We start from the raw sequence: 72,089 nt of genomic DNA, 5'->3' as shown, positions 1-72,089 counted from the left end.
TAATGTTTTTAGTTGTTACTAGATGTGTTTCCAAAGTTCGGATGAGATATTTCAAGCAAACAAAACTTTAGAAACCACACTACGCTAAGAAAATATGACAAAAAACATGGAAATCATTATTTTTAGACAAAAAGAAGTTTTACGAGAAAAATCATAAAAAAATGACCAAATTATCAAAATACCCCTAACATCAAAACATCCTTAGAACCTACATTACATTTAGGAAAATCCTTTCGAACATATAAAACGACAAACTAAAATCAAATAAATTATTTTGTCAATTTTCACAAAATTCGACAAAATTATGAAAACATCCCTCATAAGGTCCATAATCATTTTACACTAAAAACGTGGAAGTGACACAAACCAATATTCTCATTGAATTTCTACGAAAAACTAATTCCTAAATATTCTAAAACGTCGAAAAATAACATTCCAACTCAAAAGTCATTTTTAAGGACATAACAATAATTTTTCACCCCTAAAATTCAAAACTTTGAAACTAATAATTAAAACATTAATTAATGTAAAGTGAAATTTTAATAAATCAAATTAAAATTCTTGAACAAATAAAATCAATTAATTAAGCCTACGGGCCAAATTTTAAATGATGGCATTTTTACTTAAGTGGGGCCCACATGATATTTAATAAAAAACTCTCCACCTAAAGAATTAAAAATAATTTAATAAAGAACGTTCCATTGGGGGGGGGATCTCCAAAATTTAAAAAATTCTCATTTTACATAAGTCAACAAATTCAAAATTCAAAATTAAAATAAAACCTAATTAAAAACTAGTTAAAATCTTATCTAAACTATTTAACAGATTAGTTAGAGGTAAATCTTATATCTAAGAAACCTAATCAAATACTAATCTTATATAACTCTTTAAAAATGAGTCTCCATCACCTAATCTCGTAGATCTAGAAAATCTTAAAAAATAGAAGTCAAAAACTCTCCTAAAACTTTCTCAAACCTTAATTCTGAATCCCTTAATCCATACCTAACTCCCAAACCCTAATTTTTCACTTAAAAAACACTTAGAAACTCTTAAAAACACTCCAAAAGTTAGTAAAAGATTCAGATCTAAGGGAAGAAAGTCTCATCTTGAATATCATAAATAGATATAGCTATGGAGATAAAAATGAGAAGATTCACATGAGAAATGCTCCCTACCAGTTTTTAAGGGAATCGACTATTGCAATCACTCAGGTAAAGAAAGGTAATTATTTATTTATGTTATTTTTTACAATGTAAAATTTTTGAAGAAAAGTAGAAATCGGCGTTCGTCGGGCGGGATTAGTGCCTAACACCTTCCAATCCCGTAATATGAACCCCGTACCCATAGTTTTATTTCATAGTTTAGTACTTCTCGTCCTTTAGAGTCATGTTTTGGTTCTTAGACTGTAAAACTAGGTGTTAACTCCCAAAAAAATAAAAGTGGATCCGCACCCATGGATCGAGGATGTTTTTAGGTGTATTTTTCAGATAAGAAGAATCATATGCCTCTCAAGCCCGAGAAATGTACTTTTTGATCATGTCAGGGAAGTTCTTGGGATACCATTTACTAAGATCAGGATTGAAGCAAACCTTGATCATATTAGAGTTCTGATGGAGATGTCTTTCCCAAAGACGAAGAAGCAAGTGCAAAAGTTGGTTTAAAGGATAGTAATACTAAACAAGTTCATCTCCAGATTGTTTGACAAATGCAGACCACTTTACTTATTATTGAGGAAAATGAAGAAGTTTGATTGGTCAAATGAGTGCCAGCGAGCCTTCTCAGAATTGAAGTAGTATTTGGGATAACCTCCCATTTTATCAAAATCAAATGAATGGGAGGAACTCAGGTTGTACTTAGAAGCATCAGAGTACGCAATCAACTCGGTACTGGTTAGGATAGGGGTATTAAGAGAACAACCAGTTTATTTCTTAAGCAAAACCTTGACTAATGTAGAAACTAGCTATATGAAGTTTGAGAAGCTCAGTCTGATCTTAGTTACTCAACTCTGAGACTTAGGCCATACTTTTAGGCACATAAAATCCACTTCATCACAAAGTATCCATTAAAGACTATACTCGAAAAAACAAAAATGAAGGATTGCAAAATGGGCAATACAACTGGCCAAGTTCAAAATAGAGTATCAGCTAGGAATCTCAATAAAAAGGTAGGTTATGGCAAATGTTTTAGCTAATTTTCCTATGGAGGAGAATCCAGAATTGTTGGTAAAAGAACTAACGATGGAGGATATTATAAATCAGTGGGAAGTAGAGTTTGGGTGGAAAATCTTCGTTGATAGGTCCTCAAATTCAAAAAGGTCAGACATTGGGGCAGTATAGTCACACTAGAGAAAATGAGAATCAAAAGAACGAGTAGATTCAAGTATGAAAACCTTACCCGAGCTCTGAGTTCAAAATTCCACATTTTATAGTGACTCAGAGCTGGTCATCAACCATGTTAATGAAAAGTTCAAAGCAAGAGATTGACAAATGCAGCTCTACTTGATGAAAATCAAGATAATAAAAGACCAAGGAAATAAGAAGAGGTAAATAAAAAGGTTCTTGTATTCATTGAAGACCAAATGTTACAATCTTTTTTGCTCTCTCACAGATTTACAGAATTTTAAAAATAAAACTTAATTTAAAATGAAAAATACAAGAGAAAAGGCCAAAGGCCTTAGGTTAAAGGAAGATGGGCCCTTTCCTTATTGAGAAAGGGTTCTATTTATAAACAAATGAGGTTTTAGAAGAATCCATTTCAATCTGCCATGCATATTACAATTAGGAGCATGTATAAGTACTAATCCCAAAAAATTTGGGCGACCCATGTAGGTTTCACCGTACCACGCCATGCACTAATCGCGTTGCGGTGGACTTGGCTCTTCTAGTCTTGGATTTTTGTTGGCTTGACTATTTGGCCCTCCAAATGGTAATGCAAAGTCGATTTAATGATTTTGGTTGTCCACTTTTGATGATTTGATCTTTAACCTGCACAGTGAACACGTACATGATCAAGTTTTGCGACAAATATGGTGAAATATGCAGCATGATATTTAGAGGCTTAACATGATTATTTACTTAATATAACAAAATAGCAACGGAAATCGAAATAAATTACTGGGAGAAATGTGGATAAATCAATATTTTGAGACATTGATCATGGGTGTTGCAACTTTGACAAAATTGCATAGTGTTGAAAGCCATTGGAGATTTGAGAATTGAGAAGTGAGAAAGAGAGCTCGAAGCAAGAAATTACATAGTGTGTGTAACTGAGAAGGTGATAAAAGTTTTGAAAATTTGTAAAAATGTCTTATTTATAGCCAAGCAATAGAGAGGGAAAATCAATGAAGTGGCATATACGTTTGAAATCTCAAACATTGTAAATAATGGCTTGGGATTAATGAAGAGACATAGTGGGACACTTGTAAGGCTCTGACTTGGAATGTATAGGCGTGATGATGGTCCATTAATCAGGAGACGACAAACGTTATGATTGTGATAAGGGTGTGTCCTAATGATGACATCCATTCGAAATTGGGAACAATTCTTGAGATGAAGGCGAAGCTTCGCGCTTTCTCTTTAGGGGGCAACTGTAGAGGGTAAAAGTTGTGACAGGTTTGAGCTGAACAAGATGATCCTGACTAAAGGAAAGGGAATGGACAGGACTCCAAGAAAGTGGTACCTATGACAGCGTAGGGCTGGATTAGGTTTCTACCCTGACGTCGGAGTAGGGGAAACAAGATGGGTTTGACAAATCTGATCTCCAAAGATCAAATTGAAATCCCAAGATTTAGGGAACCAGAATTGGAATGATTTTGCTTTGGTTAAGATTCCATAGGTCATGGGATCTTCCATGATTTAGTCCTGAATTAAGAGGAGTGGAATCATGATCCTAGATTCTAGGGAAAACATATAAATAGATCTAAGATCAAGAGAGAAAGGGTTTTTTTTTTTTCCTTTCAATTGAGTGGAAACACAATATAAAGCATTCTTCTTCTTCTTTTTCGTCAAAACCTAACTTGATTGTCGAAGAAGTTTTGGTAGGTACCACACCGGTACTTGCAGGTGACATGAATAAGGAGCATTCCATCTGAGTTGCAAAATAGAGTTGGTAAAGGTAATTTAGAATCGCATCTACAATTCACAATTCAAATTTTTGTTAATTATCATCATCTTCTTTAGGATAAATAATTGCAAATTTTATATTTTTATACATACCACTTATCTTTTTTTTAAGCCATTATTATTACTAAATTACCTAGTATTAATGAGGAATGAGCCAAACCATTTTGCTTGGGTTTGGTTGAGCATTGTACGATAGAGGTCGGGTTGAGCACAGGCACCGGTTGGTGTTTGTTAAGTGTGGGTTGGGCATGGGTTGATCCCCGGTCCCCAATTTGCCCGAGTTGCAGCCTTACGATGTCCACTTGCTCTTGGAGGATGCCGATTTGAGTTGGTCTATCCGAGTTTTGTTTGACCGAGTTTGAAAATGCACACTTGGGTTAGGTGGCATCTTCCAAGGCAATAAATGAGTCCACGACCACGAGACGGTATTTAGGGTTTTTGTGTGTTGGGACAGGGGAGAGAGTAAACAAAAAAATAGGAGTGAGTGAAGATGCCTTGCCTGAACCTGTCCACCAACGTGAGCCTGGATGGGATAGACACATCCTCCATCCTCTCTGAATCCACCAAGACTGTCGCTAAGATCATCGGCAAACCAGAAGCCGTCGGTTATCTCTCTCTCTCTCTCTCTCTTATAGTTTTTTAGTTATTTAATCTCTGCAACTCAACTACTGACTTACATTCCAGTTTTTGAGTGTTTTCCTTAACTTTAGTTGGTAAATTTAGTTAAATCTCCTGTGACGAGGAACTACTTGGTCTATTTGTCCCTGTTTCGAGGTGCAACAGTTTAATTGTTGTTTGAGTCTAATTTTCTTACAAATGGATGCAAAAAATTTAGAATTGATAGAAAATGGCATGTAAACGCTTTTCGAAGATAATCTAAAGTCTGAATGTCTCTTTAGAGTACTCACTCTCCTTGTCCAGTTGTTCCCCACATATCGCAAAACGCACCCCACTTAGAAAAAAAAAAAAAACGAATATACCGAATGAATCCATTTGGTGACATCTTACCCAAACTGTTCAAAACGATTCCATTACTAATTTTTTATGAATGGGTTTCATTGAATGGACTAATTTGGCTAGTTCTTAAGAATTTATATTTTAATCCACCGTTCCAACATGCAAAAGCTAGTTTTTATTTTATCTTAATCGTGTCACTTAAGAGAAACCCTCTGCATTCTAATGAAATACATTATGATGAGAAATAAACTTTTACAACACTTTGACACGCGAGCACAACTGTTCAATTTTAGTTTTAAAATCTCGGGGATACATTCCAACAAATGGGTACATTAAAAAGAACTAATGAAACACTCAATGCAATTGTAAGAACAAACTAATGAATGAGAATACAAACTAATGAACTGATTTGTAACCATTTATAAAATTTTTGGACAAAAAGAAGGAGAGGAAGAAAAGTTACAAATTTGAACCTGGATTGATAGACTGGTAGCACTCAATTTCTTCCCCCCACCCTCCATTGATTGAGAATACATACTCCATACTAGTTTTGATTAAGAACCTTTGCAAGTCACTCATGAAAATTTTAGCGAAACTCAGGACAAGTCTAGCCTTTTTCACTTTAAGAAGAGCTAGAGTAGCAGCTGCCACTAATGGAGTTCACTTTGATGCCACATCTAAGTTTTTCAAAAGCTTTATGTATGACCATATAAGTGTTACATTCACACTGACCAATAGAGGAGGAAACAATTCTGTAACTTTCCTAAATGAACATGGTTATTGTGTTACTTAGTCATGTAGCTGAGGATTGAACCAGCCAAGAGAGTGGTTGATAACAGACCCAAATGAAAGAAATTAAGGGGAAAAGATGATAGAAGTAAGGAGAACTATAAGCCCTAAGGCTGCTTGATAGGTTAAGGGAAAAACCCTTGAGAAGGGTTATTTCTATTAGAAATTTTCAGCCAAAAAGTTTCTTTACAATGTGAAAGAGATGTATTTATAATAAACCCTACTAAATATAGATCTAGACCACTCATTTACTTTTAATCTGAATCATCCAAATAAATTGTAACCATAATTAATAGAAATGCCCTTAGTGATCACATGACTATCACATGACTCTTTTAAACAATTAGAAAATTACCAAGATTCCACTAGTAACAATAAAACATAGAAAATGAAAATAAAACAACATTGTTTTGGTTCTTCATTTCAATACTATTGCTCCGGCATCAATTCCCCTTAGTTTAAGAGATCTCGACTCCGACGAGAATACATGCTTGTACTGATCATAGATGGCTGGGTCCGATTGTTTCAGCTCTTCTTCAGAAATCCAGGTACTTCCACTTGGAGGTTTGCCCAACCACTTAATAAGAAAGCGTCGGTACTGGCTGCCACGCTGTGAGATAACTTCCTTCATATCAAGAATGTTTTCAATCATATCGCGTGGCTTCTTAGGAAGTTGTTCTGCCCAATCAGTTGCGGCTGCTTGGTCCTCATCACCATCAAACCCATAGAAATCAAATAGATCAGCCATGTTAAATATGGGACTAATTTGGAGTTCATTTGGCAATTCTACCACATAAGCATTAGCACCAATCCTCTTAACAATTTTGCACGGCCCAATTTTTCTAGACTTCAATTTGTGATAGGTACCACGAGGGAATCTCTCTTTTCTCAAGTACACCATAACCTGATCTCCTTCCCTGAACTCCTTGATACGACGCTTTTGGTTAGCATCCTCTTGATAATGCTCATTACTCGTCCTAATAGCATCACGAACTTCAGCATGAATACGTTTGATATGATCTGCATAGGCCTCACCTTCTTCGCTATTCCTTGCTTCAGGAGGCAAAGGAACTTAGTCAATGACATGTTGTGGCCTATCTCCATATGCAGCCTCAAATGGTGTCTTCTTTGTAGTTCGATTGACGGAATTGTTGGTAGCAAATTCCACTTGAGGTAACACCATATCCCACAACTTCACATGATCGCCCTCTATACAATGAAGAAGGTTTCCCAAGCTCTGATTAACCACTTCCGTTTGTCCATCGGTTTGTGGATGGTATGTGCATGAATATTGCAGTTGCATACCCAACTTCTTCCAAAGTGTTCGCCAAAAATGCCCCACAAACTTGACGTCACAATCTGAAACGATAGTAGATGGAACACCATGTTGCCAAACTATCTCTTTGAAAAACAATTCAGCCAAATGAGATGCATCTGTACTCTTGGGACATGGTATAAAATGAGCCATTTTCGAAAATCGGTCCACAACTACAAAAATAGAATCATAACCCCTTGCTGTACTAGGCAAGCCCAACACAAAATCCATTCTAAGATCGATCCAAGGGGAAGTAGGGGCAGGAAGGGGGTGTACGAACCAGTATTTTGTGACTGTCCCTTAGCATATTGACAAACTCGATACCTACGAACCAGCCTTTCAACATCCTTGTTCATCGGTGGCCAATAATATCGATTTGCCACTAGATCCAAAGTTTTGTCCCGACCCCAATGTCCCCCAAGTTTGTTCACCATGCAGCTCCCGTATAATTTGTTCATGAAGAGACCCTTTCGGCACACAAAGCTTACTATTCTTAAACAAGTAACCGTCATGTACAACAAATGGAAATGCCAAATCAGTTGACGGACTTTCTAATTCACTTAGTATTTTGCTGAAATAAGTATCAACAGCATACTGATTTTTCAGTTCATCAAAACCAATAACTTGAGCTTGCAGAGTAGTCAATAACATAACCTGCCTACTCAATGTATCAGCCACCTTATTGGATTCACCTGACTTGTGTTTCAGTGAGAAATTGAACTCCTGAATATAATCATTCCACTTGGCGTGGTCAGATTTAATTTCTTTTGGGAGTTGAGATAGCGTAATGTGACCTGAATATATTACAAACTTGAGATGTAGTAAGTTGTGTCGCCAATGCTGAAGTGCTCGGATCAAAGCATAAAACTCTAGATCATGCGTGGAATAACGTCTTTTGGCCTTCATCAACTTCTCACTAAAGAAGACAATAGGTCGTGTTTCTTGACTTAAAACATCCCCGATGCCCACGTGAGATGCATCACATTCTACCATGAAGGCCTTCTCAAAATCAGGTAATACAAGTACTGGTGCCTCTGTCATCATTTGCTTAATCTTTGCAAAAGTTCGATCAACAAATTTGGTCCACATAAAGGTGGAGCCCTTCAAACATTCGGTTATGGGACTCATGATGGAGCTGAAATTGCGTATAAATCGCCTGTAGAATGTGGCTAGACCATGGAAGCTTCTAACATCTCCAATGGTCTAAGGAGTTGGTCACTCTATGATGGCCTTTACCTTTTTTGGATCAGCTTTCAACCCTTCTGCTGACACAATGAAGCCAAGAAATACCACCTGGTCGCGCAAAAATGAGCACCTTTTCAAGTTAATGTAGAGTTTCTCATGGTATAGAACCTCCATAACTTGTTGCAAGTGTTTGTGGTGCTCATCATTGTTACGACTATATATTAAAATATCATCAAAATAAACAACAACAAAATAATCGATAAAAGGACGCAGTACCTTGATCATCATGCACATGAATGTACTTGGAGCATTAGAGAGTCCAAAAGGCATTACAAGCCACTTATATAAACCATCGGGGGTCTTAAAAGCTGTCTTCCATTCGTCACCAGGCCTGATTTGTATTTGGTGATACCCAATCCTCAAATCAAGTTTTAAGAACACAAATGACCCCGACAACATGTCTAACATGTACGCTAGTTGCGGTATAGGAAATCGGTTGATTGTTATCTTGTTGATTGCACGACTATCAACACACATCGCCAAGACCCGTCCTTTTTTTGGAGTAAGTAATGCTGGAACAACACAAGGGCTCCTACTTTCTCGTACCAGGCCCTTTTGTATGAGTTCCTCCACTTGTCTTCGCACTTCCAACTGATTCATGGGTGGCATACAATAAGGTGCTTGATTCAGCAAGGACGCTCCAGGAACTAAGTCGATTGCATGTTGTATACTCTTCATAGGTGGCAACCCACTAGGTAATTCAGGTGGAATTAACTCCTCAAATTTCACCAACAGCTGGACAATTTCTGGAGGATAAGTATTGCTGCTCTTGCTGTCACCACTCGTAGGCTTACTCACCAACACATAAACTATTTCCATTTCTTTACTTTCTTCTTCAAATTGACGTGCAAACAACATATTTGTTATTTTCCCACTCTTGGAAGAACTAGCAACTTCTTCTCTCATAGGATGCAACGTTAACTTCTTTCCCTTCCACTAAAACATATACGTATTTGGTGTCGTTTGGTGGGTCATATCTTGATCAAACAACCAAGGCCTTCCCAATAGAATATGACAAACGTCCACTGGTACCACATTGCATCATACTTCATCTTCATACTCATTTACCCATTGAAAATTTAACCAAGCACCTTGAGGTAATGGGGACCACGTTACCTTTTTGAAACCAAGTAACTTTGTAGGGTTGAGGATGTTTCTCAATTGGCAACTTGAGCTTTTCCACTGCCTCTTTGGACACCATGTTTTCACTGCTGCCTCCATCAAGAATGACATTGCCCACCTTCCCGCCACAACAAACGTGTGTGCGGAATATACTTCTCCGTCGCCAATCTTCAGCTTCCTCCAATTTCGGTGTTGTTACGTGTTGAACCACAATGCTTTCTCCTTGCATAGGCAATAAGTCTACTTCTTCCTCTTCCTCCTCATATTGATCATATATTGGTGCATCATAATTCTCCTCTTCACTCTCACCTTCGGCAAGGTTGACTAGTCGTTGGGGATAAATATAAGAAGTATGTCCATGCTCTCAACAAGTAACATCGTGTTGCTGATGTGTTTTCAAACGTATTTGTGTTGCTGCCAGAAGCATCAACAACACCGAATTTTGCTATTTCCTTCCCTTTACTTGTACCTTCACTACCCCCAATACTTCGATTAGACACCCGGCTTGCAGTGGGAGCATTTTTATCCCTTCTAACGGCTGTTGGAACACTACTAACACCTTGGCCTACCTCCAAACTCCTCACATTAATTGCTGCATTGGTATGGTTGGGTGGAATTCGATGAGGTCCCAAACGAGTGACACGTTCCTCCGCTCGAAGTGCATTTTAGTAAGCATCCTCGAGATTGGAAACCCTTATAATTCCCATCTCATCACGAACGGCTAGTCTCAAACCAGAAATATATCGCGCAGTAAGCCGCTCATTAGTCTCATTCAGCCCAACCCGCGTAGACAAATTGTTAAAATCAGTAGTGTAATCTTGCACACTTAAGTCCCTTTGTTTCAGCCCATGGAACTTCTCATATAAGGGTGTTATGCAATCAGCAGGGAGAAATTGCTTGCGAAGCTTCATCTTCATGTGTTCCCATGTACTACTCTTTAAGTTTCCTTGCCTTGCCCGTTGCTCATCAAGACGTCTTCACCATTGAAGAGCCATTCCTTTCAGTTTCATCTTCACAAACAACACCTTATGATCCCCTACCATCGGCTTCCACTTAAAGTAGTTTTCTATGGTGGCTTCCCAATCAAGAAATTCCTTGGCATGCATTCTACCATTAAAATCAGGCACCTCAATCTTTGCTCCAACATTTAAATCGAGTGCTCTCGCTAATCGATCTTCAAGTCTACCACGCTCACGTTGATCACGAACCGCGGGACCATGAAAAGGATTTTCATCAAACACTTCATGTGCATCTTATTCGGATTCACCTTCCGATAAATTTGAAGGTTCACGGTTGCCTTCCGGTACCTCCATTCGAGCCTCTGCACGTTCTCTACATTGAAGGTTATGAACCTCCTGGGTAAGCTGCTCAATCATCCTTCGCATCTCCAACATCTCTCCTTGTTGGGCTTGGTTCATTCTTGCTCCACAGCCTCTTCCTCGTGCTGCCGTGGATGGACCAGATTTGGCTTTGATATCAATATGATGTAGTTGAGGACTGATCCAGCCAAGAGGGTGGTTGATAACAGACCCAAAGGAAATAAATTAAGGGGAAAAGATGATAGAAGCAATGAGAACTATAAAACCTAAGGCTGCTTGATGGGTTAAGGGAAAACCTTTGAGAAGGGTTCTTTTTAGTAGAAATTTCCAGTCAAAAAGTTTCTTTATAATGTGAAAGAGATGTATTAATGATAAACCCTAATAAAACAAATTTAGACCACTCATTTACTTCTAACCTGAATCATCCAAATAACTTGTGATCACAATGGACGGAAATGCCCTTAGTGATCGCATGACTCTTTTAAATAACTAGAAAATTACCAGGATGCCCCTAGTAACAATAAAACACAGAAAAGGAAAACAAAACAGCATTGTTTTGGTTCTTCATTTCAATACTATTGCTCCGGCATCACTTAGCAATAAACAAAGAATGAATCCAGACAACCCTTGGATATTCCTTGTGAGATCACAACATGGTTTAAAGGGGGTAAACAGAAATCCATATTTGTGACCATTTTTTATAGTGTAATATAATAGGAAAGATAGCGGTAATGGTCATACTGAGAACGTCAATAACTGAAAGAAGCATGCTTCTTTTTTTCTTGTGGTCATTGTCCCTTTTTGTTGTTGTTGTTGTTATACTCTTCTAGATTGTCTCCTTGACCTCCTTTTCTTTTAATAAATTCATCTTTACTTATCCAAAAAAAAGAAGAAGAAGAAGCATGGCAGAGTGGAGACCTTAACTGATGGCCAATAAAAAAGTGTAACTTGCATACTAAGCATATTTTGTTGACTCGAATTCTCGCAGCTCTCTTCAGCCCTCAAAACACTACCTTAACTTTTATTCTACAGCCTTCTTAGTGTAAAAGCTCATCCCACTGAAAATCCCAACCCTGAATCCTGATTTCCAAACCTTAAGGATTTTGATTTCCAACACCATATACACCTTTTAAGTTGAACCTAATTTAATCCTATACTCTTTTCAATCTACCACAATCAAAACCTTAGGTTGTCCCATATCGTGTCTGAATAGAAAGGAAGGACGATAATCTACCTACCTTTCTGAGTTGAGTTATTTCAAGAATTCATTTGAGGCTGGAATGAGAGTTGGTGGAGGCAATGTACCTTTACTGCAAGTTGGATGGTTTGCTTGCATACTATTTTGCATTAATTTCTATATTTCATTTTGAGACAAGTATCTTCATAAGTTCTACTACTTTAATCTGTGTCATTCTTGACAACTCCATTGGCCTTTTAGAGCATTCAAACTGCATCAAATGCACTCCTTCTCACTGGTGCCCTCATGAATCTTCATTGCACATCTCCAAACCATCTCAATTATCTTTTCATTGTCTCTTATTGGGGTTACTCCTAGATTTCAGAATGTGCTCATTTCTGATTTCGCCATTCCTAATCTTTCTACTCATCAAGGTAAAAAGTATAGTTGATTCTATTTCTGATCATGAAAGTTTCTCTTTAGGTTAGTCAATTTGCATGTCTGTTATAACACCCATGAGGACGCGTCCACTTCGGTTACCCAAATATTACTTTATGAGCAACATCCTCTCCACTTTAGACAGCTTTATTGAAGAACACAAAGCATGTAATATAAATAAGAACGCTTCTTTGGTCATGTTCACTTGTGAATAATGAACTTGTTTAGCTTTGGCCAAAGAATGGTGGAAGGGTCAAACATTGTATAGGTTTCTTTGGCTTTGTTTTTTTTTGGAAGTAGGAGCTTGTCCCCTTTTGTTGGTCATTTTTTCTCTATGTTCATTAATAAAACCACCTGGTTTCTAATAACTGGATAGTTGAGCAAAATAACTATTTTTATGTTAAATTTACGTACCATACAAAATATTGGTAAAGGTTGACCAAGAAAACCCGATATCCCATAAGTTGAGTAAATCGTGACCAAGTTGTTGGGAATTGAGGAACATTGAACCCATATTGATTTATGTTGCCTCTGGATGATTCATACTGACTCAGATCAGCAAGTTGTGATTCAGATTATGCACCAATGCATCGTTTGAATCAGATGTATTCTATATCAACCAAAGCAAACTGTAAGTCTGTACAGCCCGTGTGTCATATGACAATGGTATGACTAGGTTCCTAATACATATCAGTAATCTGTGAGATGGTACTTCCTGAATGGCATGTGTTTTCCTTTTTATCAGATCAATTATATAATATATCTCAATATATGATTATATCAGGTCATTTGGTTGTTTTTACGTGTTAATTTTTACTGCTCACACGTTAAAAAATTCATTAGTTGGGTTCTGTTAATTTTCAGTATGTCATGATTGTGCTCAAGGGATCAGTACCCATGTCATTTGGCGGGACAGAAGAACCTACCGCTTATGGTGAGCTGGTATCCATTGGGGGCCTCAATTCTGACGTTAACAAGAAATTGAGTGGTGCAATTGCCACGATTCTTGAGAGCAAGCTGTCTGTTCCCAAGTCTCGATTCTTCCTCAAATTCTATGACACTAAGGCAAGCCATATCGACTACTTAACCTAATTTAGCACGTTATTGTAGGACTGCACCTTGGGTGGGGCTGACCCGAGCTGAACCCGATTGATGGGTGAGCCTGGGCTGAGTTATGTTGGCCAAGAATTGAACATAGGTTAGAATAACTCAAACCTGATCTTACTTCAGATTGAGTGTGCGGGCAACCCAGCTCAACCTGAACCCGAGGCTATATGTTAATATATAAATATTCAGATGGGTTTTCTTTGAAGATTTTGTGGGGAGATGGGATTGAGTTCGTAATTTATCAAATCCTTAAATCTCTGTCGTTCTTACTGTATTCTGTAGTTGGCCATCTCGGCCACTTTCTCAATGAGTTTTATTTGTAAATTTTTTTATATATATTAATTATATATTTTTAAAGTATTTTTTTAATTATTTATTATTTAAGATATAAAATTTCTTTGTTAATCAAAACAAAATTAGGCTTGTTCAACAAGCCCAACCTGCCCAAAACTATTGAACTTGGGCTAACCTGAGCTCAACCTGAATTCAGGAGCTCAAGTTCAAGTTGAGCTTGGGTTAATGGGCGCAGGCTCAATGCTCGGGTTAAGGGTGTCTGCCCTCCAACCACCCAACTTGCCTTGCAGCCCTACATTACTGCCCGTCTGTTTCATCTCATTGCATTTTCCTGTTTGTTTAGGCCCATCAGAGTCAAGAATATGCACAGTGTTTGCATGCTTTACACCAGCACTAGATCATGTAAATAACCCTTAACTGTTTGAAGCCACAAGAAAAAGTTACTACTAATCAATTTTTTTTTTGTTCCTATCAAGTACCTTGGTTCAATTTCTGTACCTAAATTTGTTATCATTTCATACTATTTAAGTGTGACTACAGACGATGCTGATGCTCAATTTCTTTTGTACACCATCCTTGCAGGGTTCCAACTTTGGATGGAATGGATCCACCTTCTAGATTCTGTATTTCTTCGGGTGTCTTGTTTTGTGTTATAGCAAACTGAATGCTAGCTATATGCCAAAGATAAAATAAAAATTATGTTGTCTGTTGTTGTTTCATAATTGCAGTGAGGATACTTGAATGGAAACCTCGTGTTAACTTGGGTCAGACATTTAATTGCTGAAAATGCTGTTACATAGTTATTTTTGTATTTGCCTCTCATCATTTCGATTTGGACAACCATGCTGACAAACAGATTTCTAATTTCTTTCTTTCAAAAGGAAAACCATTGAATGTCTTGAAACCATAGGATAGACTTCTAATGGAATAGCGTTCCAGGTGGCACAATCACTTCTCATAGTTAGAAGATTTCGTTGACTTGTACAGGGGAACAAGAGCTGGCAAAACCCGAAACCATTGCGTTGGAACCTTGGGTAAGGCCTGGGCATATTTAGCTTGGGTTTGATCTGGGTTCGGGAAAAAAAAATGACCGAATCAAATAGGGTTGGGTTTGGGCATAGGCATGGGGTTGCCTGATTTGACTGAACCTAAACTTAATATGATTTTAATTTAAAGACAGTTTCTTATATCTTTGTTTCTTTCTTATTCACTAATATGTGATTATTTTCATTATATAATCAATTGATTCGTTATTAATGCTTTTGTTTATGTAATTCTATATTGCCATACAAGGATTATACTACAACTTTAAGTGTTTTGTCTTTGTTAGAAATCACGATTAACTATAAATAGAGGGTGATTATTTTAGATTATCATTATCATCTTCTTTAAATATGCTTATAATTTCCTGTATGTAAATTTTGAAACAAATTATTGCAAAATTTATATTCTTTGACATAACACTTTTTCTTTATTTAAGCCCTAATAATTACTAAATTATCCAATATTAATTATGAATGAATCAATCTGCTCAACCTGACTTGGGTTGGACTCAGGTTGAGCATTTCATGCCCAAGGTCAGGTTGGGAGCGGGTGTGGGTTGGAGTTTGTCAAGTTTGGGTTGAGCTCGGATAGATCCCCAATCCATCCCAACCTGCCCGAGTTTAAGTTCCTAAACACTTGTTTTTTCCCTTATGTTTGTTACACTAGTCACTCATCCAATGTTGTGTAGAAATCAATGAATCTCATTCCCAGACAGGACCCTTTTCTGACAGTAGATACATTCCTGCCTTCCCTACCTAGTCATATAAGCAGTTACTTGTCTCCTTTAGTGCTGTGACAGACGAGCACTCCCGATGTTTGCCCTTCTGTTTGTTATCTATATGAATTTGATCTAACGGTCCTGATGCATTTTCGTTTGATCTCATGACCTAGTTCAATTCCCGTTGAATCCACCTTCACCCCTGCTGACAGCAAAAAACTTGTCCTTGTCTTGTTGATCATAATTGTCAAAAATTAGTTTAGTCCATTGACATATCAGAATTGAACAGAACCTACAGGAACTAGAATGGATGTATTTAATAGATAAACTGATACTTTGGGAACTTTGATATACTCAAAACCAGAACTGATCCATTGACACCTCTAGTTCACAGATAGGTTGGAATAACAAATGGCAGTATACTCAGCTTGGAACCAAATTGATTGCATCTTTTTTCTAATCTGTTCAGTCTCGGATCCATTGTCATCTTTTTCTAATAACTGGAGTCACCCCCATTTCTGAAGGACAAATCTGTACTTTTTTGTTGATAGGATGCTAAACCTACAATCATTCGGGTATTTAGTCATATCGTTCCATGGGTCAAGCTAAAGTGTGTCTCTACTTGGGAGTCATCCCCGTCGGAAGGAAAATTCTTTACTTTTGTGTAGATAGTATACTAAACCTACAATCCTTAGGGTATTTAGTCATTTTTTGTGAAGATGCCAGCTTAGCTAAGTTGGTAAATGCTTGAACTCATCTTCACCTCTGCTGAGCACTAACCCTTCCATGCCTTGCCAAAGAAAAGGTCATTTTCTTTGGGAAAAAGATTGTAGAGCCTTTTGACCATAGTGAAATTGGTGTGGCTCTGTGCTTTTTCCTGTAAATTCTTGTGTTGTGGTTGTTTTCTTGATTATGGTTTTTCTTGTTCATTCTTTTTAATTAATATCGTATCCTAGGACTGTAGGATGGAAATATTTCAACAATGTGGTTGTTTTTGGTTAGTATCTCATGAAAGATCGGTATCAAGGGGTATCACTAATTTTCATCAAAACCCGGATGGTTCGTCAAAATTACCTCTCTCTCTCTCTCTCCTGAAAAATAACAGGAGTGCATATACAAGATAGAAGTTATACAGGTTTCTGCTTCAAGTTGTGACCTAATCTTTTGTTGTTCATCTCAACCACTTCAATACAATTGCATTTTTCTATAAAAAAAGAAAAAAAGTGTTGGATGAAGGATTTCTCGTCTCCAACTCAGTCGAAAATGTTGTATGCTTATTTGGCCAATATGTTAGCCAAATGCACCCCTTTCGTGCTCCCATTCTATAGTGTTACCAATTGCACCTCTTCCCCTTCCACACCATAATCTCTCCATACTAGAAGATCGAGAAGCCCTGGAGTATTGATCTTTGAACCATGCTTTGGGTAGATACAATACAAGTTTTGAAGGCTTCGAATAAGACACCTCGTGTCCATTGGTGTAGTTGTGAAGAAACAATTCAAGTTGGCACTGTCCCATAGACAGATTGTTATGGGAATTTTGTGTCCTGGAAAGTTCGTCCTTGCTTAGATAGATGCACTTCTTTCTCTCAGTTTGGAATATAATATCTATCGTTTTCACGAGCTTGATGGTAGGTTCTTCTGTTGGTGGTTTATTTTCTCTAGTCCGAGCTCTCTTTCTAACCTTTGCATGTGTAAACCTTACTTCCATGGATTCACACTCATGGACATGGTCTCTATGGCTGAAGCCTCGAGTCCAAAAGGGCTGGGGGAATCGAATCCAACTTCTATGACCTGTACCTGTTCTATGCCGATGTCATGGGTATGAAGCGTTTTTTTTGCTGCTCCAATTCCTTTTTCGGCTACGAGTCTTTGATACCAATGGTAGAACATCGCACCTGTAATAAAACATGTACACACAAACACATAGAATAAGAAGAAATTTTTGCTAGGAGGAATATAGATGAAAACCAAAGTGGCCTAATGAAAAGCTATATGTTGTGTACAATTAACTAAATTGCAGCTCTGAAAGCTTATCTTACCCACCGACATATTATTATAACACATTACATAAGGATGTAGACACAACAAAAGGGTTCTAGTACAAAATGAAGAGAAGGATGAAGAAAGAAGGTAGGTCTGTGATTGGATCAATTTTTGAATGATTTTGTTGTGAATGGTCTTTACAACATAGAGAACTCATTTATGGTTGGATGATCTTGATCTTGTAAACAAAAAATCCAATGGTTAAGATTTATCCTTGGTATGTGTATCTTTGAGATGTGTTATAGGATATGCATAAGATTTTGAGTTTGCACGATCGGATCATGTGTTTTCTCATGAGTTACCTGAACTTTGGATGAGTTAGTAATCACTTGAGGTCAGGCTTAAGCCTTGGCTTATTTGGAAGTCAAGTGTGATTCATTGGTGAGTCAGTAATCGCTCAGGGGTTGAGCTTATGCCTTGGTTTATTTAGAAGCCAAGTGCGCCTCAGACTCACATGCGAGTCAATGATCGCTCGAGGTTGGACTAGTGCGTTGGCTTATTCGGAAACCAAGTGTGACTCACATGTGAGTCAGTAATTGCTCAAGTTCGGGCTTATGACTTGGACTTATTTGGAAGTCAAGTGTGACTCACAGGCGACTTAGTAAGTTTTTGGGGGTCGAGCTTATGTATTGGCTTATTTGGAAGCCAAGTGTGACTCACAGGCGAGTTGGTAGTTTTTCGGAGTCGGACTAATGCCTTGGATTATTTGGAAGCCAAGTTTGATGAGATAGTCAACATTTTGGGTAGGGACAATGATTACTCAGGGCCTTGTTTGAATATTTAAATTGTAAAACAAGAAAAAAAGGAGGTATTCCATTAAAGTTCGGGAAAAGTTACATCGAGAAAAAAAAGGAAGTACATGTAGGGAAACGAGAAACATCTTGGGCTAAGTAGCTTCTGGAGTGGAGTTAGGGATGCCAGCATTGTTGGCAGAATGCTTGACAACATTGAGGGTAGGTTCATCAAGAGTTTGGGGAACTTCTAGAGGTGGGTTCCTAGGGGCATGATTTTGCACGGCTGCTCCTTGAGGATGGGGCCTAAAGGTAGAGGAAACCAGAAAATTGTGCTTGGTCTGAAGCTCCTCAACTTTGTTTTGGACCCTTGTAAATTGAGTTCCAGGGGGACTCAAACTCATTAACCTCAGTCTGGATCTTCTGAAGCTGCTTATTCAAAACTTATTCTTTCTCTTCCTTGGCCTCTTGGAGCTTGGCCATAAGAGCAGCCACGTCCACTCAAAGCTCCTCAACCTCCTTGGCAGTGGTAGCATACCTTAGTTTCAACTCCTTGGGCTAAGCGGAGCATTTGTCAAATTTTTCTTTGTACTTCTTTGCCTCAGCTTCGGCTGCCTCTTTTGTTAAGCAGCCTCCCAGCCCAGCTTCAAAGATCTTTTACTCTAGTTCTTCCTCTCTCCTAGCTGTAGGCGAGACTGAAAATAATGTGTTGAGCTTACATGGCAAGAAGAAAAAGTCAAAGAAAATAAGGTAAGACAAAAAAGAAAAGAAAAAAGAAGGTGATTAGGGGAAGGCTACTTACCATGATTAAGTCTCAGGATGTGTCGTTGTTAGACTGGTGATGGGTTATTTTCAAAATTTGCAAGTGCACGATCTCTACGAAGCTTGGCAACTTCAATGATCACTCAAGCGGTCTTGTTGTCTTGGAGGGTAGAGCCCCTCTTGTTAGCTGCCAATCCCTAAGGTTTAGAGTAATTGCCTAGGGGTGATGGGGAAGTCGCCCATGCTCAGAGCAAACAACTTAGTGAAGCCCCCCCTGCTTTGAAATAGGATTTGTTGGGGGAGGGGGATAATGGTCTTGGCCAGTTGTTGATGAGCAACAACAATTTGCTTTGGTTTCTTCGTCATTGGGGTCTAGTCTGAGCCATCATGTTGAGCTTAGACATTGGAAATCTGGCTAGTAAGGAAGCAACATTACCAGTAAGAGGTTGTTCTCGAATCTCCTACTTGGAGTCAGAATCATTAATGGTGTGGGGTGCTGTGTCTTGAGTATGCCTATGTTGTCTAAGGGATCCTCGGGCTCGTCCCTTAGTTGATATAAGTGAGGGGGTGGTGTCACCTCGGATGATGAAGATGAAGAGGAAGAGGATGTGGAAATGGTGGCAGAAGAAGAGTATGTGCTTGACTCTTGAACAACCCTAGACGAACGCCTTCGCTATGCTAGCTCGGGCTCGTTAGCAATAACTCTGACATACACTTCAGGGTTGTTCAACAAATAGTTGATAAGGAACGAGTCTTCGACCTTTTCGTCTATGGCTGGATCAACAACAAGGAAGTGTAGAATTCGGTAAGTCGGGATAAAGGGAAAGTAGGATTAAGAAAAATGTAAGGGGAACATACCGATTGAAGGTTGGGAATAAGAAAGGGCGCCCCACCTTTTCTCCATCACCAAACTCCCAGTGCCCTAAGACAAGGAGAGGGTAGAGGAACCAACCTTTCTCCAAATCTAGAAGGATGGACAAAGAACTCTTCCCTCTTCTTTTAGAAAGGTAAAAATAATCCGACTGCTTGGGGCACCTCCTTAAAAAGAACTGGGCTTGAATGTCGGAAGGTCTGAGCTTCTAGCGCTCGTCAAGTCGAATGTTCATCAGCCTGATCATTCATATGAGTCAAAAATAGTTCCCATTCATTTGACCAAGGGTCTTTTTGTAAAATTTTAGGACCTCTCATGTCAAAAGGGCTAAGGGGGAGTTGCGATCCCACCTTAAACTTGTCCCAAAACACCACTGTGGTGTCATCCTCCACATTTTGAGAGAAGTGATGTTCCTCTATGAAAAACATACCTATGGGCTAATGGATTCCATAGTCCTCTCTAATATCCTCTATAAAGGGACACATCGGGGTGTGGCTTATCCTTAACCATTTTTGAGGGCTAAAATCTCCTTGAAATAGAAGATGGGGAGAGGATAGAAGGTCTTCAGTGAGTTCTGACCACATTGGGGCACCTGAGTAAGGTGTAGAGCTTGACCAAATAAGGAAATGAAAAGGGTGAAAAAGGGTGAAAAAGGGTTTATGAGCTTTAGTAAGACTGCTTGAGCACTAGGATTTGTAGAGAGCGAGAAAAGGAGGATGAAGGCAAGATAACCAGAAAGGGGAAATGGAAAATGAATGAATATGTAAAGAGGGAGAGCCCTCGAGATTCGTATGAGGATCCAATTGTCAAGAATGGGAGCAATCATAAAGCTTTGCTGGCGGTTATAATGCTGTAATTTAATCACATAACAGAAACGTAATTTGGACCTTGAGAAGGTGAAACGATTGCCTACAAGACGACACATAAAAATGAATGCCATGTCAGACGATCCATTAAAGAAAGAGACACATTGTTGGATAGGAGATCATGTACAGATCTCAAAGAGTCGGGTGGTTATCCGAATCTATAAGAAGGGCAATTGTGGAAGATAAAATCCTTAGACCTTAAGATGGCACCATGTGTCATCTTGGGATTTGTGGTTGGCAGTAGTGTAATCCAAACGAGTTAGGGGAAGTGTCACAAGGAAATATACTTGAAGAGTCGGGATATCCCATGATAGCTATGCCTCAGAATTTGGAACCAGATCAAGGCTGTGGTTCAAGTTGGATCTTGAAAAATCAGGGATGCAATATACATTGTAGATTTATCTGTATGCCATGAAGGATGCTAAGATAATATCAAGAAAAGAGGATCTCAGGATGATAGACTTTTAATTAGGAAAGGTTATTGTAGATGCATAAACTTGCACTACCTCGAGATACTCACGATGTAGTACAAGTACATAACTTAGCAATATTGAGAATCTTGTGTGTTACTTTTCCCCTTTTTCAAAAAGATTCTCAATATTGCACCCCATGTGTATGTGTGCTTTAGTGGGCTTCATCTCTGATTTTTCTCGTTACGGCCATTTTTTACTTATACACCTAGAGCCCATAATGATGATACAATGGTCGGATCCCCATTAAAATCTTTTTTTTTCTTCTTAGTATGAAATATATACTTTGTTCCCACAATTTTTGTTTTCTTTCATTTTCTTTAAAAATAGGATTTACCTATTATTAGTAATTGTGACTATGGGACATTGTACTTTTCCTTAGTCACCCTATTCCTACATCTACTCCAACTAGAATTGTGGCTTTCCTATTTAGTTTGGTTTTCAAGATAACAAGAATTAAAGCGCTATTAGCCTTGCACATTTAAAAAAAAAAGAGTGGATCTTTTCTAAGATAATTTAAGATTCTTGTTGTCTATCTCTCTTAAGTATGCTCTTACATTCTTTGTTTGTTACATCTACCAATTGTGGTTTTTCTTGCTTTCTTTTCGTTCTCTTCTCGAACCTTTTTGGTGATTGTACTAGGGAGGGAGGTTTTTTCTTTCTTCCTTCAACTAGCTTTGTCACTATGACTTTTGTAATAGGTTTTCTTTTTCTGTCCTTCTTGACTTTTCTTTCTTTTGTCACTTCTTCTACAACACCACCTTTTTATTTCTTGGTGTTCGCTTCTTCTTGAACAGTTTTTATCAGTATTTCATGGATCGGATCAATGTATACAGTAGTTTCTCTCGGTTTCCCTACAACCGTAATGCCGAAACCTCTTTTTTGCAGATTTTTCAGTGATGCATATTTCTCTTCTTCCAACCAACTTAACCATATTTAATGGTTGTCTTTTGGGTTTGAGCATTTGAAATTCCTCTTAGTCCCTTGCGAGTCTCTCGTTAGTTGCGAGACCGTTAGACATCTTCGTTGAACGTAGTGTGAGAAATAAAACTTATAGTCTTTCGTGGCCCTACCCTATTTGTTATTGTGTTATTCTTGCCGAATGGAATTGTGAAGAAGTATTGGATTGTTGCTTGTACTGATTCAAATCTCTTGTGGAACCATTGTATTGCACATCTTGTTCATAATCAAACTGCTTAGCCATTCTATGTGGATTGTAAGCCACCAATGGCGTTGTGGCATCTAATTTATTCATGCAGACAACGAATTGGTATGGGTGCATTCCAATTAGAAAGTCGAGTGTTGTAATCCTATACATATATAGTTAGCCAATTGACGAATCGATAACTTTCGACTTATTCTCGAACAATAGCTTTTCCCGATACTCATTATTTTTATATGGCCTCCATGTAATTCTCGGGTCCGTACATAGTTCTCTTGCGTAAAATAAAGTATCCTTCATTTGAGGCTTCTGTACGTCATAACAACATGCTCTGTAGATTGTGCCTACAACTATTTCCAATTGTTTTTGAGGAGCAAGTGCTTCGAATCTCTAATATGCCCATATCTGCAATATCCATAATGGTTCGTTGAGACAATTAGGACTTGTTCTTTGCAGAAGCCAGCTCCAGCTCCAGAAACTGGCTTCTGCAAGAAGCAGAAGCCCAGAGCCTGAAAAGCTGCATCCAGCAGAAGCTTGTTCGTTACAGAAGCACATAAGCCAGAAATTGATGTTCATTTGACAGTTTTTTATTGTTGGATTCTTGTAAAATGACCAGAATACCTTTAATGTTGATAATGCACCTAGAATGCACAAAAAATAAGTAGAATACCTTAATAAATACATAATTATACTAAATATATATATATTAAAAAATTATAAAAATAATTATTTTCAATTTAATAAATTTATAAATTTTATAATTCTATCTAAATTTCAGTAGTATCTCCTTTTAAAAATGAACATATGATAAAGAAAATACCTGCATAATACACAATCTAACATCCACATAAAGATAAAGGGTGTTTTGGTAATGAAGTAGTGATGATGAATTGCTTTTGGTCTTGGTAGTAAAGATGAAGGGTATTTTGATAAAGATGACGGGTATTTTGATAATTCCTTTTTATTTTTTAAGGTTAAGTTTGATTGAAAATTTGATTAAAGATGAAGGATATTTTGGTAAAGATGAAAGGTATTTTGGTAATTTATTTTTATTTTTAAGGTTAAGTTTGGTTGGAAATTTGATTAAAGATGAAGGGTATTTTGGTAATTAGTAAAGATGAAGGGTATTTTGGTAATTTCTTTTATTTTTAAGGTTAAGTTTGATTGGAAATTTGATTAAAAATGAAAGGTATTTTGATAATTGGTAAAGATGAAGGGTATTTTGGTAATTTCATTTTGTTTTTAAGGTTAAGTTTGGTTGAAAATTTGATTAAAGATAAAGGGTATTTTGATAAAAATGAAGGGTATTTTGGTAATTGATAAAGATAAGGGTATTTTGGTAAAAATGAAGAGTATTTTGGAATATGAAAGGTATTTTGGTATTTTGATATTTTCTTTTATTTTTTAAGATTAAGTTTGGTTGAAAATTTGATAAAAGATAAAGGGTATTTAAGTAAAGATGAAGGGTATTTTGATAAATATGAAGGGTATTTTGGTAATTCTTTTTACTTTTTAAAGTTAAGTTTGGTTGAGAATTTGATAAAAGATGAAGGGTATTTTAGTAATATCATTTCATTTTTTAAGGTTAAGTTTGGTTGGAAATTTAATTAAAGATGAAGGGTATTTTAGTAACTACACTTGAATCGTTTTACGTTTTTGACTTTCCATAAAAGCCATTTGAAGAAACCCCTCTTGGGCGACTTCTTTTAGGAACTACTTTTGGGTTTTAATTTAAATCTACGGGAGCCAAAAAAATCCAAATGAACACTATTTATCTGATTTTTTTGGCTGAAAAGCTAAAAAAGCAAAAAAAACTTGGCTCTTGAAGCTGAAAAGAACAGGGCCTTAAGATTTGCCTTTACCTCTTCTCTTTTTGCTCTGCTGACATCTCGAGCTACGATGTCATAGTGATATTCATCTAATCCCTGATACAGTTGTGTAACCAGAAGAGTTACTAAACAAATGTCTTTTCCCACAACTACTATTGCTACGACATTGAAGACGGTTGTGTTAATACACTTTTATATGCAACAACTGGCGTGATAAACATAGAAAAATGATAGACGAGAAATGCACAAAAATAGGTTTCTTCGTAGAAATATCCACCATATTTCTCTCCACCAACTCAAAAATAGTTTACCATGATCTTTGGAGCTTTTGACCAATTTTCTTATCCCATTCATACGTAACAATTTCCCTAGCTTCACATTGTTGAGTTTATCCTTGAGATATGTGCCACTTTTTTCCCCATTGGGAGCCTTGCAAGTCTTACTACATCCTCTATAGAGAAGGTGAACTCGTTACCTGTTGATATGAATGTGTGTACTCAGATTCCATAACTCTGTCAGAGCTATTAATAGTGGTTCATTTGGGTATACATCATTCTGTGTTATCTAAACAGTTGACACAAGGCCTAGTTCTTCTAACATCTTCTTCATATTAGTGCGATTGAATACCTTTCGATCCATATTGCTCATGAGGTTGATTCCCAGTAGTGAGAGTATTGAACTTTAGGCCTTGTCTCTAAGAAACGTGATTGGTTTCTTCATCACCATATCCGCTGTTGGCCCTTGGTTGACTATTGAGGGTTATAGCTCGAGACAATTTATCTCCTTTTCATGTTGTATAGTCGAAGTCTTGTTCATGTCTTTCTGTGCTAGGTGGTAGTATTCTGTAGTACTTGCTTCCCATTCGGTTTGTTTGGGTACTTTTTATTAATTCCATATTTTGTCAATCTAGAGACATATGTTGAGTGTTGGATCGATTTACCATTGAAGATATATGAAGACTCCGGTAAGCTGCTTAATCGCACGTGCCTCGACAAAAAGTTCCAATGTGCGTACACTAAGCCTAAGAGGTAATGAGACCGCCTAAGATCATTCCTCAACACTTAGAGCATTGATAGGTCGACCTGTAGTGATTATGAAAACTCTTTACTTGACCTTGTTCTCTCATCGGACTTTTTGGGAATCGAAAATGGTCACAGAGGGGACATTAGAGATTTGATTATCCTAAAATCATTTTCTGTCCTTGGTGTTTTTTTGGTGGTATTATATAAATAATATTTAGCACACCTTCAAACTGTTTTGCCACTGGCCTTCCCAAAAGTTCGATTTGACCCCGAAAAGGTAAAAAGGGTATTTTGGTCATTTCACCCATTTATTCCATGATCCACTCCTTGGTGACAGTTTGGGGATGTTAACGGAGTTACCATTTGAAAGTTATGTACAAAATACCCCCCAATGGCATTTTTGTAATTTACCCGGTGACACTGTTCACCAAAACCGGTGGCATTGGCAACAATAGCCAAATAGAAATGGCTAGAAGGTTTTAAAAATCGATTCCACTGGTATAGTCGTTGGGAGCTCGAAAATGACTTTAAAATGAGTTCTTTTGCTCATTTCTCACTTGATTTGATCCCTAGAGAACTTGTGTTCTCCCCTCTGCCATCTAGAGAGCATTCTCTACACATTAAAAGGTCCAAACCTTAATTGAAACTCCATTCAACCTATGCCCTTTGTTTGGATCAAATCCTAGAGAAGATTGTCTCTCTTCTTTCTACACTTTGAGAGTCTTCTCTTTTCTCATGAGAGTCTAACCTAGGTGAACCCCCCTTCAACCTTCTTAGATTTCTCACTTGATCCCTCTCTAACCATCAAACCTTATCTTGTACAGACATTGGTACATTCATGGAGCAAGGAGCAAAATAAGACAATGGTAGGAGTAATCACAAGGAGCCGACGAACTTGAAAGCTTGATTGGAAGATCCAATCGTCGAGATATACTTGTGAGATCAAGGACTCGAAGAACTGAAGATCTCCATTGGCGAACCTTATAGAGTTGAATGAGTCTTTAATTTTGTTTTTAGTTTTAAAAACATTTGTATGTGGTTATTTGGTTCAGCTCTAAAAAATCAAACTCTTGTTAGAATCGAGGATTTTTAACAAGAGTAGAGGTTCGTGAATTTTTTAAGAACAAAATTCACAAATTTCGAAAGGATGCGTTCTCTCGATCTTAAGGTTTTATAATTTAGTTTAGGCATAAAAATTCTACGTAAAAGGTTCAAGGTGAACCATAAACCTCTTTGATAGTGAATACCAAGTTCTTAGGTAGGAACTTTGGGAGTGGATGTAGGCACGTTGCCGAACCACTATAAAATGCTTGTCTTATATTTGTGGAAATGCTTCTATTAGTTTACACTTAGATGAATGTATGCTACGATGAATACTGTGCTAAGTATGTCATGCCATGAATGTTTAGATTCTAAGAGAACTTCAATTCCTTTGCAAACTAGAGACTTGCCGTGAGAATGAATGTAGGCACATTGACGATTCATTAGATGTCTTATGTCTTATACATGTTTTTATAATTTCGCAATTTACACTTGAATGTTTTGAATATCATGCGATGCCATAAATGCCGAATAGGTAAATCGTATATAAATGTGCCATTGAATGACATAATTAAATTCGAAGTGTATTTTCATTAAATGCATTTTAGAGATAGAAGTGTAAAATTGAGGTTAGGTGAATGACTTAGAACACATAGTCAAATTATGAATCTAAGTTAAAATTGGATAAATCGAAAGAAATTTTAATTATCCTATTCACCCTCTCTCTAGGACTAGACACGGTACGAAGTCTGAAATTTTCACTCTTGATACTGATTTTGAGGCTTCCTCTTTGATTATCTTTTCCCTTTGGATGCCATTATGCTATCTGCTAGATATTTTGCATCATACGAGAGTTATTATGCAGTTTGGTTGGTCGATAGCTCCAATGATTACAACATGCATGCAAGGGGACTGATTGTTACCTTTGGCTGAAATTTTTCTTGAAATTCGTGAGTTTTTCATTAGTTTGATCTCTCATATTGCTATTTTTTGTGTAACATTTCTTCTATATCTTATTGTGAGTTTTCGCTTATTCATACTGATTTCGTGCCTATTTTCCAACATCACAAATCTCGTTATGGTTCGATGTGTTTATCATTTTCCTTTGATTCGTTCGTGTCTTTTATTTGTTTTCTTTTTCATTTATTCCTTATTTTTCATTTTTTCTGTTTGTTCTTGTTTTTCTAATTATTATGTCCATATTACTATGTTAATATCGCTATATTGTTATAGCTTGTGCCGCAATATCGCTATCACTTTCGTTTTATGCACCCAATATCGCTATAATTTATAATGATATCAGATTGCTTTTTGGGTGAAACTTTTGTCACATATCGATTTCCCACACTATTTTTTTGGAGTGTTTCTTACTTTCCTTTGGATCGTTTTCTCACTATTCTCCCATACCCTCGTCCTCACTCATTTTTTTTTTTTTTTTTGTTGATTTAGGCATTTCTCTCAATGCCCTTCTCGATTTTTCATTTGTTGTCTATCAATTTCCCTTTGTTTTCTTTTTCTTTATTCTTCTAATTACCATTCACTCCTACCCTATTGGATTTCGATTCTTCTTACATGGCACACCATATGAAGGATGCTCAAAAACCAAAAATGATATGGATTTGGTCATAAGAAGACTTTTAACGTAAGTTTTTTTGGGTACTAACCTGTGATGATGCCTCTCACGATCTCTTCGTGGGATTTTGTGGATTATTTTCGTTCAAAAACATTGTTTGTACTTTCTCTCCTTCGTTGACAATCTCTGGTCTCACAAGAATTTCAAGACCTTATGCAATGGGTTCATGCTTACGCAACAATGTTTTGATTTTCTATTTTGGCTTTTATATTGGATTTCAATTTTTATCGAGATACGCACAACAATGATGTGTTCATATCTCTATTTTGGGTTCTTAGACATATTTGGTTTCGATTTCCTTCTGATTCGCTAACTTATCAAATTTGGGTGTAACGCTCCCCTTTGAGTTCCTTTGGTAGGCAAGCATCAATGGGCCTTTACTTTATAAGTCAAGTTGGGGCCACATCATAAGATTACGATCAAGTTTTTTATTTGAAAATCAGACACCATTGTGGATGATAGAGTCCTATGAGCATTTATGTAAAGAAATTGACAATTAAAGAGGTCAAGATCTGAAGAATTGATTGAAGAAATCAAGAAAATCAAAGATTAATAAATGAAAAGGCAAAATCACTATTTGGATAATGGCATTTAGTCAAAATCGCTATATCACTATATAGTGATTTCTGACTAACATAAATCGTTATATGGCGACTTCAACTTTCAGATCTTTTGAAAATTGCAATTTCCCTCATTTTTCAGAGTCCACTGACTTTGTAGGCTTTAGTATTTTTGTACATTACTTAATAGTTATATTTTTACTATTTTAGGAAATACTTAATTTGCAAGTTTCCACCTCTTATGATTTCTATAAATAGAAGGGTGGGGTGTTTGTTTTAGGGATGGAGATCTAGAAGTCGAAAACTGGTCTTAGAGGAAATTACTAAACAAGAATTTTCTAGTGTAATTTCATTTATAGTGAAGATCTAGTGTAATTTCAGATCAATCCAATCAGAGAGGAAACAAGAGAGGAGAATCCAATCGAATTTGTAGGAATTTATTCAATTTGAGAGGTGAGATTGAATTTACGTTGTAACTTTTATCATCTTCGTTCATCATTAATTATTGTTATTTTATCAGTGATTTGTAACTTTCACCATTAAAATTTAAATTCAATCGTGGATTTTGACAAATTTAGTTATAATATCAATTTTTCATCGATGAAAATGATTTTCTAACTAACGAATTCAATTCCCTATCTTGATTCCAAACCTTAAAATGTAGTTTTATTTATTAAGAAAATTTCTTAACCGTGTCTAGAGTTTTGCCCTAAATTTGATTAAGAGGTAATTTCAATTTTGATCTAAATCTTAAAAATTCAGAAGATTAGGTTCGAAATGGAGTTAATCACTTTGCTACATTACGAGATTGAATCACAGGTCCTTCCCCTTGTAGTGGGGATGAGATTAGCCAAGAACTCATCATTTTTCTCGATTTAGATTCGATAACTTGAACAATGTTCTAGATCTAATTCAGTGCATTATACCATTAACCAATCAGTCCATCCATGACCAATCATGAACAATCCACTTTCATATTCCAATTTCCATTCTCATCATCATTCAATCATCAATCCACACTTGTCGTAGCCACAAAGGGGGAATAGTAGGGTTGGATTTCCACCTATTTTTTTAGGAAAAATATTTATTTTGGCAGTTTTGTTGTATTATTTTCAAGATCTTATCTTATATCTTTAAGTACTTGATTAAAAATCTTAAATCAGTTTTTGGTAGGAAACTTTGATCTGGAGTCCCCATTGGTATTTTTCTTTGGCAAACATTAAAACAAAGTTACCTTAAGTTTTAAGTTACTTCTGAAAAGGTTACTAAGGGTCTGTTCTATACAGAAGCCAGCTTCAGCTCCAGAAGCTGGCTTCTAGAAGAAGCAGAAGCCTGGAGCTTGAAAAGTCATATCTGGCAGAAGTTTGTTCGTTACATAAGCACAGAAGCCAGAAAATCATGTTCGTTGACAGTTTTTTATTACTGGATTATAATAAAATGACCAAAATACCCTTAATGTTGATAATACACCCAGAATACATAAAAAATTATCAGAATACCTTAATAAATATATAATTATACTAAATACATATATAAATATAATAAATTTATATTAAAAAATTATAAAAAAATTATTTTTAATATAAATATATTTATAAGTTTATAATTCTATCGAAATTCGACAGCATCTCCTCTTAAAAATGGACATATGAAATTTTCCTAATAAAAAAAAAACCTGCATAATGCACTGCATAATACATAATCTATCATCCACGTAATATCTAATACACATTAACATTAAAAAAAATACATAATATGTACATCAATATGTTTTAAGTCATTATAGTTCATCATTGTTTTAAAAGAAATGTTACTATTAACATTATAACAAAAATTGACCAGAATCTTTAATAAATATATAATTACACTATATATATATATATATATATATATATATATATATATATATATATAATAAATTTATATTATAAATTATTATTTTACTTTATCAAAATTTATAAATTTTATAATTCTATAATTCTATCGAAATTTCGACAGCATCTCCTCTTAAAAATGGACATATGAGATTTTCTTGAAAAAGAAAATACCTGCATAATACATAATCTAATATCTACATAACATCTCATACACATTAGCATTCTATACACAATCCAACTTCCACATAACATCCCATACACATTAACATTCCATACACAATCCAACCTCCGCATAACATCCCATACACATTCCAACATCCCATACACAAATCACATTTTATTCAATAAAAAGTATTACAATGTCATACAAAAAGAGAAATATAATTTTCATTAAGAACAAATCTAAAATAGATCAAAACTCTTAAGCTCTATTATAAACAACATATAATGCATTAGTTATTCCAATCCTTGTCCTATCCATGGTAACACGAGATCGACGATCTACAGGCTCACCATTATTATCATGTTCAGTTGTACCCCTTTCATCTTCCACAATTTGTTCTTCTTCGAAATGTAAGAATTCTTCATCTGCAATTGCATGTTTCCATATGAAATTATGGAGTGTCATGCAAGCCAATGTAATATCTCGTTGTGTTTCGAATTTGTAACGTGGCATTTATTTCAAAATTGGTCATTTTACCTTTAAAATTCCAAAACATCGCTCTATGACATTCCTAAGTGAAGAATGCATATAATTAAAGAATTATTTATCTGTTCTTGACCTCGACTCTCTTCTAAAATCTTGTAAATGATATGTTACACCCCGATAAGGTGCAAGGTAGCCTTCCATCAATGGATATTCAGAGTCGACCAAATAATATTTTCCTTAAAAAAAGAAAATAACATATTAAGAACGAAGATGTAGAAATTATATTTTAATATTGCATTTTATCTTAACTTTAAAATAACTAACCTAGAGGAGGATGTGGAAATTGTAACGATAACTTCATAATAGTGTCGAGGAACACGTGAGAATCATTAGCTGATCCCTCCCATCCAGCTACGACATGTGTAAATGTCATATCAAAAGCACAAGTAGCCATAACATTTTGTGTTATGCCTTTGTGTCCTCGAAATCTATTCTGATGCACGAACGGGATATGTGCACTAATGTGTGTCCCATCAATCGTCCCAACACAGTCCTTATATTTACATATTTCAAATATAAATAACGATATTTGATTTTATTAAAAATAATGATAAATAAAGGAAAATTACTAAGAAAATACCTTGAAATATGGCCAATATCTTTCATTGGTTCGTATATGCATCAAGACTTCGTTAAGGTTAGGATGAACGATCAAAAGTTTTGAAATTTCAAGTAAACCTCTTAGAACTATGTGAAAATATTTGTTAATTGTATCCAATGAATGTCTAAAACTAGCCCTCAGTACCCTATGCCTTTCATTGTGACCCACAGTATAAACAAACATTGCAACTTGTTCTTGGACTGAGATTTTCCTTTCGTCTTTTAACAGACCCCTTCCTTCTAATATGTCACACAAATTTAGGAAAACATGTCGCTCCATCCTAAATAAATCATTACATGTGTTACTTTCTTCATCAATGATATGACGCACATAATCTGCTCCAATATAAACAGAACTCCTATGTGGTTCCCTATAGATAAAGGTGTCAGCGTATTGTTGTATTGTAACAACGGCATCTGTTATCCAAATATCTAACGATAGATCATCATCTACGGTATTCACGTCATGAACTTCATCGTTACTGGACATATCATCGTGCGTGGAAATATCATCATCGGAATCCATAAGTTTGTATAAATACCCAATTACAAGTTATATAAATTCAAACCATAATACTGTTTCATTATAGATAACACAATAGACATGTTTAACATTCACCATATAACGGGCATACTATCCAATCCACACAAAACATAAAAAAAATAAATACACATTGTTAATAACATACCACCATAAGGGTGGGATATAGTCATAACCATCAATGAAAGATGACAATAAACATACATATCAAAAATTACACAAATACTATTTAGAACGATTAATTCGATCATCCTCCATTTCACCATCTAACCACCCAATGCGGAGTTCATCGGTTTGCAACATGCACCAAATTTGTCTGTACTCCTTCTTCATACTAAATAATTTTAGTGCAAATCGATAACGATCACTATTAGGGATGATCTCTGTTGTTGCATCCAACAGATCAATACACTCCCTAATGCTACCAGGTTGTGTAGGTGGTGCACTACTCGCGCTTGTCCTTGACAAAACAGCTTTAATTAAACGATCAATCTGTTGTCGCAACATAGTTGCATTCGTCATCTTTTGTCGTTTGGAAGGAGATTGAAAATCTCCAGATTTCTTGTGTGATGGTGCAGTAAATGTCGGGATACCATCACCATCAACATCAGTATTAGAAGAAATATCAACAGGTGGCTGAGGACCTAATGTTGGGACTCTGGTAGTTGCGTTTCTTGAACAAATGCAAGATCATCATCATCACCACCACCACCACCACTATCATCATCATTATCATCATGAAGCTCATGCTCTCCAACTCTAGATGACCCAATGGATGGACGTACACTAGGATTAGAAGAGCTTACGACATACTCTCCAGTAGCATAAGTCCCTCCGAATAGTATGTCCAACTCTTCAACATGTTCTAATCCCTCATAACGCCATTGTGCTTCAATTTTATTTTTCTACAAAATAAATAAATTTCTTTAATGGATTTGAATAGGTAAACGTGACTTTCCTATTTGATAAACTAATCGAAAATTACCTCCAACCAAGAATTCCACCAGTCATCGCTCGCTAATACCTTATTGTTAACAGCGTCGTAACCCACACCACTACATGCTTTTAGCTTAATCCATCTAGCCCACATAGCTTTACTTTTATCCCAATGATTCTTATGTTGTTTTTTAGTGTAACTGAACCCCGTCGTTGTCTGGAATTGCTTCATTAGAGATGAATATCCTAATACATTCAATGAAGTACCAGGTCTTTTTCCCTTCTTAACCAATTCCACGCAGATATCAACCCAAATCTTATGAAGATAGGGTGTCCATCTTGCGGAATCAATTTTTGACTCTGTTTCTTTTGGTTCTGTTACTTTTTGTCTTGGCATCTGACAACTTAAACAAATCAAATGAATCGAGATGCATTTCATTTCAACTTACATCTCCAAGATCAATTAAAATTCAAAAGTTCCTAAAAGAAAGTTGCATAAATGCTAAAAATAGATAGTCCATCTTTATATGCTATCACTAAAAATAATATCAAGGAGCAAGAACACTATTCAGTTCTTATTAAGCTATCCTTAATCACAACATTTATTGCTTTGAAGCAAACAAAATTTATGAGAATTTAATTAGGCAACAAAAATTTGTTTACTTCAATCTTTGTTGTTCTTTTTAAATTCAATTTTTTTTAAAAGAAGTCAAAATAATTCAAAATTACAAAGAAAAATCATCAAGAAAATATGCCTTGATTGCCCAAGAACCCAAATTATCTTTCATATAACTACTATAAGAACTCATCCTTATCAACATACCATATGGTTATGTAGGGATTAGAAATGTATAATTGCTATTTGCACACAACACTCTATGCATTTCTATTGATTGGGTTGTTACATAAGAAAGTTGGTGCGGCAATAAAACCTCTCCAAGTATACATTGGTGGGCATTATCATCATATGAGCTAATGTTCTAGATTTTTTTAAATCAAAATATTTTTCTTTAAAATAAAAATAAGAAAAAATATATTACAAGTGATAGTAAATTATATATGTTGTAGTATGTGTCTTATATTGAATATAACACGTATATAGAGAAAGCATGTAGATGTCGGAGTGGAGAGAGGGGAGTTATGCGTTACGGGAGTATTATTGGAGGCGGAGAAAACATTCCAATGGAACCCAATTAAAATCAAGTTAAAATAATAAATAAAAAAACAACTCAAATTGTCTTACTATGGGTCAATTTTCTCAAATGAATTATCTAAGCAACAATCCAATACCATAGCCCTCTTTAGTTTCACCAAAAAATTCAGATTCAAGATTGTATTTCAATAAACAATTTCTTTTGAGCTTCATTAAGGGTGTCAATGATACCCATTTACCAAAAACCATGTTGGTGTTAGTGTTTTTCATGTATGTTCTTGTTCTCTCTTATTGAAAAATTATTTTGGAGAATCTCATAATACCAATGTCACAAGAATCCTACCTATATATGTATTTCACTCATGTATTTCACTCCAAACTTCAGCTAAAAAATTCGAACAAAAATAACATAAAAAATATTTCTACCTTTCCTAGCAATCAAATTCTGATATTAAAAGAAAACTTTACATGATCCAAGAATAAAAGATACTAGTAAACAAAATTAAAAAAAAAATTATAATAAGATCCAAACAATTACAGAAGCAAAAAAACGAAGCAATTACAAGCAAAAAAATGAAGAAATAAACTACGGTTTCAAAAACAATTACCTTTCCCAACCTTCAACAGGTTTCTGCGACAGTAACGACTGAGAATCATTTCGAAAAAACTGATCTAGAAACCCTAGATCTGCTGCTCTTTTGTTTTGATTTTGATTTGTTTTTTTTCCCCTCTTTTTGTTTTTCCTTAAATAATCGATCTCTACGTTGGTGAAAAGAAATAGGTAGGAAAAAAATCACAGATCTGCTGCGAGGACAGAGGCGTGGAAGGGATTCGGTTGGGAGCGTTGAAGGTTGAGAACGACAGAGGTTGAAGGTTGAGAACGAAATAGGTTGAAGGTTGAGAACGAAAGAGGGTTTAGACTGAGATGAGCTGCAACAGTTCGTTGAAGAGAACAAAAAGGGTTTAGACAGAGACGAGCTGCATCGTTGAAGGTCGAGAACGAAAGGGGTTTAGGGTATTTCGGTCATTCAATGTAAACCGTTTTCGGTGATCGACTTCGCGCAGAAGCAAAACAACGAAGCCTCGTTTAGACGACTCTTGAAAAGAGCTCGTTTTGAGCTTTTTTTTATTTTCGTTTGAGCCGAAAAAATCGAAACGAACGCGTCATATATGGCTTATTTGACTTTTAAGCCAAAAAAGCAACAAGCGCTGGCTTCTAAAGTTGAAACGAACAGCCCCTAAGAGTCTAGGTTTTTCCCTCATTAAATGTGTTCTCCATAGCTCATCATATTTAGACCTGAAAATTGGGAGAATAGTGATGAGTTTTTTTATTGATCTTGTCCCCTCCGCAAAGAAGGGGATCTAGGATCCAATCTCACAATATGACAAGGTGATCGGCTCTACATTTACATTTTGGATTTGATTTGAGGTGTTCTTGATGGATTACAATTGAAGAAAAAGAAATTGAAAGAAAGATGCAAAACAAGAATAAGAAATTGGCAGAAGATTGCAATTAAAACTAAGAAATTATTAAAGAAAACTTTGAATAATTTATAAAACTAAGAAGGATTTACAAATTTTGAAGATTTGAGCTCTATTAATGGATGCTCTCTTTACTTCATCTTCTCTTCTTCCTTAGATCTTCTCATCTTTTTTTCTACTTTCTAATTTTCTTTCTCCAACTTTATAGAATAAATTATCTCTATAAATTATGTCTTCTTTCTAAGACTTCTCTTCTATTTATAGAAAAAGAATCTTGTGAAATTATCATTAACTCCTTTACTTATAACTTACAATTATTACAGAGCACTCGTTCATTTGTCATTATTATTGAGTACTCCTTCACTTACAATTTACAATTAACTCCTTCACTTCTTTTACAATTCTTACAAAATAACTCTATTTTCACTTACATTTACAATTATTCCCAAAAAATACTCCAAAAACAAGAAAATTACAAAATGCCCCCTTTCATTTACAAATATTATTACCAATGTATCAAATTAACAAAAATGTAAAACAATACAATTACATACCAAATATGTAAGTCAATTTTACCCTATAACAATAAAGCACCCTCGGTGTTAGCCCGCTAAAGTAAAGCTCAAGGGCTAGCACTAGATCAATCATTATCATAGAATCATCCTCTTTACAAAACTCTAGCTTTAGCTAGCATTCCCGGGTTCAATCAACTTTCTTTGTGTCTTCTTAAATAGATTGATAAATGTCATTGAGTGCCATTTTGATCCTATAATACTAGATTAAATTGAGTGAGCTTTTACATTCATTCCACTTAGGGTATAAGGAAAAATCGAGTTTGATGAACTTTGACTTTTTTTATTAATTTAGTTGGTTGATAAAAAAAAAATAAAACTAAGTTGATTACATCTTGGACAACAACCATTTAGTTAAACTAAGTACCTTGAAAATGACTACCTACTTTTCTTTAAATTGAAAAAAGAGGAGAAAAGAAAAAATAAAAAGTACAAGATGAAGTACTTTCCTCCTAAATTTAAGTATTTTCTATATGTTTTAGGTGTTTTGATGGTTTCTGAGTGTTTTTTGAGGAATTCTAGGCATTGTTTTAGTAGAATAGAGGGTATAAGTGTTAGGTAGGGAGTTGGGGCTTTGGATTTAGGGTTTTGGGAAGATTGGGGGGTGTTTCTGACCTCTCTTTCCTAGGATTTCTCTTGACCTGCGAAATTGAGTTGTGAATGCTCCTATTTATAGAGTTTTTTGGGAGTTTTTTAGTTTGACTTGGTTTCTTTTAGATAAGATTAGATTGTTTAATTAGGGTTTGATTAAGATTTTGAATTAGAGTTTTAAATTAGGATTTCCATTCTTACCTACAATGAAAAAATATATTTTTAAAATTTTTGGGAGAATCCCCTTAATTATATATTTAATTATTTGGGCCCCTAGATGGAGGGGTCTTTTAATAAATATCAGGTGGGCTCTATTTGAACAAGTGGGCTACCATTTAAAATTTGGCCCGTGGGCTTAATTAATTGGTTTTAATTATTTAAAAAATAAGATTTCACTTTACGTTAATTAATGTTTTAATTATTAATTTTAAAATTTTGTTGTTTTATGTGTTTAAAAGGATTTTCCTAAGCGTGATGTAAGCTTTAGAGATGTTTTGATGTCAGGGGTACTTTGGTCATTTTTTAGTGATTTTTCTCATAAAATTTCTTTTTGTCTCAAAATGATGATTTCTATATTTTTGGGTTATATTTTTCTAGTGTAGCGTAGTTTCTAAAATTATTTTTGCTTGAGATACCTCATCTAAATTTCTGAAACATAGTAATAAAAAAAAAATTGGAATATCCATCCATCATTGGGAATCATCGCAATCAGGTTAACGAGTTGATTAATCAGGCGAGGGCAAAAAGGGGGAGTCTACACAAGATTTGTGTAAAATCCCAAGTTTTCAATTCGTATCTCGAAGAAAAATAAATAGTGGAATTTTGAGAAATGCAAGTCCGAACATAAAAGTTGCAAAATCCTCGATTATCGAGTGGGACCAGGCTAAAATAGTGACTTTTTACTAGATCAAGAATTATTACGATTCGATTATACCATTGGGTTCGTAACGAAAAATTATTGAACATGAACTATTTATTTATCATTTTTGGAACACAGAAAGTCGAATTATCGTCAAAAATGAAAATGACGTCAATTTTAGGGCTCACCTCAGGCCAAAAATGTAAATTTTTTTAGAGATAGAATTTGTAGAAATTGATCACACCATTAGATCCGGAATGAAAAATTAGACGAAATAGAGTATTCATTCGTCCCTTTTGAAGTCCGGATAGTCAAGTTATCGTCGATCGAAATAATATGCAAAATATTGATTTCGTCTTAAGACTTTATATAAATAAAATTTTAAATTTTTTTTATTCTTCATCATCCCCAACCCGTCCAAAACCAGCCAACGAAATTTCAACGAAAATTTCATTTTTCTTCAAAACTTCAACCTCCAATTTATCGCAAACGGTCCGTCGTCGATGACCAACGCAAAAGGGAGAAACGTCCGCAGTCGCGCTCTCTAAAAACCCACCCAACCTCTTTCCATTTTACTTTTTTTTTTCATCCCGTATCGTAAAAAATCAGTTGTATTTATATACGGGAATTTCAAAACTTCGACCTCAGATTTCATCTATTTCGGGATCAAACCGTCATCCGTCGTAGAAGAGAGAAAAGACGACAACGTCGAGATCTTCGAAACCATCGGGCCAAACTCAAAAATTAGCTATCTCGAAGTTTGAACTACCTTGATTTCCGTGCACATGTTTCAATTCATTTGCATAGAGATTGTAAGAAACTCTCAATTTCTATTAATAATCGTAGATTGTGAAAATTGCATTTAGGATTTTATTAAAATTTTGTGGTGAGTTTCCAAAAATATAGAATTCAATTGATTATTTCAAATTCACGCCAAAACTTGCATATTTGATATGTTTAATTGTATTTTATGACAAATTATACGTGGGTAGGATATTTCAATGAGTTATTTCCTATAGTTGGGTCCTGTGCACCGTTCGGATTTTATTTTGATATAAGTTTTGTACTTTTTCAATGTTATTGATAAAAATAAATGTTATAATTGAAAAAATGATTTAATATTCAATGAACTCAAATTAAGTTGATGAATATCAAAAAGTGGATATTTTGTTTGAAAGATTGAAAACGGTAAAAATCGAAAAAAGGAAAAAAATGTATGAAATAGTAAAATGTCAGAGTTACACCAGAGAGGTGATGTCTGCATTTTACATTGTTGTGTTGTGTGTAGGTAGGTAAACGGATATCTAGGGATAATATTACTGGTTGCATGTTTATTTGCTTTCTGTTAGTGTGAGGTGCTGTTTATTTTTCTGTTCAGTTATTTATTTTAGGTCGGGTGGCCACAATTGCATGATAGGAAATTAGATATCCATTCTCAACCTTGTATTGTTAATTTCTCTTTTGTTTTCAAATGAAAATAATATATATATGTAGCTATTTTGTGAGCTGTTAAAGAGTGTGAATGCTTAAAGGGATAGTGCGTCATATCATCTGGAGTAGTGTACTATCCTGGGATGTATGGTAAGGACCACCAAGCTCATACGTGGTATAAGACACGTATGAGAGTGAAGTCACAACTGGAATCTGGGTTTATTCCTCTATATCTTTACCAGTGAACTTATAATGTAAATGTGGCCATGTACAAATGGTTTGTATATTTGAGAATCACATGCATGCCTGATAGGCATAGACGAAGATTATTAGTTAGTGATCACTAACAATCTATAGTAGTCGAACGTTCTAACACATAAAAAAAAATCCATTGCTTACGGTCACGTCAAACGGCCAGCCTGAGCCAGATAAATTTTTCACAAGTGTGGTAAACAACTACCAACCACAAAATCAGGAACTAATACTTTATTATGAAACATCATGTCCTGACTGGGAGTGGCCTAGTCGTGAACCCCAACTCTCTAATTTCACTACTCCACCATTGTGTATTATGTATCTGTTGCCTTATTTTGATATATAAATGAAATGCATGTTTAATGTTTCCATTTGATTAATTAGATTTCTATAAAAAAAAATATATTTTCATTTGGTCAATTATATTTGTTTAAAAAGAAAATGTTATAATGAGTACTGTTGATTGATGTAATGTGAGCTTTAAAATGTTTAGTTGCTCATCCCTGGCTATATCTATCAGTTAATCGTAATTTCTTCTGTAAAACTTTGCATATATTAAAATGATTCAGTATGTTTATTCATTCATGTTAGGAGAGGTTATTGGCAAAAATTGTTTCTTCCCTACTGGGTAACCATTGTTACTCACCCTTTCCTTATTCATTTTTTTTAGTTTCAGTTTCAGAACTTGACAAGGAAGGTATAGAGCACGAGTGAGGATCATCTGGTGGGTCAAATAGACAATCAGAGTTCGTCACTTGGTAAGTATTGGGGCTATATCCCCTAGTGGTATCGTTTTGTCCAAAAATATTATAGATTTTGTCTAGAGTGTTAGGACTTCTGTTAGAGTGAGAAGTTTTATATAATCTTGTATTTTGTTTATTTATCCGCACTCTGATCTATTATACGTTATTAGATGTATATAGGCTTCTGTTAGTTATTATATTTCGTATGTATATGCAAGATATTATGTATGTCGTTTATCAGGTGCAGGGGAAATCTTTTCTTATTCGAAGAGCGATCATGCTCAACAGAAGGCTGAGGATATTTTGGTGGGATATCTTTTCTCGCTGGCTACTGGTTATTGAGACGTTGATTCTGCTCAACTAGATCATCCATATTTTTCTGCATCTCTTCTTACTGTTTACTCATAGCCTTTACATTTGCAGTTGTTGTCACAGGTGGGGGTGCATGGACTTCGGTAGTTCTTGTGGATCTCACTATTACAATTGAAATCAATATGCTACTGGTGTTCCCACGGACAACGCCAGTTTTATGCTGTCAGAATCCGATGAACGGCTTTGATGGACTTTGCCTTATTGATCTGAAGTCACTTTTATCACCTCCTTCCTCATGTCGACTGTGGTACTTGTCAAAATCACTCCAACACTCAAGTTAGAGAAGTAGAGGAATAGTCTAAAGTACTGGTTAGACCTCCAATCCCTCCAAAAATATCTTTTCACAAGTACTTACTGTGCTATTTATGGTTCCTAGCTACGAATCAAGGTTTTCTCCTTTTCGGGCGGTGATCCTGGGATATCCCCTTAATTCTATAGATCCGCTTACTGAACAAAGATCTTCTAGATTAATCGTACTATACTACAGAGATCTCCTTTGAGATCTCTAGAATTGACGTATGCATATCAAGATTACGGTTATTCTATGACCAAGTTTGCCCTTCTTGGCAGATCAGGACTCACTCAGTGCTGTGTTGCCCTTCTAGCCAAGCTAGGGAGATCTTTACTTTGACTTGCCCTGCTTGAAAGGCAGCACCCGTATACTGATCTGCACTTGGTACCACTTAATCAGCTTGGACACGTGTACGACTTAGATAATTGCACGATTATTTCCCTCTACAGATAACATTTTGTCAACATTAAGTGATAGTTGTATCAACACATACACATGTAACACTTTCGATATTTTTGAAAACTTCTGTAATTATTTGGGAATTTACCCAAAAATTAACTGTTCTTAAGTATAACCAATTTTACTACATAGTCCATTAAAACTTGGTTTGACCATCCATTCCGTCTCAGTTTTAGAACACTGCACTAGAGAAAAAAAAAACAAAACAAAACAAACACCCTTCTTTAACTCATTAGAGTTCTTTTTTAGAGGAAAAAAAATAACAAATGCCCCCTAAATCATGAAATCACAAACTTTAAGTCAGTATTGCTCTAATCATGTAATGTAAATTTTTCTTAGTCGGTATTAATCATACATTTTAGTCCCATATCAATTAGAAGATAAAGATAAAATACATAAAAGATTAGAAAAATAAAACTATGCTTTGATTAATCAATTAAAATCTAAATGAAAGAAATATAACAAATAGAGAATTTCAGGAAAAAAAAAAAAAAAAAAAGAATTACAAACCAACACAATTTCTTGAGGTAGTAACCCCTCCATCCACAACAAGGTTATGACCACTTACATACATGGATTCATCACTAGCAAGGTAAAGAGCAGCCTCAGCTATATCTTTAGCCCTTAACGTTGGTCCCTTGAGATTAGCTAAGCTTCTCACAAACGCCTCCATCTTCTCTACTTCTTCATAAGGCCTTCCTACATCCATGCATTCCTCATCTTCTTCACACCTCCTCCATGCATTCATAAGCATGGATGTAGCCACCCCAAATGGGGAAATACTATTAACCCTAATCCCACACCTGCCGAGTTCACATGCTGCATTCTTCGTAAGACCGACAATGGCATGCTTTGAAGCCGTGTATGCATGCGGTCCAAGCCCTCCCAAGACACCAGCTACACTAGCTGTCGAAATGATACATCCAGTTCCTCTAGGCACCATTACACGTGCAGCGTGTTTCATACCTAAGGCAGCACCTCTAACATTAATACGCATCACCTGATCAAATTCTTCTGGATCAAAATCGATGATGCTTTTGTGTTTCGATTGGTTTCCGAGTACTCCGGCATTGTTTAAAAGAATGTCTAGTTGGCCATATTGAAGAATTGTAGAATCAATTACGTTTTCAATGTCCTTCTCAAGGCTAACGTCGCAATGTACGTAGGTCACCGAAGGAGCCAAGGAGTTAGCAAGCAGAATTCCAATGGAATCCTCGATGTCAGCTATGACCACCTTCGCTCCATGCCAGGAAAACAGCCTGACCGTTGCTTCTCCAATCCCTCTGGCACCACCGGTTACTATTGCAACCTTTCCTTCCAACCTACACAATAGTTTACAAATAAAAGGTTAAGAAGGTGAATTTAATATGTTTAACACATTACCAAATACAGAGAAAATTTCACCAGAAGTGTACTGCTGCATACTTAAGGGAAATATTTTAAGAACGGATGATTTTTAAACCTATATATTATGATATTCTTCTGCGATTAATTGATCTTCAATGTGATGAGGCAGAAGTAGTATCCCTTTAACATATTTATGATGATGTTCTTGACTTCACGTCTATTGGAGGGTGGAAATGAGACCATGACCTTCTCTTTCTTGATCTTTCTTTGTTCAACTAAACAGTTGCTACTAATTTAGATGCTCGATCCAATTCATCAATCATTAATGCAGCCAAAATCAGCATCATCATTCTTAAATATTTCATCCTTTTGATCTGATCAATGCCTTCCAAAACAAGAACATTAGAATCCCATACAACCAAATCCACATTATAAATGTCAATGGTGGCCCGTATCATCTACTAAATTTAATATGTTTTATATTTTACCATGATCAACATATTCCTAGGGTATGCACTGCCACTTCAGAGAGCATACAAAGAGCGTCAGGTTAGGAGGCGTCAGTTTATAATGACTCTTTGGGTGGTACAAAAATGTTTCTTTGAAGACCTTATCGGTATGAAGAATTTGTAAATTTAATATAATATTTTAAGATGATCAATATAAGATCAAGGGTGGCACGGAAATGTTTCTTAGGAAACATAATGGATATTAAAAATTTGGGATTCCCATCTTGCAACAAGTATGCCCTGGACTATATCGTATTTACTCATTAATATTAATCTATCCTTGCTCTTGCTTAGCAAACATATATAAATAATCTAATTCATAGGTGTGGATCTCCAGCATTTAAAGGGGATATTCCCATATATTATACTAGGTTAAATTCCAGCAGAAGTCTGTATTTTCAATGGCACTGAGGAATTTTTCAATCCTTGAAATGTTCAAGATTAATGATAAAATGACTCGCTAAGACAAAAGCGGTTGAGGTGGCAAGTGCAAAGAACCGTAGATCTTTTTCCTTGGATATCCCGAAGAAAAAGATTTATGGTTCTGTGCACTAGTTTTCTAGAGAGCCCAAAGATTTTCTTGAGATGAAGTTTTGAATCACTAGAAGTATTTCCCCAACATCATTAGAACTAGTACCATTTCCCTTCTTAGTCATTTAGGAGAAAATGTTTAGTGAATATGATCATGGTTCATTGTAGTGAAGAAGAACACTCATTTATGCATCTGATCCTTCTATGTTTGCAATAGTTAAGAAGATACACAAACACTCACACACACACACACACACACACACACACACACACACACACACGGGCTGAAATAAGAATAAAAAATAAAAAATAAAATACCTCTTGGGGGAGGGAGAACTGTTTACTTTTCTTAAAACATGAATTCCTTGAAGGGTTTTCTCTTCCATCACTTGAGCAGGCATGGTTATCTCTTATCTCCCAAGATATAGAGAGATATAAGAGTAGTTGAAGGTATGCGTGAAGAGATTGTAGGGGAGAAGTTATTTATAGGCGTTGTGTGATTGACCTCTCATTAATAGTTTACGTGGGTAGTCCGTTCTTCTCTAAAAGAAGAGAACGTTGTTAGCAATGTCCCTCACTCTAAGCCTCGCTTGCCCCTCAAGCACATTTTTCCTTCCTCAGTTCTTATCTCTAAAATATCCCTCACTGCTTTTTCATATGGACTTTTCCTAACCCCAAACGAAACATATGGTTTATTAGATGGGACAAAAAAACATAGATCACTATAGATTTTCTAGGATTCTTATTTGTTTGATTGAGACCCTAGGTATTTTCTTTTTCATATATTCCCTTAAAAGTAGTGATGAATGCTCATGGTTTTGGTACATGGTTGTCAACACTGATGACATGGCAAGGACACAAAACCAAAGATTTTTTTCATTGGGATACACATGAACAAGATGTGTGGTTTTGTGCCCTTGCCACATCAGCCACGTGCCAAAATCACGTGCATTCATCATTATTCAATAATGAAAGGACTTGATTAACTTCAAGCCATGTTTGAATGAGTCGTTTTTTGCTCACAAATTCCTCAGTGTTTGCCACATCAAGCATACAAGGGTAATTTTATAATTAACCAGGGTACTTTTATAAATTAGGAATGTAATTCAATGCACGTGGGTACATGTGATTGGTGTTGAAGTTTGACTTAAGATATATTGGGCTCGGTTTAAGTGTATGTGTTTTTGGGTCGGTACAAGGTAATTTGGGTTGGGCTTGTAACTTATGTAAGTGGCCCACTATGTTGTGCTTCTAAAAGGGATTTTATTTTCTTTTGTGGTAAGAAATCTAACTTCAAGTCTAAGTCTTTTCTAGAAAAGAGTGTCGAGAAAGAAAAACCCAAGAGATGAGAGGTTAAGAGATTTGGGAAAATTGAGATTTAGAAGAAGTGAAGCTAAGTGATAGAGGCATGTTTCATTATATCAATTTGACTCGTTTACTTCATAGTGAAATCGATCTCCAATGCTCATACCTCCAAGGAAGTAGCTTTAGGTGAACCACATAAAATCTCATATTGTAGGTAATGTGTTCTTACTTTTTTTTTTGTGATTGTTTATCTTCATTGCATTTGCTACTATTAGTTAGGTTATCCTTTATTGTCATTATCAAACAAGATCTTGGAAGATGTTTCATATAAGATATACCCAATAGGTATTTGATCAAATTACTAAGTAAGTATCACAAAGGTGTTCACGTACACAACAATTGGTGGATTCCATATTTTTGTGAGCTCAATAAGAATATATATTTTTTCATTTGAACAGTGCAACATAATAAATTGAGATTAATTATAGGAAATACTTAATTTTCCTTAAGATTAGTACATCTCCCTCACCGATCCCTTTCATTTGGGTATCCATAAAAAAACATCCTCCCCCTTAGACTTTCCATCATTTGATGGAGAACCTCATTGGCTAATATTTTATGTCCCTTATCGACAAATTAGTGACATGAACTGACAATCCATGTGATATTTTTAAAAAATATTAACGTTAGGTAAAACACAGAGCTCAAACGACATTTTAGTCTAACTCTGTGGACTCGACCTATATTCCAAGTCAATTCATTGCGTTGATCAAAAGTCCAAACAAGTTGCAATACTGGCCAATTAGTCAATTCAATATTCACATCTAAACAATAGATTCTATGAAGTTTCAAGTTGACTCAAGGAGTTTTCAAGCCAAGAGCTAAATGCTAGCTAGGATATGATAAGAGAGATTCTATTGTCACACCAACATTTGCTAACGTCACTGCAATTCATATCTAAATCACGCACACATCTTGGGGTGGCATTAACAAAAGTTTCTGTGGCAATAGAAACTCTTTGTGATAATAATACGTAAGATTTAATATTATTAACTTTCAATATAATAATCTAATTCAATTAAGACAAAGTGCAAAATTTGTTTTGAACTTTTCAAAAATTATAGAATTGCGGAAGATAGTTACGTACAATATGGTGTTGTAAATTCTGGTTCTGTGTTTTGGTTTTGTGTCCTTGAAACAAAATGATTCTAAACAACAATAGAATGGAAAAATAGAAAGAAATTAGAATAACTTATCGATGACTGATCCTTAAAATCAATTTTGTTCCCTTAGGAATAAATCTATAGTCGGTCTCAGACATCTGCTCTTCAAGATTCAACAGTCACAATACCTACTAACCATGCACTCAAAAATAGTAGATCGATGTCAAACTTGATCGAACCGAACATTGTACAAACAACGAGATATTATTTCAAAGAGAATAGTAGAGTAGAGAAGAAAAGGGATAAGAAAGATTTTTTTGTTTACTTCTTAAACACTAGGGCACGATCTATATTATAGATAGTAGGCTAATGATCTAAAAGAGCCCAACAGTCCACTATAGCATTGGTAGATGGGTTTGGGGTGTTTCTGAACATTGAAAACTTCTAATGGTCTAAAGCTCATTAAAGAAAGGGAACCACGATGTAACAGTCCACACAGATCAACGATTAAGATGAAAAGAAGCAATGGATCTTTGAGTATGAAGGACCAAACAAATTTTAGCAAAAGTGCGCCTTTAACTCGCACTCATGTGAGGCATAAATCCGAGATTTGCACCCGCTACATGTGCACACACGCAATGGAAACAATACAACAAAAAATATCTTTAATGATGTTCAAAAAATGCTATTCATTACCTTTAATAGTGGTTTCATAATCATTATTGTATTTGATGCTATGCTTCATCGATAGCATTTTTTTGTGAACGTCATAAAAGGTTACCTTTCTATAGCTTTTATGAAACACCATTGTTTACTAATGATAGCATTCTAAAATGTCATCGTGAGTTTTTCACTACTAGTCCAATTTTTATTAAAACGCTATTATTTGCATATCGTTCTTTACGAGAATATTATAGATTTTCATAAACTTCCATTACGTTTTTAATCAAACGCAATAGATTTAATTTTATTTTTTTGATACCTAAATTTCCATAATCTGCATAGGTAACCTAATACCACAAGGTACACATCAGTTCGATTAGTCAATTATGATATTCACAAAACAAATCAAGCTTTAAATCTGATGGCAAATTCTGAAATCCATTACAAATCCACTGATTACTCAGCAAAAACATAAAATACCACTGATTACTTAGCCAAAACACATAAAGTCCTGCTAATTACTAAGCAAAAAATATAAAGTCTCACTGATTACTTAGCAAAACAACACAAAACATAAAGTCCCAATGACAAAACTCAAAAATCTAACAGCAACATTGCCACCTATGGCCAGAGTCTACCACAACAAGCTCTCTTACTAGTTGTGCACACCCCTATCACAAAAAAAAAAGTTAAAATATGAAATATTTGTAAGTCTTCACAAGTGTAGAATTCATATTGAGAAAATGAAGAATTCACATGATGTTTCTTATGTTCCAAGTCATTTGATGGCATTTAACATAATAACAAAGTCATCGATTTGCATTTTATGGCCTTAAGTCTATAAAAATGCTTACGATAACAATCCTCACACCATGTTGGTTGGTCTAAATTTTGTATTCCTTTAAAAGAATGCCAGCTTGGAGTGAGGAATTTGAGGGATTGGAATGTCATTGGTCTTCTGAAACTCTTTGGGAAAATCGTCAATAATGATATGTTAGTTCTATATTTTTCAATCTCGAGACTTAATTGTGTGTCAGATCGATTTACATTGGAAAACATGTGAAGACTTTGATAAAGTCACTCAACCTCAGCACTCTGACAAAATGTTCCTAGTGTATATGGACAAGCCTAAAAGATAATGTGATCACCCAGGCCATTCCCCTCATCAAATATGTTTTTAGTGTAGTTATACAATCTTAATCTTAATTAGGACATAATTTTTTATTTCCACATCCATTTGTTTATAAGTCCTGATAATATGACTCGTCAAGCGACATACTTAAATGACTCCATGATGTGGATAAGTTCAGGTACTGTAGATCTATACGCCTTGGGATACATCATTGCACTTTCCCATAAAAAATGTATCCCGAGGGAACTGTGTTTCCCGAGGTGTATAGATCTATGGTACCCGAACTTTTCACATCATGGAGTCATTTAAGTATGCCACTTGGTGACGCATATTATCACGGCTCTTTGTTTATTATCAAATATGTTTTTGATGTAGTTGGTTAAGAAATATCAATTTGGAATAGCAAAGTTGCTTTGCCATTCTTTTGTTTTGCATTTTGGGATTACTTTAATTAGTAGATTGGAAAGAATTTTGCAGTTTTCCAATTTAAAGTCAAGTTAAAAAAAAATTGAACAAATTAATTGCATAACCCATTTTCATTAAAATAAATAAATAAAATAATGTTGAAGAAACCACAAGTTTGTACCTCATATTGCAAATCTTGCGTGTAAGTATATATGTACAAACCATAGATGCTTTTTGACTAGTATTACAATAAAAACCATAGATGCAATGTGAGGTACAATCTGAGGTCACTCCAACACGACTCAAAAAATAAAAAAAATAAAAAAATACTATGTACCCACTTTTGTAGGTTTATTTTTTCATATGCCTTTACATAGTATGTACCAATTTTCGTGATACACCCTTTAATTAATATAAAGAGTTTGAGTGTGGGAAGTCGAGACTAAATCAAAATATTAATTTCTTATTATTTACTTGACTATTTTTCTTAGTGCAAATGCCTCATTCATAACAATAATTTCTACTCTGGACAGAAGATTATTCTAAAAATAGAGTACAAAGGAAAATAGAACTATTATGGTTGTTGACCACAAAACTATTGTTTCCATGCCCTAAACATTCACAAGCTAAGACAATCAACTCGGTGGTTACAACCTTATAGGAAAGAAAATTAATAATACGATTCAATTTGGGGTACTTAAAGGTGTTATTGTAATTTCAATCCTCAGATTACCAATCGTCTTCCTGGCCTCTGATAAGGATCTATGCTTTATTTTTATGAATTAATTTTTATTTCTTTAGATATTATTTTAATTTCTTTGAGAATTAAAATTTTCTTTTCTTTTTTCCATACATTACATACTGGAACCATTAGAACTGTCAATAAAATTAGGTTTTCTTATGAATCGTGATAATCTGACTATCTCACGTGGCAAACTCAGTCGACTATCCTGATGTGACAAATTCCGAACTGTAGATCTGTGCTCCTCGGCGTATACGGCTGCACTTACTCATAAAAAGTGTATCTCAAGGGAAGCATGAATCCCAAGGAACACAGATCTATATTTTCAAACTTGTCAAGTCAGGGGTAATCGATTAACCTTACCACGTGGGACAATCAGATTATCACGAGACCCAAACTAGCAGAGTCTAAGACTGGGAATCTTTGGATCTCGACTTTAATAATAACTTGAGAATTTAAGACACCCTTGGTGGGCCTACACTTCAAAAATAGACTTGACCAGCAATTCCTAACCAACAGATCTGAGTAGATGTCATGAATTCTCAATTGTACTGTTCTTTTTTCTCCCTTCCCCTACCTTCAAGAAAATGTGTAATAGGGAATAATCTTGAGTTAGCTCAAGTCCGCATGGTAAATCGAAGAACTTAGTTATGTGTAAATTCTCTTTATTAATTAAATCCCTGCAATTTAGCTAAAAATATATATTTCATCATGGGATTAAAATCATGGTTAGACAACATTGGAGTTCATGCGTGAAAATCGATCATATCCATTGCACAAAATTACCAATTAATTTATTTTTGACATACCATAGGTTAGTAAAGGGGGATAAAATAAGTGGATTGACAGTATAATTGAGAACTTCTCTAAAGAAGAAAGGTTATAGTGTTGTCTAATATAGAAGAAACTCTCCCATTTAATTTGAAGACGAAGATGCAATTGGGTTTCAAGTGAGTTTTTCTTCAAGGTACAACAGAAATCAGTTTAGCCAAAAATGATATGCTCTTTCAATGCTTGCACTAACTTTCAAGAGAACTTGTGTAATACATCAGATTTTTAACACACATCTTGAAGAAATTCATAGGTCAATCAAAGGAATTTTTTTCTAGACATGGAATTTAATAATTTTGGTCACACCATTAGACGTGCAATGGAAAATTAATTGAGATAGATTATAAGTTTACGAAAATCAGAGCACGGAACATAATTTTCTTATTATAAACTGACAAATGACCATTACGTCTTTTTGGCTCTTTAAATACTAAATCCAATAAAAAATTTACAGATTTTTTTATTTGTATGCACTATTCTTGTCTGAGAAATAAAATCCTAGAGAAACCCTAGCATTCAAAATTTACAGATTTTCTTTTTATGCATTATAGTTTTTAATCAAAAGTTATCATGTTGTTAAAAATTAGGAAAAATACGTTAGTTTCATAAAACTCATGATCAATTTTGTTGTATGATAATTTTGCGATAAAACCTCGTTTTAAAGATTATATTTTTGATTTAATCGAAGAAAAATCCATATTGTTGTTTAGAAAAATCGCAAAATTTAAGAACCTTCATTATGGGAAAGGTTCTATTGGTGCCACTAATAGACCCATCGGTGCCACCGATAGACTCATTAGTGCCACCGACAAAAACCTATATTTCCACAAATCTTATTTTAGATTTTTACCAAATTCAGATATTTTCTTGCAAATAGTTTGAGAAGATGATTTCCAACATTTAAATTTGTTTAAAACTTCGATTTCAACATGTTCAAAACTTTTGAAGAATTTTGATTAAAAACTGATGAATTTAAAAAATAAACGATTGAATTATTGAATGTTCGAGGGACCGTAAATTTCAGAGGATAGTATGCCACCTTATGAAAAAGAGTATGGAATCTCGTTGTGTGTGTGTGTTGGTGAGTGGATATCCAGGTAACTTTACGATTCTGTTATTGCGATGTGATATTGTATGTTTATTTAATTTCTATTATTGCGAGGTGATGGATATTGTTGTTTAATTTAATTGGTTGGGTCGCTGAATGGTAAGAAACTGGATATCCATTCAACACATTTGTATGTTTTGTTTTATTTTATTTTCAAAAAGAAATTTTTTTTTATACATAACTATTTTGGGATCTGTTAAAGAGTCTGTGAGTACCGAAAAAGATAGTTTATCATGTCATTTTCAATTTGACATACTATCCTATGAAGAACAGTTGTGATGGTAAACTCATATATAGTATAAGATGCATAGGGAAGTAGCATCACAACTGAGATCCGTGGAATACCATCTTATCTTTATTGGGGAACTATGTGATGTAACGATAGTTTGTGAAAAGTGTAGAGAAGTTTTAAAGAACCAGATATTTGCCTGATAGGCTTAGATGAATATGACTAGGTAATGATCATTAACAATGTAGAGTAGTTGAACATACTAACATGTCATGAAATGACCTGTACATATGGTCAAAATCAATGGCCAACTTGAGTTAGATAAATGATTATCCTAGTAGGGTAAGTGCAGTAACCGCCCACAAAATTAGGAATTAACGATGGGGTTCTATGTCAGTGAAGTTTGGAAAAATTTCAGATCTTGACTAGGAGGTATCCATTCATGGTTACTAATACTCTTAACAGACACACTACCACTACCTATACTTATAAGTGTTTCACATGCTTATTTTTATTTTGTAAACTATTTAATGTTGTTTTAATTATTTTTGAGCATGACTATATTTTGTTTTATTTTTACTATTATTTGAAAACCTATGTATATTTATAAATGTATTAGCATGATTTTCCCCATGTTAGGTAACTATTAGTTTGGGATAGTGATTTCCTACTCAATAACTCCCCCATTACTCATCCTATAGTTTTTAGTTGCAGATCCTCCCATGGTCAAGGCACATTTAAAAGAACCTATAAAGGAGTTTCAACCCACTATTATATACATTAACGATCAAAGTCAACTTCTAGGTAAGCATTGGAGCTATACCAATTAGCCCAGTTTACACTTTAGGTGTTAAGACTTACTGCTTTCATTTTTATTTGAGTTCTTGAGAGTAAGGTTTGATGTTAGTGTGAGGTTTCGCCAAATTTTGTTGTTGGCAGATTTTGAGTTCTAATTCCCAAGTATTACCTTTTAGTTATTTTGTAAATATTTTAAACACTTATATTTCAGATTCAATCAATCTTTTCGTTACGATGTTATTATTTATCACCATATTTATTTATATTATTATCATTGTGGGAGTGTCATTTTTTAGTTACTTGTGTAAGCACTCCAATTTGATCGAATAAGCCCGAAAACTCATTCAAATCTAATGGTGAGAACCAAATTGAGAGAATTTCAATCAAACAAGTGGGACCCACCCAATTTGATCAAGTCAATCAAAGATGATAAAATAAAATTGATGTTTTCCCGATCATAAGGGAGAAACGACAGAGCATAGGCTATGCCTGGCCGTTTGCATATATGGCCAGGCTTTTTTTTATTCTAACCTTTCTTTTGGTAGTGCATAGAAATGAATTGCACTAGCCCTTCTTTAAGAATAGCCAAAGCAAAGTTTTTTTTGGTCGTTCGTTGCATATGTCCAAGTTAGGTAGACTGTTAGCTTGCCCATGTGTGCACGAAATCCTCATGAAAAAATGACCTCATCAACCTTCCTAAGTTGGATTTTGTTTCAACTAATACCTTCTTAAATTCCATCATTACCCATGCCTTAACCCTTATAAATATTTCATCACCAAGACCCTTTGGTAATCTTCATTGTCTCTTTATCGTGTCCTGAGGTCCTCCTTTGAGCCACTTAAGGTGAATTACCTCCTCTAACCCCAATTCGTTGATACTTATTAGAGGTAATTCACCAATTTGATGTTCTATCACTCATCTAAAATTAAAGAGATTTCTTGGCATTCAATGTAAAATGACCCAATTCTAAGAACTATGATCATTTTGTCCACCCAAGAGAAGGCTCTAGAATTTGTGTGCAAAGGGTTTCTTAGTCTTAGATTTTTAGAAGCCTTGCAATGTGGAATGTCTAGATTATCAAAAAACCTCATATCTAATTACACGACATCTAGCCTAGGTCTCTAGAAATTGACTTAAAATCAAGGGATTAGGATACTACTACCCCTCATTTAGAATTTTCTAGGATACTACTACCCCTCATTTAGAATTTTCTAGAACTTTGAATACAATTACACCTCTACCCATTGATGGTCATGATTGGTTAGGCCTAAAGAGGTGAAAAAGACTATCAAAGACATCGTGTTGGAAGGTATTAAATGTTTTTCATTAAAGTTTTCATGAGAATATTGGAAACTTTAGGTTTTAGGACAATATTATCCGCAAGGGTCTTCCAAAATCCTATAAATAGGAGACTTATCCAAAGAAAAAGGAAGAAGTTTCAAGTGATCTAAAATTTTGTCCAATTCTCCTCTTAAAGCTCTTTAGCTGTCCAATTCTCCCAAACTTCCCTCAAATCCATAGAAAGAAGAATCCAAGAAGAAATAAAAGATGAAATAAGAAAAAGAAGATCAAAGTGGGGCAAAGAAATATTCCTTTCTAATCCCCTTACTCTCATCTTTCCTCTATTTATTTTAAGCAATTTTCTTTACTTTGCAAGTTCACTTTCTAGCTTAATAATGTAGTTTTACAATACCTAGTCTCAAGGCTTGGGGGTACAGAGTAATTCATCTTTGAGGTAATCTCCCCCTATATAAGTCTTTAATAAGCTCCATGAGAAAATTAGAATAATTTTTCTTTGCTTATCTACTTTTATGTAATTTAAATTCTTAGATTAGTTGCTTTACTTGTATTTATATTACCTTGCACTTTAAATTCCTATAATTATTGTCTTTTACTTTATTCTTTTCGATGAAAATAGAGCTAGAGGGTAAACCCTTTTTGGAGGTAATCTTCTCTTGATGAGTCCATCACATACATACACTCACATATAAAAAGGCTACAAACAAGGGGTGTAAGTTGCTATGGAACTATATTTAACCTTTAGAGCCAACAAAAAGATTATCCTTACATAGATAACATCATGCATAAGGTATTAACCCTTTCATGGTCTTGTTTATCTCATGAACATTGCTTATAGGTCAAACCAATAGAGAAAAGCTCTCAATGGAGTACATAAGCTAGAATTGTAGCTTTGAGACTTCAAATGATGAAATTTAAATGTATTTCCATCAAATTCCCAAGCTCACAAAATAATCTAGTAAGCACCTACTTTTAGTGGGGCTTGATCATTATATATTTTTCTTCAATTTGCAAGCTAAGACTATAGCCAATTTTTCCTTTTACTTCTATCATCTCCTTTATTCTAAAAAACCTCCAAAAATGAGAGTTTTAAAGCTTCATTTAATGGTCATATTGGTAAGCATCAATGGATGGGAGGGACAAGGAGCCTAACACCTTCCTTGTCCCTCAACTAAACATCTTTACTTAGTTATCTAGGTAGACCTTAACCTTATCAATTTAAGTGAGTCACTACAGGCTTAAAAAGAATTTCAAAATATCATTTTAGTGGTATCCATTTACACCCAAACTCTTTGAATGGTGGCGACTCAAAAATCCAAGTAGATGAAATAAAAACCCCCAAAAGGTCTTGAATCTTCATGTATCTATAGCTTGGTGACTCCATTGGGGAGACTAATCTGGTTCAAACGAACCATTTTGACTTTGTAGACACCCCAATTTGAACGGGCCCTCACTCAAAAGGGCCCAAAAACAGTGATTTTCTGATAAATTTGTTTAACGGGCCTCGAAAGCCCGAAACATTAAAAATTTGACATTTTTTTGCCAAAATCAAAGCCTCTAACACCTCTCAATGGGTAGGTCCACCAAAAAGATTTGGCATGTTCCCATCTACCCCGCTCCATTCAACACATCGTTTTTTCGACAAAATTGGCCAACGGGCTTTAGGGGCCCAAATTGTTAGAAAATGGCCTGTTGATTGAACTGAGGCCCCTAAGACCTCATAATTGTCTAAGGGACGAAAGGGATCGGACTCATCCCACGTTGTCCCAACCTTCACCACTACACGCTTACATTCAAAAAATCGATAAAATCATTCAACGGGCCTAAAAAGCCCGATTCACCAATACGTGGCATTTTTGATCAAATCAATGATTTCAAAAATCTAAAAAAAATCAAAAAAATAAAAATGTGGGACTTGGGTCGCCTATCCTTCATCTACCTTCCACCGCTCCAACTCCGAATTCGCGAACACCTTAAACCCATTCAAGGCCCATAAATCATTAATCCTCTCCTAAATTAATTCCCCACCTTACACCCTAACCTAAAATCAATCACATATCACCTAAACTCTAAAATAAACCATCCTCAAAAATCCAACCCACAAACAAACCTTATCAAAACCAAAATAGCCTACAACCCTCTAAAAAGCCCAAGCCCAATATATCAAAAATTCACAAACCACTATCCATACCCAATCCATTATCCAACCTACCACCCTAACCCATTATCCATTACCCACATCAACCAATCACCTTCTCAAACATCAAAAGATGACACATGTCATCACCACCCTTCACCACCCTCATCTAATCACCTACCCCCATCACCTTTCTCTAAACAACTCATCTAACCCACCTCACCTCTCTCCTAAATCACCTCAACCCATACCCTACCCTAACGTAACCTATCCCCATTCTCTAACATCATCAACTACCCACACCTCAACCCATACCCTAATCCATCACCATTCTTTAACATCATCAACCACCCACATCACCACCCATATCTCTTACATATCAACCCATCACTTTCCCTTAAAACACTCCCACAAAATCACCTCAGCCCATATTTTCATCATCATCAACTAACCAACCATACTCTTCTCTCCAATCAAACAACTACCATCAACCAATCACCCAATCTCATCACCTCATCCTCTCACCATAATTTCCACATGTCTTCATCCCCTTAATCCTCCCAAAAATTAATCCACCAACCTCTTACACAACCCATTCTCCTAAATCTAAACACCTCACCTCTTCAACCAACCTAACACTCATTCTCCAAACAACCCTCTTACACCCCCACTCCCCCCATCAACCATCACTTATCTCATCCTACCAAATACTCTACCCAAATGGATTTGGGTAGGATCCAAACCATTTGGATCAAAACCTTACCCATTTCCACTCATTACATAATTACCCTCCATTTCACTTTAAATTTCATACCCTCAATTTCAAATACCATGCCATTCTCTATTCTCTCAACTCTTCACCCCATTATACCCCTCAAACCATCCTCCAAACACTATAAATACCCTTCCCCTCCTTCCAAAAATGGTTACCAAGTTTCACCAAGTCTCCTTAAAAAATCTACTCACCCCCCTTCTACTCTACTACTCTCTCATACCATCTTCTAAAAAAGTAACTTCACTCTCATACTTCACTAAGGAGCTAAGAAGCATAAAAGAAGAAGAAGAAAGAAAGAAAGAGGAATGATCTCGAAGACTCAAGGTCGGTTCAAGCACCCCTCCTCTCTCGCTATCTCTCCTCCTCCCTCTTCTAAAATCCCCTCATTCTTTTTTTTTCATTTTGCTTTAAATGAATGGTCCTTAAGGCTTAGATCTACAAGAGTCATCTCAACCAATGAGATGATCCTATGATCGAGCCAAAAATGAATCCTATCTAGGGTACAAATGCGCCCACGTGGCACCCTTTTTTTATTACTTATTTTAAATCAAAAGGACCGAGTTGCGTAGAGGTTACCGCCACTTGGCGGGGAGAAAAGGGTGCCTAACACCTTCCCTTTTCTCCAATCGAGTCACTTACCCGAATCCCAAGGTTGATTACCCCTTATCCATTGTGAGTCACTAAAATGCCAAAAATGGCAATTTTTCAAAAATGTACATCGGGTGACCATTCACACCCACTTACAATATGAATGGTGGCGACTCCAATTCATCGTAGATGTGGCCGTCGTAATGACGAAAATCACGTATCTACAGACTTTTTTTTGAAGAAAAAAAAAATTAGCAAGTCGATTTGTGTAAAACTTCGAGTTTTCGATTCCTATCTCGAAAGAAAAATAAATAGTAAAATTTTGAGAAAATTTTGAAAGTGGGACTTAGGGTAAAACTTTAGGATTTTTCTGGTTATTTTTCATGAAATTTGACCTTACCATTAGATTTGAAATGGTTGGAAAACATACTTTAGCCTGTAAGTACGCTCAAATGTGATTTTAAATAGAAAAGTTACAAAATCCTCGATTTTCGAGTCGAATAGGTTAAAATAATGATTTTTTTCTAGAGCAAGAATTTTTAAATTCGCTCAGACCATTGGGTTTGTAACTAAAAATTATAAAAAATGAATTATTTACTTGGAGCACAAAAAGTCGAATTATCGTCAAAAATGAAAATGACGTCAATTTTAGGGTCTTATCAGATTGAAATAGTGAACTTCTGTTATATATAGAATTTGTAGAATTTGACCAAACCATTAGATCCAGAATGAAAATAATAAATTTTTATTTTTAAATTTCAACCTCAGATTCGCAGCGAACGGGTCGTCGTCGACTTCGGACGAAGAAGAGAAAATCGTTTGCAGCGTCAACCTTTACAAAACCTACCCAATTTCTTTTCGTTTTCTCTTCTCTTTCATCCCGTTTCTTCAAAAATTAATCGCATGTGATATGGGAATTTCAAATTTTAAACCTCGGATTTCACCTATTTTGAGGCCAAACAGTCATTCGCCACATAAGAAAGAAATGATGATGGCATCGAGATCTTCGAAATCACCAGGAAAAATTAAAAAATTAGCCCCTCGACATCTAACTCGCATTGATTTTCATGTTGATCTTCTCAATTTATGCGTACTCATTTTAATCCTATCGCACAGAGATTTGTAAGAACTCTTAATTTCTATTGGTAACCGTAGATTGTGAAAATTGCATTTAGGATTTTAACAAAAATTTGTTATATTTTTCAAAAATATAGAATTCTTTTTTTTATTTCAAATTCATGTCTAAACCTTCATATTTGATGTACTTAATTGTATTTTATAATAAATTATATGTGGGTAGGACATTTCAACAGGTTATTTTTACCAGTTGGGTTCTATGTACTGTTCGGACCCCGTTTTGATATAAGTTTTATAAATTTTCAATTTAACTAATGAAAATGAGCTTCAAAGTATGAAAAGGGATTTAATATCAGAAAATAAATATTTGAGTGAATGAATATAAAAAAATGAATGATGTGTATGAAAGCGTAAAAAGTGCAAGAATCGAAAAAAATAGGAAAAATGGGATGAAACAATAGAATGTAAGAATCACACCCGATGGGTGATGTCTGCATTTTACATTATAATGTTGTGTGTAGGTTGGTAAATGGATATCTAGGATAATGATATTGATTGCATATTTATTTACTTTCTGTAGCGCGAGGCGCAGGTTATGTTTTTGCTATGTTATCTATTTTAAGCTGTTTAGCCACAGTTGCATAGTAGGAAACTGGATATCCATTCTCAACTCTGTAATGTTAATTTCTCATTTATTTTCAAAGAAAATTTCTTATTTGTTTTCTAAGAAAAGAAATGATATATATATATATATATATATATATATATATATTATATATATATATATATATATATATATATATATATAGGGTCGGGTTCCTGCAACACACATTGCGACACACATATAGACAACGTGTTTGTCTTATATGGGCAAAATGTTTGGAATGGGCTGATTTTTTGTGAGGATGATCTCTGTGATGAGAGAATCATCCTGGCAAAAAATCATCAAATTCCAAAACTTCTAACCCCATCAAAATTGATTTACAAAATTGGACGGTCTATAATTTTTCAACAAAAATCGGACGGTCTAGAAGTTTTGGAATGGGCTGATTTTTTGCCAGGATGATCCCCTCACCATAGAGATCATCCTCACAAAAAATCAGCCCATTCCAAACATTTTGCCCATATAAGACAAAACGCGTTGTCTATATGTGTGTCTATATGGTTGTCGTTTGAACCTGATCCATATATATATATATATAATATATATATGTAGTTATTTTGTGAACTGTTAAAGAGATTGTGAATACTAGAATGAATAGTTTGTCATATCATTCGGAGGGATATACTATCCTAGGATGTACGATAGGGACAACCAAACTCATACATGGTATGGGACGCGTATGAGAGTAAAATCACAATTGGAATCCGGGTTTATTCATCTCTATCTTTACCAATGAACTTGTAATGTAAATGTGATCGTATACGAATGGGATTGTATATTTGGGAATCACATGCACGCTTGATAGGCATAGACAAAGATGGTTAGTCAATAATCACTAACAATCTATAGTAGTGGAACGTTCTTACACATCAAAAAGAGATCGATTGCTTACGATTACGTCAAACGGCCAGCTTGAGCCGAATAAATGATTCTACAAGTATGGTAAACAACGACCAACCACAAAATTAGGAACTAATACTTTATTGGGAGCTATCCAATCGTGAATCCCAACTCTCTAATTCTATTACTCCACCATTGTGTATTATGTATATATTGTCTTATTTTGATATATAAAATGGTATGCATGTTTAATGTTTTCATTTGGTTAATTAGATTTGTATAAAAAGAAAATATTATAGTGAATACTGTTGATGGATGTAATGTGAGTTTTAAAATGTTTAGCTGCTTATCCCTGGCTATATGTTGCAGGTAATCGTAGTTTCTTATGTATAATTTTGCATATGTTAAAATGATTCAGTATGTTTATTCGTTCATGTTAAGAGAGGTTATTGACAGAAATTGTTTGTTTCCCTACTGGATAACCATTGTTACGTACATTTTCCTTCTTTATTTTTTTAGTTTTAGATCCGAAGCTTGGTGAGGCAGGTGTAGAACACGAGTGATGACTATCTAGTAGGTTAGATAGATGATCAGAGTCCGTTACCTGGTGAGTACTAGGGCTATACCCCCTTAGTGGTGTTAGTTCGTTCAGGTAGTATTATAGGTCTTGTACTGAGTGTTAGGACTTTTGTTAGAATGATGAATGTTTGTATAATCTTATATTTATTTATCCTTTTGTACTTTGATTTATCGTACGTTATTAGATGTATATAGACTTCCATTACTATTATATTTTATATGTATATATCGGATATTATGGATTTTGTTTATCAGGTGAAATCGGTTTAGTGCCTTGGAATGCTAATATAAACAAATGAGACTATGTCGAAATTTCGAGGTGCCACCTAGTGCCTCAAGATCTGACATGGAACTTTGTGTTACTGTTTCGGGGGGTGTCACAGATGGTATTAGAGCATATCATTAGATCCGTATGGGATACATATCTGTTATGGTTTGGAGAAAAGGTTGATACCACAGACTTTGGAGATAATCATAGAGTGTAACTAGGAATCTGATATTCGACCTTATTAGTAGTTCCGTATTGGGATTGCGATCCAGTCATGAATCCCAATCCTCTAATTTCACTACTCCACCATTGTGTATTATGTATATATTACCTTATTTTGATATATAAAATAATATGCATGTTTAATGTTTCCATTTGGTCAATTAGATTTGTATAAAATGAAAATATTTTAGTGAGTACTGCTGATAGATGTAATGTGAGTTTTAAAATATTTAGTTGCTTATCCCTGGCTATATGTACTAGTTAATCGTAGTTTCTTTGGTAAAACCTAGCATATGTTAAAATGATTCAGTATTTTTATTCATTCATGTTAGGAGAGGTTATTGGTAGAAATTATTTGTTTCCCTACTGGGTAACCATTTTTAGTCATCCTTTCATTCTCAATTTTTTTAGTTTCAGATCTAGAATTTGGCGAGGCAGGTGGATAACACGAGTGAGGACTATCTGGTAGGTCAGATAGATGACCAGAGTCCGTTACTTGGTGAGTATTGGTGCTATACCCCCTAGTGGTGTAAGTTCGTTTAGGTATTTTTATGGTCTTGTATTGAGCATTATGACTTTTGTTAGAGTGAGGAATGTTTGTATAATCTTGTATTTTATTTATCCTATTGCACTTTGATCTATCATACGTTATTAGATGTATATAGGTTTCCGCTATTATTATATTTTGTATGAATATACAGGATATTATGGATTTTGTTTATCAGGTGGAATCGATTGAACGCTTTGGAATTTTAACATAAACAGAGAAGACCATACTGGAATTTCGAGGAACCACTTAGTGTATCGAGATCTGACAGGGAACTTTGTGTTAGTATTTAAGGGGATGTCACAATTTGTGTTTCCTATCTGAAAATGCCCTCGATCCGTGGGGTGAACGGATCTACTTTTGACTTTGAGGTTTGGAAGTCGCCACCTATTTATTATGGTCTAGGAACCGAACATCAACTCAAAACGGATAAAAAAGTAACTAATCTACTAAAAAAATACTGAGTCCAGGGATCACATTACAGGGTTGGAAGGTGTTAGCCACCAACCCCGCCTAGCAAACACTGGTCTCTACTAATTCCCAAATAAAACTACATTGCTAAAAAGACCTAAATAATAAAAAAATAAAAATATTTACCTTTACAAATGCAACAGTTTTATTCCCTCAGATCTAATAGAACAGCTCGTTGAACAGTACTCCTCGTTTCGTTCTGTCATTGGATTTGCGTCAAACCTCCAAGGCGAAGTACCTCCTTCTTAGATATGAATTTTTCTAATTTATTTATGGATTTTTAGATGTTTTTAAAGGATTTCTAGGTGTTTTTTGAGCTAAAGTTGGGGTATGGGTGTTGGTAAGGAGTTGGGACTTCAAAATTAAGGTTTATGGGAGGCTAGGAAAGCTTTTTGACCTACTTTTTTTAGGATTTATTTTTTGATACGAAAATCTGTTGTAGAGACCCTTATTTATAGATTTTTTAAAGTACTTTTTAGATAGAGTTAGTATTTAATTAGAATTACATTAGATAGTTTTATAGTTTAATTAGAATTCTATTAGATAGTTTTAGAATTTAATTAGGTTTCTTTTAGATAGTTTTAGAGTTTAATTAGAATTATTTTAGATAGAGTTAAAGTTTAATTAGAATTCTATTAGGGATTTGACTTTGGTCTTATTAGATTTATTAGGATTTTGACTTAACTCTCACTTGATTGACTAGAATTTAGGGTTTTGACTTAAGTCTTGCTTGATTGACTTGACTTTAGGACTTTGACTTAAGTCTTATTTGATTGACTTGACTTTAGGATTTTGACTTAAATCTTACTTGATTGACTTGAATTTTAATTAGGATTTCACTTTACATTAATTAATATTTTAATTATTAATTTCAGAATTTTTAATTATTAAAATTATAAAATTATCATTTTGTCCTCAAAAAGTCCTTTTTGATTTTTAAGTCATTTTTTTAATGTTCCAGGATGTTTTGGAATCGATTTTTCATAAGGAATTTAATGGGAATATTGGTATTTTGCATTTATGAAATTTTTTGTACGAAATTGTCGTGAACTTTATGAGGGACATTTTTGTAATTTTATCAAATTTTGTGAAAATTGACGAAATGGTTTATTTGATTTTGATTTGTTATTTTATGTGTTTGAAAGGATTTTCCTAAACGTATTGTAGGCTCGAGGAATGTTTTGAGGTTAGGAGTATTTTGGTAATTTGGTCATTTTTTAGTGATTTTTATCGTAAAACTTCTTTTTGTCTACAAGATGATGATTTCTATATTTTTGGGGTCATATTTTCCTAGCGTAGCGTGGTTTCTACAGTTTCGTTAGTTTGAGATACCTCATTCAAATTTTTGAAACACATCTGGTAACCAAATAGAGCATTGAAATAAACATCCATCATTGGAAATCGTTGTAATCGGGTTGATGAGTTGATTAATCAGGCGAGTACAAAAATGAGGTGTCTACACTATCATATCTTTTCTTTTCTTTTGTGAGAATGTTATTTTACATGGAAAATCGGGAGCTTTACATTTGCTTATTTTCTTTGATGGCACATCTCAATTGTAAGTTCGCATGTACTCGCGAACGTAGCCATTTGCACAAATCATCCACACCCCAATCAAATTTATAATATCAGATGCAAGTAACCTCATACCTCAAGGTTGCTCACTTTGGGAGACGCAGATAAAACATCCACCTCACCACCAATCGAGATGGAGGTTTGAAGGTGAATTCCTTTTTTATCCCACCTATAACCCCGAATTGCCTTGCGATAGAGATTATAGGACAAACAAAAATAGTGAGTGTGCCAATTCATCTAAATTTGGTAAGTGGTCAGTCATTGAAGGCCAAGTTGTAAATGGGATGGTTCGTGTCCTTAGATTTGGCTACCAACCCTTGGTAAGGGTTTGCAGATTTCTTTATAGCATATTTTAGTATCATTTAATTGTTGGTTGTGTTTTTCAAAGTTGGTTTCCAAGTTTAAAATAAGAAAGGCAAAAAAAAAAAAATGCTTGAAAACCAATGTTGAAAATATTTCTAGAAGCAAAATAGTTCTTGGAATTTGTGAAGAATTTGGTCCAGTCCTTCATAGATAAGGGCCAGAAGATTGTTTCCCCTAACCCATAGTGGCAAATGGCCAGGGTATTTTTACCTTGACCTTTACTTTTCAAAATCCATAAGGCCATTTTGCCTTGGCTCACAGGGACCAATGGCCAGGTCATTCTGAACAAGCCTTCTGTCATATGTTTTAAATCAATAGACCCTCAATTCCCTCTTGTAGTGCCTATGGTGGTTCACCCAAAGTCTAAGCACCCCAAGATACTCTTTCCTTCACTATTTAGGTCTTAAATTTGAACCTAAATTTAGGGTCAATCTTTGCGCTTAAATTCCCACACCTCCAAGATTATCTTAGAGTGTAAATTAGGGTGTAAATTTGCCAAGTTTGGATAGTGGTAACTTCCTTAGGTTTCCATTTAGCTAAGGTGTATATTTCCAAAATTGTCCTAACTCTTTAGGATTAGTTTACCCTTCTACAAAATTCCATAAACCTAAGGTTTTCTACTATACTTTTGCAACCTTACCATTCTTAGCATAGTCAAGGTGTTTTTCACATTAGAGTTTAGGGTCAAACTTGAATCTAGAGTTAAGAATCACTTTAAGCTTAAGTATTCATTCCTTTGAGTGTATGTCCAGTCCATAAACCTAAGTGTGTTGTTTTAAGTTTACCCAACTCTTTAGGTCTAGGTGTTAGACCTCATCAAGTATATTCAACTCAAAAACCAAATTTGAGTTTTCCAAATCATGCAGTCTTTTGATCTGAGGAGCTTTCCACCCCATCACTTAAGTATTCATCCCTCAAGGATCATTCAACTCTTCCTTAGATTTCTTAGAAAATCCTAGAGGACCTAGATTGATCAACCCAGAAATATTTTAGGTTTGTTAGAACCTTCGCGCTCAACCCGACTCGTAGGTCACTCCAACATACTCCGTGTCGACAAGGGCCTTGCAACTCATTCAAATCCAAAACCTCTCCCAAGGTTGATATTCAAGGGTTCAAATCTCATATACTTGAGATATCCACTTCCAAGGTTTAAGGGGAAAATGACCCTATACATCGAACTTCATTCAAGACTTTTAGGGTTCAAATCTCATATAATTGGGATACCTACTTTCAAGGTTTAAGGGCAAAGTGACCAAATACAACGAACCTCGTTCAAAACCTTTCGTGTGGTACCCCCGAAATACTAACATAAAATCCCATGTCAAATCCCGAGGTACTAGGTGGTGCCTCAAAATTTTGGCATGATTTCCTCTGTTTATGTTAGCATTTTAAGGCACCCAAAAACCAGCTAAACTAATACACGCAATATCTTGCATATATATATAGGGAGCGGTTTAGCAGCCCTAAAGTTTGCCAAACATTTTTTAAAACATAGGTTAGAAGTTTTGGAATGAGCTGATTTTTTGTGAAGATGATCTCTATGATGAGGAGATCATCCTCACCAAAAATCAACATATTCCAAAACTTCTAACCCCATCAAAAGTGATTTATAGAAATAAAACGATCCACAATTCTTCAATTTGTAAACTAGAGTTAGAAATTTCAAAATGAGCTGATTTTTGGAGAGGATGATCTCTTCACCTTAGAGATCATCCTCACAAAAAATCAGCACATTCCAAAGCTTCTAACCCATGCTTTGAAAAATGTTTGGCACAATGTTTGGCAAACTTTAAGGTTGCTGAACCGCTCCCATATATATATATATATATATATATATGAACAAGCAGCAGAAGTATAGGTACATCTAACAATGTAAGGTAGATTAGAGTACGGAAGGAGTAAAATTATATAGGATTTACAAAATTAACTCCCAGTAATAAAGTCCAAACACTAAACCCAAAATCTATAATACAACCTAGACAGTCTTATGCTGCTAGTAGGTATAGTCCTAATACTCACCAAGAAACGAACTTTGGTAATCTATTTGAACTACTAGAAGATCCTCACTCAGTAGTTTTACATCCATCTCAGCAATTGTAGGCTCTGAATTTAAAAAAATAGAAAGGAAAGAGTGAGTAACAATGGTTACCCAATAGGTAATCAAACAATTCTTACTAATAACCTCTCCTAGCATGAATGAGTAAGCATTCTCAATTATTTCAATACATGCAAAGTTTTACAAGATAAACTATGAGTAAACGATACATATAACCAAGGATGAGTAACTAAAACAGTTAGAATTTATATTACATCAATCAACAATACTCATACTTTAACATTTTCTTTTTATAAAATCTTAATTGATAAAATTGAAACAATAAACACGCTTTTCATTTTATAACTCAACATAGGGCAATAGATACATAATACACAATGTGGAGTAGTGGAAGAGAGTTGGGACTCTACAACTGGATAGCTCCTAGTCGGGACATAATTTTCTAATGATTCATTGTGGGGAATCACATTGTTAGTTCCTGATTTTGTGGTTGGTTGCTACAACTTACTATGTTTGGGTGACCATTTATCTAGCTCAGGTTGGCCGTTAGACGTGACCATAAGCAATGGGTATCTTTCTAATGTGTCAAGCCGTTTGACTACTCTAGACTCTTAATGATCATTGACTAGCCATCTTCATCTATGCTTATCAGCCATGCATGTGATTCCCATTATACATCCCTATTCGCGTACGACTACCTTTATATTACAAGTTCACTGAAAAAATAAAAGAGAATAAATCCAGATTCTAGTTTTGACTCCACTCTAATATGCGTGTCATACCATGTATGAGCTTGGTTGTCCCTACCGTACATCCCATGATAGTAAATCACTAAGGAGGTTATCACGAATTATCCCTTTAGGTACTTACCAGCTCTTTAACTGTTAAAAAAATAGCTACATATATGTATATCATTTTTTTGAAAACAAATAAGAAATTAACATTACAAAGTTGAGAATGGATATCCAGTTTCGTACCATGTAATTGTGACCACCTTACATAAATTAAATAACAGTACAGAAATGTAAAGAGTGCCTTATGCTAATAAAAAATAAATATACATGCAAGCCACCTTGTGATAATATAAAGTAAATTAACTCTGGATATCCATTTATCAACCCACACATAACACAACAATGTAAAATATAGATAGTACCCCTTGTGTGTACTTCTGACATTTTCCCATTTCATTCATTTTTTCTCCTTTTTCGATATTCACACTTTTCGAACTTTTTGATGTTTATCAAATCAATCTTTATTCATTTAATATCTAATCATTTTTCAATTTTAAAATTCATTTTTTTATCATCTAAATTGAAAATTTTCAAAATTTTGATCAAAACAGGGTCTTGGTAGAGGCATGATACCAATTACCAAAACAGGGTCTAGAAATAGCTGACAGTGGCACCGCCAGAATGCCCTGTGGCAGGTGATAGTGGCACCGCCAGTGTTGCCTCCAACACTAGACAGACTGTTCAAAAATTGGATTTTCATCTAGTTTTTTCAAGTATTTTGTCGGTTCTTCTATATACTATCCCACCCACCTCTCAATTTGTTATAAAAAATAATTAAACACATATATTTCACATGAATTTAAAATAAACAAAGAAAATCCTATGTTTTGAAATAAAATCGAAAGATATATAAAAATCCTATATACATTTTCAAAATATATAATTACCAATAAGAATTGTAAACTCCTACCAAATTCCTGATTGTTTCTTTAGGCCCGAAAATAAAAAATTCCTGTGTGGAACTTTATACATTTTCATACCTCTTGGGTAAATAGAATATTAGGAACGGTGTGCCTCATCCAATATATTGGACCTCAATTGTTAGTCCTGAGGTATCTACATCCTGTCTTTGAATCTAAAATCTCATTTGATCTTTTCGACTAATCTAGGTCTGTTAGGTCCCTAACTCTGGATTTGAATTTCTACACATCCTTATTGTTCACTTGCTGACTTCTCAAACTCACTACCCTTACTTTTTCTTCTATCACAAACTTGTACCGTTCAAAAATTTTGCTTTTTATTACTACTAACATCAAAAACTTTTCTTTTCTCCTCATCACATTTTATTGTTACCATTACAAACATGCCTCATTTGTACACAACGCACTCACCACAACAACTCCTAGTTTGCTCTCATGCTCACTACCTCACTTCAACGTTTCTTTATACAACAATTGTACTACACCACTTCTATCTCTCATTACTTTTATCACTTACATTATTCACCACTACTTACTATTCAAATTAACTACTTGTCACAACACTTACACATATACCTCTATTCCTCACCCCTATAATAATCTTCATAAACTTAAACCTTCATTTCCCAAATTTTTGCAATGTAAAAACACTCGTGTTGTTCTACTTTCCATCCACACGCTACTATCATTACCATTTCCATTTCGTGTCTATGTCCTCTAATCTTTACCATTATCCTACCTTATTTTGATCATTCAATACTATATCATTCTAAAACATTACTTACCAACAAATTCTTTTAACAATTACTCAAACAAACAAACCCACCATCGTCAATACACCTTCATTTTCCATAGTCCTAACAACAATAATACTAACAACATCTTACCCTTTTGTTGGTTCCTCGTTGAGATTATTCGTTAAGAGAAGTTTCTCTTAATCCTTCTTAGGCTAGATTATTAAGTGGGTAAATTTGGCCTTCTGGCGTGTGCTGTAAACACCCCATTTTTGCACTCACCTGATTAATCAACTCGTCAATCCGATCGCAACGGTTCCCAATGATGGATGTTTATTCCAATACTTTATTTTGTTACTAGATATGTTTCAGAAATCCAGATAAGGTATCTCGAATTAACAAAACTGTAGAAACCACACTACGTTAGGAAAATATAACTCCAAAAGTTTAAAAATCATCATTTTTCAGACTAAAAGAAGTTTTACGATAAAATCACTAAAAAATGGCCAAATTACCAAAATACCCCTAATCTTACAACATCCCTAAAGCCTACGTTACACTTAGGAAAACCCTTTCAAACACATAAAACAACAAATCGAAACTAAACAAATTATTTCACCAATTTTTACAAAATTTGATAAAATTACGAAATTACCCTTCATAAAGTTCACGACTATTTCGCAAAAAAAATTTCATAAATGACACAAACCAATATTCCCATTGAATTCCTTACGAAAAATTGATTCTAAAAGATCCTAGAACATAAAAAATCGACTTAAAACGTAAAAAATCTTTTCTGAGGACAAAACGGTAATTTTATAATTTTATAATTTTAATAATTAAAAATTCTGAAATTATTAATGAAAACATTAATTAATGTAAAGTGAAATCCTAATTAAAATTAAAGGCAATCAAGTAAGACTAAAGTAAAAATCTTAAAAGTCAATCAAATAAGACCAAAGTCAAGATATTAAAGTCAATCAAGTAAGACTAAAGTCAAAATCTTAAAGTCAATCAAGTAAGACTAAAAGTCAAAACTTTAATAGAATTCTAATTAAATAATAATTCTATTTAAAATAATTTTAATTAAATAATAATTCTATTTAACAATCCTAATTAAAAAATAACTCTATTTAATAGAATTCTAACTAAAATATAACTCTACCTAAAACAATTCTAATTAAATTATAATTCTTTAATTAAAATATAACTCTAACTAAAAGAATTATAATTAAACACTAATTTTATCTAAATAAACACTTAAAAAATCTATAGATAGGAACTTCCACACCCTATTTTCGTATCAAATAATAAACTCTAGAAAAAGTAGGTCAAAAAGCTTCCCTAACCTCCCATAAACCTTAATTTTGAAGTCCTAACTCCTTACCTAAAACTCATACCTCAAGTTTAGCTCAAAAAACACCTAGAAGCCCTTCAAAAACACCTAGAAATCCATAAACAAATCCGAAGAATTTAGATCTAAAAAAGAGATACCTCAACTTGGAGATCAGAAATCAGATCCGGTAACAGAATGAAGCGATGAATACTGTACAAGGAGTTGTTTTATCAGATCTGAGGGAACAAAATCATTGCGTTCAGAAAAGGTAACTATTTTTATTTATTTTTATTAATTAGGTCTTTTTAGCAATGTAGTTCTATTTGAAAATTAGTAGAGATCGGTGTTTGTCGGGCGGGGTTGGTGCCTAACACCTTCCAACTCCGTAACATGATCCCCGGACTTAGTTTCTTATTTTTCGTAGATTAGTTTCTTTTGCCTTTTAGAGTCAATGTTCGGTTCCTAGACCGTAATAACTAGGTGGCGACTCCCAAACCTCAACGGTCAAAAACGAATCCGCGCACCTCACGGATCGAGGGTGCTTTCAGTGGCGACTCTACTGGGGACCTTTGAGGATCAGACTTGAAAAACCCCAAGTTTGGGAATATTGCCATTTATACCTAGTTTTTTATTATTATTTTTATTTTTTTGTTTACTTGATTCAATTATTTGTAAAGACTATTGCATTCTCTCGGCGTTGTTTGGATTAATGCTATGATTTGTTTAAGGGACATTTGGGATAACCCCAAATAAAGCATGGAGGTTAAGGACATGAGAATGGTTGATAGCCCATTTTTATTTATTGGGACATCTTATTCTTTTTATATTATCCTCTATTGATTCAATTTTGAATATTTTTATTTGGCACGTAATTTTCTTATGATTCAATCGAGGGTTATTTAGAATGACCCTAAATAATTAAAGAAATCAAGAGGTTTAATTGAGGATGGAGTGATGATTAATGAATCATGTAGGTTTGTGTTTTTTTTTTTGTTTTAGGGTTCAATTCTTAAGCATCATTTTTTTAAATATATATATATATATAATAAAAATAAAGTTTTTTTTGGTAGGCGATGTATCCTTCGACAATTTTTTTTTATTTTTTTATTTTTAAATTTTTTTTTAGGTTCTATTAACAATAATAATGGGCTGGGAGAGTTGATGTGTAACAAATAAAAGCCAATCCTTTTAAAATCTCCCATTAAAATTTTTTTTTAAAGGTTCTGTCTACAGCAACGTTGGGCTGGTGTGTAACAAGAAAAAAATCGATTTTTTTAAAATTTTTTTTTTTTATTAAAAGGTTCTGTCAACATCAACAACGTGCTGTTAAGGGGGGTGTGCCATTAGTTTTTTTTTGTTTTTTCTTATTCACACCTTCATCTTCTAATGTAAAGTTTTGCCTAATTTTATCGTTTCTTCAACAGAGACCAAATCGGTCTCTCAGAATAAAACCAGCCGTTTAAGAGTTATTGTCCATTGATTTTTAGAAGAAAACCGATCTAATTCATCGTCTTCAACCGACCAAATAAGAGACCGAGGTCCATCGTCTTCAACCGAACAAATCAAAGACAGATCGTCTTTGGTCTCTCAATCCGTTTGGTATTGACCTTTCAATTCGATCGGTTTATGATCTACGTATGATTGGTTTCCTCCATTGGAGAGGCACGGAGTTTCAAATCGATGGCCCCTCTGGAGATCCACTCAAACTTAATCAGTTTTTTCTTTTTCCTGTCGAAAACAACGTGTTCTTCCAGATCGAGAAGGGAAATGTATCTCTGCTATTTTTTTTTTTAAAAAAAAGGAAAGCTTAAGTGTCAATTTCTAGGTGTTTGATAGTTGGATAGGAAGAGAGGATGAAATCGAACATAAAGATGTTCGAGTTTGGCCCCTTTCCGTACCTTAGAAGAGTTCGAACTTGGATCTAGTCACTGTGTTCGTTAGAATCTGGTTTGTTTGACCAAATCACAAGATCGTTTGATCCAAATTGATGATCAATGTTTGAGTTTTCTACGAACTCTCCTTCCATAAATTGAACTTGCTGTTTTTTTTTTTACATCTTTGAATGATTAGTGGAGTTTTTGAAGTTTCTAAGATTTGGAATTCATTGATGATGTGGATTGAATTCTGAAGGTGCTGTTTACAAAATTGGAACCATCCAATCAAGTTGCAACTCTAATTTACAGGATTTAAATGTGGGGACATTTCTGGTTTAAAAAAAAAAAATCAAAATAATACGTGTTTTTCCTCAATTTTGATTTTTGGCCATTTTATTTATTTTTTATTACTTAGTAGTGAAAAAATTGGGGGTATTGATTTTTATTCTATTTTATTTTTAAATCAAAATCAATCCGCTAAAATTATCAAGAACATGTTTCGCGGAGTTCTTAACATGCACTCCAAATCCCATTGAACATGTGGAATCTCTATTCCATCATTGGCGTTGGTTAGAACGCGTGTTTGACCTAAAAATCGAAATAAAAAATGGGGATTTTGCAGCCAAAGTTTAGAATTGGATTTTCGACACTATTTGTTGATTTTAATGAAGGAAATTCCACGTGAAAGTTGATTTG

General features: G+C 34.8%; 3 protein-coding genes across 4 annotated transcripts; 1 reads left to right on the top strand and 2 right to left on the bottom strand.

The window, feature by feature from the left end:
• The first annotated feature begins 4,548 nt into the window (after positions 1-4,548).
• Positions 4,549-14,695, top strand: LOC147396398 (uncharacterized). 2 transcript variants are annotated; one of them, XM_086450454.1, is made up of 4 exons: positions 4,549-4,722; positions 13,348-13,548; positions 14,228-14,286; positions 14,467-14,695. In XM_086450454.1, the coding sequence occupies exons 1-3, from the start codon at positions 4,612-4,614 to the stop codon at positions 14,279-14,281; spliced, it is 366 nt and encodes a 121-aa protein (XP_086306580.1). In that variant the 5' UTR covers positions 4,549-4,611; the 3' UTR covers positions 14,282-14,286; positions 14,467-14,695. The 2 variants fall into 2 exon arrangements, with proteins under 2 accessions (XP_086306580.1, XP_086306581.1); XM_086450455.1 differs by lacking the exon at positions 14,228-14,286 and having other exon boundaries at positions 4,552-4,722.
• A 17,895-nt stretch (positions 14,696-32,590) lies between these two features.
• Positions 32,591-33,455, bottom strand: LOC147396397 (L10-interacting MYB domain-containing protein-like). Its single transcript, XM_086450111.1, has 3 exons — positions 33,351-33,455; positions 33,179-33,270; positions 32,591-33,038 (listed from the first exon to the last, which is right to left on the bottom strand). Exons 1-3 carry the CDS (start codon positions 33,453-33,455, stop codon positions 32,591-32,593), a joined length of 645 nt encoding a protein of 214 aa, XP_086306237.1.
• Positions 33,456-41,941: 8,486 nt separating this feature from the next.
• Positions 41,942-44,343, bottom strand: LOC147396396 (short-chain dehydrogenase reductase 2a-like). The gene is made up of 2 exons (XM_086451322.1): positions 44,216-44,343; positions 41,942-42,832 (listed from the first exon to the last, which is right to left on the bottom strand). Exons 1-2 carry the CDS (start codon positions 44,296-44,298, stop codon positions 42,013-42,015), a joined length of 903 nt encoding a protein of 300 aa, XP_086307448.1. The 5' UTR covers positions 44,299-44,343; the 3' UTR covers positions 41,942-42,012.
• Positions 44,344-72,089: the final 27,746 nt, after the last annotated feature.

The sequence above is a fragment of the Akebia trifoliata genome, chromosome 8, assembly GCF_017979445.1.
Source record: "Akebia trifoliata isolate Shusen 1 chromosome 8, ASM1797944v1, whole genome shotgun sequence".
NCBI lineage: Eukaryota > Viridiplantae > Streptophyta > Magnoliopsida > Ranunculales > Lardizabalaceae > Akebia > Akebia trifoliata.
This window is presented reverse-complemented; position numbering and strand designations above follow the sequence as displayed.

Excerpts from the sequence above, each read along its gene's own strand:
- LOC147396398 (XM_086450454.1), top strand. The coding sequence starts at position 4,612 with ATGCCTTGCCTGAACCTGTCCACCAACGTGAGCCTGGATGGGATAGAC. Across the intron at positions 4,723-13,347 it reads TCATCGGCAAACCAGAAGCC|TATGTCATGATTGTGCTCAA; the intron begins GTCGGTTATCTC and ends GTTAATTTTCAG. Across the intron at positions 13,549-14,227 it reads TCAAATTCTATGACACTAAG|GCCCATCAGAGTCAAGAATA; the intron begins GCAAGCCATATC and ends CTGTTTGTTTAG.
- LOC147396397 (XM_086450111.1), bottom strand. The coding sequence starts at position 33,455 with ATGTGGGCTAGATGGATTAAGCTAAAAGCATGTAGTGGTGTGGGTTAC. Across the intron at positions 33,271-33,350 it reads GGTGGAATTCTTGGTTGGAG|AAAAATAAAATTGAAGCACA; the intron begins GTAATTTTCGAT and ends TTTATTTTGTAG. Across the intron at positions 33,039-33,178 it reads GGGACTTATGCTACTGGAGA|AAACGCAACTACCAGAGTCC; the intron begins GTATGTCGTAAG and ends CATTTGTTCAAG.
- LOC147396396 (XM_086451322.1), bottom strand. The coding sequence starts at position 44,298 with ATGCCTGCTCAAGTGATGGAAGAGAAAACCCTTCAAGGAATTCATGTT. Across the intron at positions 42,833-44,215 it reads AGTTCTCCCTCCCCCAAGAG|GTTGGAAGGAAAGGTTGCAA; the intron begins GTATTTTATTTT and ends ACTATTGTGTAG.